The 72089-nt window shown below is 39.9% G+C and overlaps 1 protein-coding gene and 1 long non-coding RNA gene across 7 annotated transcripts; one reads left to right on the plus strand and one right to left on the minus strand.

The window, feature by feature from the left end:
• Positions 1-3427: 3427 nt before the first annotated feature.
• On the plus strand, positions 3428-39222 carry LOC146406071 (uncharacterized). Of its 6 annotated transcripts, none has more exons than XM_085016537.1 (6): positions 3428-3678; positions 6985-7173; positions 8809-8995; positions 24055-24120; positions 35275-35859; positions 37672-39222. In XM_085016537.1, exons 2-5 carry the CDS (start codon positions 7072-7074, stop codon positions 35280-35282), a joined length of 363 nt encoding a protein of 120 aa, XP_084872663.1. In that variant the 5' UTR covers positions 3428-3678; positions 6985-7071; the 3' UTR covers positions 35283-35859; positions 37672-39222. The 6 variants fall into 6 exon arrangements, 5 of the variants coding, with proteins under 5 accessions (XP_084872663.1, XP_084872655.1, XP_084872646.1 ...); XM_085016520.1 differs by lacking the exon at positions 3428-3678 and adding an exon at positions 26372-26599 and having other exon boundaries at positions 6484-7173; positions 37672-38803; XM_085016511.1 differs by lacking the exon at positions 3428-3678 and adding an exon at positions 34603-34772 and having other exon boundaries at positions 6502-7173.
• Positions 33992-41217, minus strand: LOC146406072 (uncharacterized). The gene is made up of 2 exons (XR_014840063.1): positions 40856-41217; positions 33992-37976 (listed from the first exon to the last, which is right to left on the minus strand). It is a non-coding gene; the product is annotated as an uncharacterized LOC146406072 (long non-coding RNA).
• Positions 41218-72089: the final 30872 nt, after the last annotated feature.

Genomic DNA, 72089 nt, shown 5'->3' on the forward strand with positions numbered 1-72089 from the left:
GGCTATTCCAGGCCTTTTAGTTTTTCAAATAAATTTTAGGATAACTTACATCAAAGTCCTTAAAAATGTGTTAGAGTTTTTGACTGTTAATCACATGGAATATATACATGAATTTGGGGAAGACTGACTTCAATTTTACATCTCTTCATCCACATTGTGTTGGGCATCTATGGGTTTTGAAGGTAGTTTGAATGGAATCTTGTTTCCTTTTGTACATTCTTTTTTTTTTTTTTTTTTTTCTTTTTGCTGTTTCTTGGGCCACTCCCACGGCATATGGAGGTTCCCAGGCTAGGGGTCAAATCGGAGCCGTAGCCACTGGCCTACACCAGAGCCACAGCAACGCGGGATCCGAGCCGCATCTGCAACCTACACCACAGCTCACGGCAACGCCGGATCGTTAACCCACTGAGCAAGGGCAGGGACCGAACCCGCAACCTCATGGTTCCTAGTCGGATTCGTCAACCACTGTGCCACGACGGGAACTCCCTCCTTTTGTACATTCTAAGCAGTTATTGTTAGTGTGTTGAACTGCTATTGATTTTGTGTGCTGATATCACAACCAGTGAACTTTCTTAACTTGCCAATATTTTAAATAATTTATGTATTTCTATGAATTTTCCACACAATTAGGTCATCCCCAAATAAAGATAATCAGGTTTTTCTAATACTTTTATCTTTATTATTATTATTTACTTATCTTATTGAAGTAGCTAGGACTTCCAATAATTTTTTTTTTTAATTTCTGTGTTCTATTCACTTATGTTTTTTCATATTGCAGACTTAAAAAATCAAGGTATGTTGAGTTCCTGTCATGGCTCAGGCTTAACAAATCCAACTAGGAAACAAGAGGTTGTGGGCTTGATCCCTGGCCTCACTCAGTGGGTTAAGGATCTGGTGTTGCCATGACCTGTGGTGTATGTCACAGACACAGCTCGGATCCTGCGTTGCTGTGGCTCTGGCATAGGCTGGCGGAAACAGCTCTGATTCGACCCCTAGCCTGGGAGCATCCATATGCCACAGGTGTGGTCCTAGAAAACACACACACACACCTACACACACACACACACACACACACACACATCAAGGTATACTTTACATAAGGCGAAATATTCAGGGATTAAGAAATATTCAATCAGTTTTCATGAATGTGTATTAAGAAATACAGAGAATTCTACTACCCTAGAAATTTCCCTCACAGTCTTTCTAATCAACACTTCACCTTTACTTAAGTTTACATTAGGTGTAGTGGTTACATCGATAAGATAAAAAATAGAAATAAAAGGCATAGCTATTTAAAAGGAAGAAATTAAGCTCTGAATTTGAAGATTCATGTATTCATGGAAAACTGAAGGAATTTACTAGCAAAGTAATTAAATATAAGAAGTGGATTTAGCAATGTTTCAGGATACACAGTTACTACTAAAAATAAATTGTATTGCTGTGTATTAATAAAGAACTACAACAAATTTAAAACACACCATTTGAAATTGCATCAAATATGATCAAATACTGAAGTACAAATTTAACAAACAGTGCAATATGTTATAAACTGTAAGCTATAAATCTTTGATGAAATAGACTGAAAAAAGATTTAAATACTATAGAAATATACCAGACCTATAAATTGAGAGATTGAATATTAAGATCTCAAATGTCCTGATTTTGATCTACAGATTTAGTTGAATTTCCCAACTTAACATTAAAATATTAGCTATGGCCTTTTCATTGATGTCCTTTATTCAGGTTGAGGAAACTTCCTTCCCTTCATAATTTGCCGAGATATTTAATCAAAAACGTGTAATCTGGGGAGTTCCCGTCGTGGCACAGTGGTTGACGAATCCGACTAGGAACCATGAGGTTGCGGGTTCGGTCCCTGCCCTTGCTCAGTGGGTTAACGATCTGGCGTTGCCGTGAGCTGTGGTGTAGGTTGCAGACGCGGCTCGGATCCTGTGTTGCTGTGGCTCTGGTGTAGGCCGGTGGCTACAGTCCGATTCAACCCCTAGCCTGGGAATCTCCATATGCCGCGGGAGCAGCCCAAGAAATAGCAACAACAACAACAACAAAAGACAAAAGACAAAATAAAAAAAAACAAAACAAAAAGAAAACAAAAAAAAAAGTGTAATCTTGTCAGTACTTTTCTTGCCTCTATCGAAATAAATAATAATCTCTCTTAATCTGTTAATGTTATGAAACAGTGATTTTTGAATGATAATATATTCTTGCATCCTTGATATAAACCTCATAAAATAATGCAATGTTTTACTTTTCCTATAATGATGGATTTGATTCACTAATTATTTTAATGATTTTACATCTGTTTTTGTAAAACATACTGTTCTACATGCCAATAAAATGGACAACCTGGAAGAAATGGACAGATGCTTACATAGGTAAAACCTACCAATAAAATGTTAAATAAAAGTGATGGTAGTCATCTTTATTTTAATTTTGATTTAAAATAACACTTTTAAAGCTTTACAATTAACAATAATGCTTGCTTTAGGTTTTTCACAGATATTCTTTTTTTTTTTTTTTTTTTTTTTTTGCTTTTTAGGGCCTCGCCTGCAGCACATGGAAGTTCCCTGGCTAGTGGTGGAATTGGAGCTACAGCCACCAGCCTCCACCACAGACATAGCAACACGGGGATCTGAGCCGTGTCTGCGACCTACACCACAGCTCAGGGCAATGCTGGATCCTTAACATACTGATTGAGGCCGGGGATCAAACTCTCATCCTCATGGGTACTAGTTGGGCTTGTTACCACTGAGCCACAATGGGAACTTCCCAGATGTTCTTCACTGACTAAGAAAATAGCCTTCTCTTCTGAGTTCGCCTCACATTTTTAAGTATAAATGTAATTTTAAATAAGTTATTTATATTTTCAGCAACTACTTTGATGGTTGTATTATTTTTCTCCTTTACTTGTTACCAGGGTGTATATAAATAATAGATTTTCTGATGTTGAACCTTGTTGACACCAGAGGTAAGCTTTTCTTGTTCATATTAGTTTTTAGTAGCTTACTTACACGTGCTTGCATTTTATTTAGCATTTTAGCGGCTATGTTTATAAGTGAAATTGGTCTTGTATATTCCTTCCTGGTACTGATTGTTGCTTTGTTGTTTTTATTCTTGTAGCTTTCTGCAACAATTTATATAAAGGAGTAGTTTTTTCCTTTGGCCTCAAGCTTTCCTTGAAAGTCTTTACTTTGTTCTCTGCTTGATATCTCTGTTTCTAATAAAAATATGTTAAATTCTACCAAGATTGTGATTTTGTTTTCTCTTTGTTAGTCCTTTGTCTTTGGTGATTCTTCTCTGTCAGTCAGAGCATGGTCAGAGAATTGGAAACACTGTGAGGAATTCTGAAGGAGGAATTTAGGGCAGGGGTTTGACAAATGTAACCTGTGGACTTTGGTTAAACCCTGCTGTTGCTCGTCTGGTGCTGGGCCTGAGGGCTGCAGTAACAAGAGCCAAGAAGGAACGTGATTGAGAACGTGGGCAGAGCAAAGATAAACTGGAACTGGTAAGGACAAGCCGGAGCCTGTGCCTGTACCTCACTGCCTTCAAGCCTTGACCTTGGATGATGCATGTGACCTGCAGGAGAAGCTGCTGCCCTTTGCCCTGGAACTGTGGACATTGGGTCAGAAGTCAGAGGAGCTTTGGGCCCCGGGGCTGCCCCAGGTACTGTAGCAGCTGAGCTGCAGAGATAGAGGTGGTTATTACAACTTCTGCCTTCCAAAGTTCATGCAAATTTTTATTAGCACTAACCCTCTTCAGGAATTCTGAGAAGCCTGGCTTCAGTTTAGATGGGTTGACACAGTGCTAAGTAAGCCACCACAGTTCCTTTTGGAACTATTATTTACTTTCTTTCTCTAGTCCCTTAAATCCTTTTTGCCTTTAACTGTTTTGTCTAATGTCAATATTCTTATGCTGCTTTCTTTTGTTTGGGTTTTGTTTGATAGACAATTTTCCATCCCTTTTTCATATCTTCATCTGTTATAGCCTTAGAAACACATGGCTCAGGTCTCCTGATCAGGAGGCATAATTGACCAGGTGCCCCTGCTGCTGCTCTTTGAGATTCACCACCTTGTTCTTGAGGAGCCAGGGTACCCACTGGCCACTCCTACCCAAAGACTGAGCAGATGGGGAGAACTAACACAGGTTTATTTCTGGTACATATAGGGCTCTTTAACCAGCTGATTTTGACGCAAGGACTCTGGATTAATATCACAAAATTCCCCATACTGCACTGCACTCCAGACTCTTCATGCCAGGTCCTTCTTGCCTCCTGTCCTGCACAGGGTTCAGATCCTTCAGACCCACATCACAGTAAGAAGGTTGCCCCCCCACCGACTTTGGCACCATACCCTTTTGTCTGCACATACATTTATCCAATACATTTCCTAAACATCTCATCCTGTTATAGTGTGTGCTTCTTGGAAAACTTGAACTAATACACAGTTTATGTGTGTGCTTTTAAAGCTTGTTATTAAGATGCAAATAATTTTATATTAGAGAAATGCAAATCAAAGTTACAATGACGATACCATCTCATTCAGGGCAAAATGACCATCAATAAAGAGTCTATAAATTATAAATGCTAGGGAGAGTGTGGAGAAAAGGGAGTCCTCCTACACTGTTGGTGGGAGCATAAATTGGTACAGCCACTATGGAAAATAGCATAGAAGTTCCTCACAAAACTGCAAACAGAACTACCATAAGATCCTACAGTCCCACTCCTGGGCATATATACAGACATACTACATATACCTGCATAAACTATAATTTGAAAAGATATATGCAGCCCAATATTCATTGCAGGACTGTTTACAGTATCAAAGACATGGAAACAACTTAGATATCTACCAACAGAGGAATGGATAAAGAAGATGTGGTATATATATACAATGGAATATTACTCAGCCATAAAAAATGAAATAATGCCATTTGCAGGAACATAGGTGGATCTAGATACTGCTACACTAAGTAATGTAAATCAGGCAGAGAAAGACAAATATATATCATTTATATACGGAATACAAAAAAGTGATACAAAGGAACTTATTTACAAAACAGAAACAAACTGACAGATAGGGACAGCAGACATAGAGAACAGACTTGTGGTTGCCAAGGGGAAGGGAGTGTGGGGAGGGATGGATTGGGAGTTTGGGATTAGCAGGTGCAAACTATTCTATATAGGATGGATAAACAACAATCTCCAACTATGTATAGCACAGGAAACTATGTTCAACATTCCTTGATAGACCACAATGAAAAAGAAAAAAAATAAAGAATATGATTTTAAATTCAGTCCGAGTTACAGCTGTTGGCCTGCACCACAGCCACGGAAACACAGGATCTGAGGTGCATCTGTGACCTACACCACAGCTAATGGCAATGCCAGATCCTTAACCCACTGAGCAAGGCCAGGGATCGAACCTGCATCCTCATGGATCCTAGTCGGGTTCATTAACAACTGAGCCATGAAGGGAACTCCCAAGTCTTTCTTTTAATAGACACTTTTAACCTACTTAGATTTATTGTTATTTATTACATATTTAGTCTTACTGTTTTCCAGCCTTTTTTTTTTTTTTTTTTTTTTAACTTTTAACTTGTTTCATGATTTCAATTGGACAGCTAAAGCCTATGAGTGAGTCTGGAAAGGCTTGAAAACTGGAATAATAAAGCCCTAGTTTGGTTGCTTCAAATCAAGATTATTTGCCACTCTTTCTATAAGATTGTTGTAGGATGGCTCATTTATTCACAGGAACTCCAACTAACACTGGTTCCATCTGAGTGCATGCTTCTGTAAGGTAGGCAGAGAAGGGAGACTATGCCAAACACCACTTGGCTCTTCAAGCTGCCATCCACCAGTGACACTTCCACCCTATGACACTAACCAAAAGGAGTATCTCGGTCAATTCTGAACTCAAATGGGCCGGGCAACGCAGTGTTACCATGTGTGTACAGAAAACAGAATGTTTGTGCTTGGCACTGTTGACTCTGTACCTTTTATTCCCCTCTGCTGGGATGGAAGCTATGAATTGTATTCTTATTATTTTAAAAGTTTTCTTAAATATGTCTTAAACATACCCACTAAATTATACTTATTTTCTTAAAAAACTCTAAAATTCATTTAATATTTTTATCCCCCCCAAGTTTAACAGAATTTGTAATAGTCTTTAACTATAGCTTTTTTTTTGCTTTGTTTTTAAAAAACAATTCATCAGTCAATTTTTTGACCATTGTTCTATATCCATGATCATATTTTTTATTTCAAGCTTTCTAATTTTTAATTTTTTTATATATACAAATTCCTCTTATAATTCTTCCTGTTTTTGTTTCATAATTCTATGTTTCTTTAAATCAGTAGTCTGCAACTATGGTTCAACCCTATCTGGCTCATTGCTGTTTCTATAAATACCATCTTATTGGAACACACCCACACCCATTCATTTATATATTGTGTATGGCTGCTTTCTTGCTGTAACAACAGAGTTGAATAGTTACAGAAGAGACAGTATAGCCAGCAGAGCTACTTTTGTATTTATGAACTGGCACTTTATCAAAAAAAGTTTGCAGACACTTGCTTTAAACGGATACCAGGACCTCATTGTTTTTTCTTTTGATCATCTTAAACATTCTTCTAAAATTTGTCAGACTATTTTACAACATTAATTTCTTCTGGAAGCCTGACTTTCTTTCTTTCTTTCCTTCCTTCCTTTCTTTCTTTCTTTCTTCCTTCCTTTCTTTCTTTCTTTCTTTCTTTTCTTTCTTTCTTTCTCCCTCTCTCTCTCTTTTCTTTCTTTCTTTCTTTCTCCCTCTCTCTCTCTTTTCTTTCTTTCTTTCTTTCTCCCTCTCTCTCTCTTTTCTTTCTTTCTTTCTTTCTTTCTTTCTTTCTTTCTTTCTTTCTTTCTTTCTTTCTTCCTTCCTTCCTTCCTTCCTTCCTTTCTTTCTTCCTTTCTTTCTTTTACCCATGCCATACAGAAGTTCCTGGGCCAGGGATCAAACCTGTGCTATAGCAGTGACGCAAGTTGAGGCAGCGACAGTGCTGGATCCTTAACCCGCTGTGCCATGAGAGAATTCCGGGAAGTGCTTCTTAGGACTGTATTTCTTTGTGTATTTTTTTCAAGTTGTGGATTACAAGCTCTTTTGGAGTGGAAACGTTTTTGTTTGGTAAGTGTTGTTCTTCCTTTTTTCTCTCTCCCATGTCTTCTCTCCCTTCTAGCTGTTTCTTTCCAGCTTGGGCACTCTGCAGAACAGAAACCAGCCTTCTAAGGCCCTCTAATCTGATGCTTCTTTCATTCCTGGTGATTGTGGGAGGCTTGCGCATCCAGTCATCAAACCAGAAGAGCAGTTTGTCTCATTTTACAGTGCTCTCCACCTTCAGCCTCTCTTGACTCACAGTGTTAACCCTTAGCTGAGGATAAATATTAGCAGTATGTTCTGAGCCTCTTTTTTTTTTTTAAATCAGAGAAGAAGGTAGACACCATAGCCACTAGCTTCATCTAATGCCTGCTTCAGAACCCAGGTGTCATTTGGAAGCAAGCTCCTACTTGGCAATGCCTGCTTCTAATCTAAGAAACCACCCAGCCTGCAACTTTGTCCGGCTTATCGATTTGTATTTCTGCTGTTTGTGTAACCACCAATTTTTTTTTATCATATTATACTTTTAACCTGGATCTTACTTTTTGGCTTTCTTTGAAATTGTTTAAATCTTTTTTTTTGGCCTGTGTTTGGAGCAGAAGGGTGTATCAGAGCATAAACTTATGGCACTATCTTGACTGAAAATCTCTATTATGTATTTTAGGTGATGATGTAATGGTACCAGTTTACTTTGTAATTCAAGACATAATCATTTACTTATGTAAACAATTTGCACTACACTTTCTTTAAATTCTTACCTATTTCTTCTAATCGGTATTTATTGAGTCATTGCCGTCTGTAAATGACCTCACCGGACTCTGTAAGCAATGAAAAAAAAATATGAGTCATTGTCTTTCAGCCTATGTTCTTAAATTTTAGAGGCAAGGTGTACTCAGAGATGCTACATGAAATAGTGTATGAAAAATGCTGTGTGGTAGAGCAGTAAGTGGTGCAGGGACGTAGTCCAGAGAAGGGACACAGGGCCTCCAGCTGGGACAATTAGAGGAGGTTTAGCAGTGAAGGCAAGATTTGAGATGCACTTGATAAAAGGAAAGAATTGGTATATTGGTTGAGCATTCATAACCAAAGCCAACAAAACAGGGCAAGATAATTTATGGCAAGAGGGTCTCCAGACACTCCCATAATTGTAATAGTGAGGTTGAAGCATTCTAATCCAATTTTAGAATGATATGATTCTGAGATTGCTTGACAAATCCATTATCCATAAAAAATTGGGATTTAGGGCTCCTAGTATATAATGAGCCTAAAATAGAAATCTTTTGCAAGTTGTAATGAAGATAATAACAAATCTGGATTTGGTACTGTAAAACTTAGAGTCAGGTTCTGACTTCATAAGATAAGCTGAGATAGTCAATATCTCTGAACCTCAGTTTCTTATATAAACTGGTATAAATATTTCTACCCCTTTTGCATAAATGGCAGTTGTAAAAATTAAATGAGAAATGTATGAGAAAGTGTTTTGTAAACAATCAAATTATAAGAAGATGCAAAGGGGTAGAGGATGCATGGTGATTTGAGATGAATTTCTTTGGCACTTTTCCCAATATAAGGTGGGGACCTTGCCCTGTCCCTTGACTCTGGGTGGATGTGATGACTTTTTTGAGGAATAGAACACAGTGTGAATGATGGTGTGACTGTTTCCAGGTTCAAATTTTAAGAGATGGGCAATTTCCATGTTCTGTATTATGGGAATTTTTGCTGTTGGAACTGAGCTACCAGGTTGTCAGGAAGCCCAAGCAGCCACATGGAGATGCTCACAAGCGAGGAACTGAAACCACTGAAAAACTACCTCAACTAAGTCTCCAGCCAACAGTTGTCAGCAGTTTAACAGGTATGTCATTGAGCCCTCTTGGAAGTACATCATTTAGCACTACATAGGCTACTCCAGTTGACACTATGTGAAACAAAGAAGCTGTCATTTTCTCATGGGGACATGAAAAATTGCAATTTGTAAAATAAATGATGGTTGCAGCTTTAAACCACTAAATTTTGGGGTGGTTTATCACTCAGCAAAAAAAAAAAAAAAAAAAAAAAAAAAAGACCAGAACAGGATATTTATCAAATGAATTACTACATTATTTCAGATTATGCTATAACTCATCATACATATTTTATTTGCTTCAGCTATAATGTTCATGATATATTTTGAGATATCTTTGCAATAAATATGTTCCAGAGCAAAGAAAAGAGAATTTAGCTAAGTCAGGCTTCATTAAAAGCAGCTCCACCATTAACTCTTAGATCCAGTAAATCCAATGATATTTGAAATGTTTATGACAGATTAGGGTGGAGCTTGTATAAAGTCTGAGTAGAAAAATCAGAACACAGAGGCTGGAGGAAAATCAGTATACTCTTTTTCTTTTGAAAAATAACTCTTGGTTTGCTTCTGAGATTTTGCAGAAACTGAATATCTGAACATGAAACAATAGATGACCATGTGACCTGAGCTAACTTGTTTTTCATTGGGTATTGTCTGATCCCGTCTAGACCAAAGAATTGCTTTCAGCATTCCTTTTTAATGCACTTCTGTGAGAGCCAAATTCTTTCAAGTTTTATCTGTGTGAAAAAATTTTTGTTTTGCCTTAATTTTTAAATGATATTTTCACAAGGTATAGAATTTTAAATTGACAATTTTCATTTTCCTTCAGCATTTTAAAGAGTTATGCCATTGTTATATGGCTTTTGTTGTTTCAGATGAGAAGTGTGCTATAATTTTTATCATTTTATTCACTGGAATATATTATGTGTATGTGTGTATCTGCTTTTAAGATTTTCTCTTTATCTTCTGTTTTCTGATGTTTGACTTTGTATTTATCCTGTTTGAGATTCGCTACATTTCTTTTTTCCTTTTGGCTGTACCTATAGCATATGGAAGTTCTTGGGCTAGGGATCAAACTCATGCCACAGAGGAAACTGAACCAAAGCAGTGATAATACAGAATCCTTACCTGTTGGGCCACCAGGGAATTCCAGATTCACTACTTTTTCTTTTCTTTTCTTTTTTTTTTTAACTTGGATTTGTGAGTTGATAGCTGTCAATAGTTTTGGACCTTTCTGGCCATCTCTTTGATTACTTCTTTGGTTCCATTTTCTTCCTAATCTATTTTTTTGGAATCCACTACATGTGCATTTGATGATTTTGGATGATTTTCTCATTTATTTTAATATTTTGTTTCTCTTTTCATTATAGTTGGGTGATTTCAATTAACTTGCCTCTGAATTTACTGATCCTTTCTCCTGCTTTTCTAGGCACTCTAATATAATTGAATAAATTCAATAGTTATGATATTATATTCATAAATCCTAGAATGTTTTTTCTTTTCTTCTTCTTTTTTTTTGTAAGAGCTCCTACTACTAGAAAGAAATAAAATTCCCCATTTGTATCCATATGTTGGCCACCTTTTCCATTATTTTTAAGGCACATTTATATTAAAATTCTTATTTGCTAATTCTAACATTTTGGACATATTTGGGTTTACTTCTGTCGACTGTTTATTGTGTTGAGGGATCACAATGTGCTGAATACCTGCATACCATAAAAATTTCAAATTTTATTCCAGAAATTATGAGGTAAAGGACTGTAATTGTTGTTGTTATTATTATTATTATTATTATTACTATTTTGGCTGTACCTGTGGGATGTGGAAGTTCTGTGGCCAGGGATCAAAACTATGCCACAGCAGAGACCTGAGCCACATAGGTGACAGCACTGGATCCTAACCTGCTGAGCCACCAGGAAATCCCCAAAAGACTGTAAATATTATTGACTTAAGAAAAAGGAATGCCTCTGCCTGGGACAGACTGCAGGTGATGAAACTGAGGCAACCTATTCTGAGCTGAGTTGGGTGTAAAGTTTGTTGTAGTTTTTGTTAGATCCATTAGTTCACCAGAGGTTTCTAATGTTTTATGAGAGGTGATAAGAATTAGTTGACCTGAGCACCAATATGATTCTTTCCGTTTCAAAGTCCAGTATCTTTCTTTCCATGTCACCCATCTTTGGGTTTCTTGTGGTGCGCTCTTGGCTCACAAGAGACTTACTAAATCTGTTTCTACTTTACTGCTTTGCCCTTAGCTTTTGGATTTCTACCTTCTTGCCCTCAGATAGAGGCTCTGAGTGACTTGAGGGATGATGTTTCTCTGCTCTGTTGTCATGTCCCCAGCTTTCAGTCACTGCACACTTATAGGAACTCTCTTCCTCCTTCCCCTGTCTGCAGGTTTAGGAGCACCACTGTGTGCACACTCTGAGGCCTCAGGGGCAGGGATTGCTCTCTGTTTCCTGCTGCAGCTGACATGCATGTGTTGGTGAAGGCCCTTTGGGATAAGACTGATAATCTGATGTGCAGACCTCTTTGGGATTCCCACCTATCACAACAGCCACATGTGCCTAGTAAAGACTTATTAAAATTTGGGCTGGTTTCTCCTTACCTCTGTCCTTGATGGTTTTGCTTCTCCTCCTCTGTGCCCATGGGTTGGTTTCTTCTCTTCCTAGGAATTATTCTTCCCTTTCTGGAAGTTAATTCACTTATATATCTTTTTATCCTCAGCTCTCTAATAGGAAAGAAATCAAAACCATGATTTTATAATTTGTTTGCATTGTTCTGTTTGTTAGAGTGGGAACAGTGGTCTCATGACTCTATACATCTTAACCAGAAGTACCTCTACCCTATTCCTTTTCTGCTTTGAATAGTCGGTTATTTCTGATGTTTGCAAACAAGAGCCAGAAGTGATGTTATTCATCAAGAATTAAAAAAATAGAAATATGTAACAATTATAATCACATCAATTGAATTATGCAATTATTTAATTTCAGATAATAGTTAAATAATATTTATAGGAAATTACTATAACAAAATACATATATATGACTAATGCTTCAAGACCTTAGATCTCTTTTTTTATGCTTGCACCTGTGGCACATGGAAGTTTCCAGGCTAGGATGGAACCCATGCCACAGCAGAGACAACACCATATCCTTAACCCACTGAACCACCAGGGAACTCAAAGACCTTAAGTCTTTTTTTTTTTTTTTTTTTTGTCTTTTCTAAGGCCACACCCATGGCATATGGAGGTTCCCAGGCTAGGGGTCTAATTGGAGCTGTAGCTTCCAGCCTATGCCACAGCCACAGCAATGTGGGATCTGATCCATGTCTGTGACCTACACCACAGCTCACGGCAATGCTGGATCTTCAACCCACTGAGTGAAGCCAGAGATCGAGCCCGCAACCTCATGGTTCCTAGTCGGATTCATTAACCACTGAGCCACGACGGGAGCTCCCTCCAAGACCTTAAATCTTTTGATTCAACTAAATTTCATTTCTTATTCTTCTGTCCAGAAGCAAGATTTTTTAAATTGTATAACTTATAGATAGCCTTCTTCATAAATATAGGAATATAACCTTTTTTATATAGCCTCAGACTTTTACTTACCATATATAATATATACATATATTATATTTTATATTCACACACTTTGATACCATTAATATTTTTTCTTCCTCTTTTCTGGGAACTCTACAATTTCTTATAATTCTGTGATCATAGGAAGACCAAAACTAGATATTGTATTTAAGAGAGAAAGAGAGTGCAGTATATGTACTATTTTATTTTATTTTATTTTATTTTTGGTTGTGCCCTCAGCATGTGGAAGTTCCTGGGCCAGGGACCAAACCTGTGCCATAGCAGCAACCCCAGCTGTAGCTGTGACAATGTTGGATCCTTAACCCACTGAGCCACAGAGGAACTCCATGTTTATTAATTTTACTATATTTTATATGGGGATGCTCCTGTTTCTTCCAGGGATCACTATATATTCCACAAAATGTTATCACTTTAAATTATTATGTGTTAATTTTGGAAATAGATACAATGTAAACAGGTAACTATTGGTTTGCTTAATGTCTCATCAATTAGACTCTATACTCCTTGGGAGAAGTGACTTTGTCGCATTTGACTTGAGTAGGGATCTAGCACAGTAGACCATGCAGGCACTCATTGATGTTTACTGATATGTAGGTTCCAATTCACAATTGCAAAGAGCCAAAATGGTTAATTTATAGTAAAACCTGACCAGATCTGACCTCATTTGGCAGCACAACCTTATCTGAACTAACACAAAAGTATTTCTAGTTATTAATTAACCCATGTATAATGAACATTTTAATTTTGGCTGATGAAATACTGAACATTTTACTATAAGGGTCTACTCTAGGTCCTGCAAGTCACATTCCATGATACATAGTAGATTATTATATTTTCTCTTTAAAATCCCCCAAATTCTGGTTTATAAGACACATCCTGGTTCCAAAAGTTTAAGATAAGTGATTGTAGACCTTTGCCAGCAAATGAACACTTTCTGGACTGTGACAAAGACTGCTTTTTCCTCTGTAGTTACATCATATGTCACATATTCTTTTATCTTTTATCAGATAAATGCCTTCTTGGATTCTTCGTAGCCATCTTGAATTAATTTCTACCTTTCAGCTACATAGCACCTGACTACATGAAGGGTGTATCTACAATTTCAACATCCAGAGTTTGATAAAAATGTGACTTTATTTACATGTAGATATAGATATAGAACCATGTTTTCTGTTGGATAGTACAAAATGAGGTTGGGCATTTCATTTGTAGCAATGTGATTCCAAATTTTTCCCAACCTATAAGAGGCATTGATAGGTCAGTGACGGTCATGTTAGATCTATAGAACTACTCTATTTTCTCCATGTACGAAATCTTTAATCATTTGTAAAATAGCGATAAAATAGACACAAGAGTTTCAATGCTGCAGTCCGTGCCATTCACTGCTTTTTGATATGGACTGCTTTATATTCTGATTATGCTGCTGCTGTAAAATGAACAAAGAGTAACATGGAATTTGATAAAGACAAGAAAACTTTTATTAAACTTTTACAACAGTGAAATAAATTATTCATGCAATTGCATGAATAATGGTATCCATGCTGATTAAATCAGCTAAGAGGAGGCAAAATATTCACATGCATGGCGTGAGTTCCATTTTCAAACAGTTCTGAAATGAAAATGTAATATAAAACAACACAGTAGTTGGTCCCCCCAAATGGAAAGAAAAAAATGTGGAGTACAGTATTAATTCAAAAGAGAAGGGAAAGGTTTAAAGCACTGGCACTTCTGAAATCCACTAGCCAGAAGGAATTTTCAAAGACAGAAAAAATAATCCATCACTTCAAAGGAATTTAATGAAAAGAGAAACAGCAGAGATGACTCGGGTGCAAGAAGGACAGATCTAGGGCTTAGAGAAGGGAGAGAATGGCTATTTATGCAATGAACCTCTGCCTAGCTTATTCTATTTGGGGCTTGAATAAATAGGATTGTCTCCAAATTGGGCTGCTGGGCACATGCCAGCATTTTGGGTTGGTCCAGAAAGGAGCTGCTGGTGGTGCTAAATAAGGTGCTTCCACATCTCCTCCGCCACCTGCTTGAAGATTTGTGACTATCACTTGTCCTTTCATCAAAATGTTCACAAAAAGAAAGTGTCAGAGTTCACAGTTCTTCCCTTTCCACATCGCTGAGCACATGAAATGGAGGAGAAAACCCCTGCCACCCACAGAATTCCAAAGAGCTGAGTGCACGCTGCAGAACACACTGGAAAGTGGAAAGTTGGAGGGGGGCGGGGTGGGATAGGAAACACAGCTCCAACTTGAGCCTAGTAAAGAGTAGGGTTGGAGAGGGGGAGAAAAATGGGCTCATGGGGGAAGGAGTCTGTCCAAGTGGTCGATTTCTTTACCCACGATGCACAACTCCACCTTTAGAAAACTCCTTCCCACACACAGGATGCTTTTCCTGATGAGGCGGTCCCTCTGATCAGCATGGGGGTGTCTGGGCCAACAGGTAGGGACAACTGGAGGCCATCTGTGTGTGCAGGACTGCCTGCTGACATCCCACTAGCCTGGAGGTGCGGTCCTTTGTCTCCCTTGGTCAGCGTGGTGTGTGGTACCTGCTGGCTCAAGTATCACCCTGACCTTGGTCCGTACTGTCAGAATGCCCTCCCTGGGGTACTGTTCCATTTCTCCTCTGTCTGTTTTCCTCCTCTTCCCATGTCGCTGGGTCCACACTCCTCATTCACCTGCTCTTAGGACTTGAAGGGCAGATTCCTGAGCATCTGCCAGACTCTGGGGCTTTTTTTTTTGGTCCAGGATGCCCTTGATTGGGTCTAGAAGTAGACAGAGAGGTGGTGGGACCTTCACTGAAACCCTTTGCTCCTCAGAAGGAACATTATAGTTATTTCAGTCTTACCTTAAACTTTCTTTGAGAACAGCCATCTGTTTGTAATCCCAGTAGCCCAATCTTTCCAGTTTTCCAGGTATCCCCTTTCGTTGGGCAAACAACAACCAGTTGGGTCCCATCCTGCCTGACCCAAGGAAGCCCAGGATTGTTCTCCAACATGAATGAGCATCCTTCTGAGAGTCTCAAATTCTCTTAAAGCTCTTCTGGCTGCTGCTGGTCACTTCTCACCAGGGTCCACTGCCCCTGAGCCCAGGCCACCAGCCTTATCAGTATTCTTTCCCAGGCTATTGCCACTAGTCATCTCTTCCCAAAACCAGTAGCTATCATGTTTGGCAGAATCAGTGAAGCCCTGTAAGGTATAGGAGGCCTTCATAGCACAGATCGGGAAATGCTTTAAAGGATTGCCATTGGAGTCAGTGAAGGTCTTTCAAAGGACCCTTGTGGTCTCTCCCTCTTCTAGAGGCCCCTGATGTGTAGTGCCCTGGTCTTACACTTCCTGTCTTAGGCTTCTCCTCCAGAACAGGAAGCCTCAACAGCATATCTCTGGGCCTGTAAGAGAAAGTGAAAAACATTATTGAGTATCATAATAATCCTAGTCGGGTCATGGTACCCTTCAAGTAGGCACTCCATGCTTTAAAAAATGTAGAATGTAGCATGCCTAAATCCTCTTCTGTGATGTGGGCATTTGGATGTTTCACCAGTCACAGTTTCCCCAGAGCTGTGGTCAGGTGTGCTCATTACATGTGCATCCCTAAAAAAATATCAGCAAACTGGTTTTTCTAACACAAAGCAAGAGTTTGCACAAAAGACAAATATCAGCTAGACTCTTAGAACCACTGAAAATGGGTTCTTCATTGATGATGCCTCTGGAAAATATGAGAAAATTTCTATTAAATAAATACCTTGTAACATAATTATGAAAAAGAGAATTATTTAAAAATGAATGATTCTATTTCTCTTTATATACCGAACTCTGCTGCCAGTAGTGGCTCTGTTGTATAATGATGATGCCTCTGAAAAAGAGTGACCTTCCTCAAATCATAGAGCTGAATTAGGCTTGCTTTTCAAATGGTAGAGCATCGTTTCTCCCAGTCAATAATATTTCTTGGGAATTCTTGTTGGGGCTCAGTGGTAACAAACCCGACTAATATCAGTGAGGACACAGGTTTGATCCCTGGCTCCACCCAGTGGGTTAAGGATCTGGAGTTGCTCTGAGCTGTGGTATAGGCTGGCAGCTGCAGCCCCTATTAGAACCCTAGCTTGGGAACTCCCATACGCTGAGGGTACAGCCCTAAAAATACAAAAAGCAAACAAAAAACCCCAATATTTTTCAGAGGTTACCTGGTCTGGTGCAGTGGGTTGCAGATCCACTGTTGCTGCAGCTGTGGCTGGGATGCCATTCCTGGTCCAGGAACTTCCAAATGCTGCAGGTGCGGCCATTAGGAAAAAAAAAAAAAAAAAGCAAAAAACAGTATTTCTTGAATCCTTCATGTGCAAGGCATTGGGCTTGGTGTTCAGGATAAAAGCATGATGAATTTGTGGTACCTGCCCTTAAATTGCCTCTAATCTAATAGGAGACAGACTTCTATGTACAGAGTACCTTATACACGTAATAATAATAATGAAGATTGGGTATGATGTGTGCATGGTCAGTTCTGGGAAAGGCAAGAAGGAGAGCAGAGGAAGAAGTTTCTTCATCAACTCATGCCTGAGTTGTGTCTTGATGATGGGGGCTGTTTGGCCTCATTAAAGCCGACCCAGCAGCTTTAAGGCTCAGAATGACATATTTGACCTAATGAAGTAATTTCTTCCAATTTTCTCTAGTCATCTCCAACTCTTTGTTATACATACCAACAACTCTAAATGCTCATGGTGAAAACACCAAATCCATGACCAAGGAGGGGGAAAGGAAGAGAGGGTAACTAAATTATGAGTCTTGTCTGTCAAACCGCACCATGTATCTGATCTCAGACTTCATAACATATGCTGTTTATATATCTGAACTTGTTCACAGAAGGAAAAATTTTAAGAGTGCATCCCAGTATAAATTTATAACAGCCATACAGTTTGAATAAATTCCCATTATAAACAAATATTTATGAAGAAGAAAAGCAAATTGAAATATGTTTAATGCATTAAAGTTCAAACATCCCTTGTCCTGGAAGGATGCTGAGGGAAATTCCAGAATTTGCATGAGCAGGGAAAGACTATATATCCTTTACTGCATTTAAGTGTCTTAGTTTCATCTCTCCCCCAGTTTTCTATGTCAGGAAGGTCCAGATCTGCGTATGATCAGGGAAAAAATAGGAATTGCCTCAAAAACTTGACTGTATGTAAGCTGAATTTTCTGAGTGTCCATCTCTCTGCCATGAGCATGTGTTTCAGGTGAGAAGGCACCTACATCATCAACCTACCATGTGATCACGGTAGAAAATTGTAGCTGTAAAAGGAGGGATTTCCTCCTTTGCAATTAATGGATAACAACTTGTTGAGCAGCCTTTACAGTCTCAGTACTTCTCTGGTTCTTCTGAGAGAAGAAAGAGAAAAACTAGTTAAATGAAGGGCCAGGTGGTTCTTTTGTGCAAATGCCTTCAATGGGTTCTCAACTCTTTCAGTAAAAATTAAAGGCTAGAAAGTCCTGCTCCATTCATACTTGGAATTCTGTGTCTCAGTGGGACCCCCATCTCCTTCTTTTCCTCTCAGCTCACTCCTTAAATCATCCTGGACACTGGAACAAGGACATCTGCTACACATCCATGGTACCTGCTGACCTCTCCACTGCCAAGTCTTTCACCAGAGAGCCTCCTGGCTCACAAGTTCCAATCTCGAATGTCGTCTTCATTGTGAACCTCTCCATCAGCACATTTAAAATCTCAATGCAGCTCCACTCACCTCCCACCCCGCTTCCTGTCCTTTCTCCAGCCCTTGCTTACAATTTCTTCATTCCCCCTTTCAACCTGTTATACCTTATATTTTAACTTTGTTTACTGACTCTCCGTGGAATGAAAGAGGGAGATCTTTATTTTTCCACTGCTGCATGTCTAGAGCCTGGAACAGCACCTGGCACATAGTAGGAGCTCAAGAAATTGTTTATTCAATGGGTAGATTTAGTGTTGCTCTGAAGAAGTGTGACCTCAGGCCTGAGATGAAAGCTCCCTCTTACTTGCTGCCTTGATGCCTGGTAAAAGTGGGATAGGACCACAAATGGCTAACATGAGTCTCCCTTCCCACTCACTCCAGCAGAGAAGGTCCTCCACTTAATCAACCCTCCTGATCAAACAGACCAGGGGCAGCTCTTGCTGATCCCTGGGTAGTGGGTTTCAGTTCCTTTCTAGTGTGTGGACTTGGTCAAACACACCAATCACACCCTCTTGTAGGAACTAGGGAGCACCTCATCCTCTTGGTACTACAAAGCCTGCCTCCCACAGCCCTGGCTTTTCACTCTGCTCCCACACAGAATGCAGCCCTGTGTGGCCCTGGATGGCACAGTGTCCCCCAGCCCTGGCCATGAGTACATGTGACTAAGAAACTGTGGTACTGTCATCTGCCCAGTGCTAGGGTTGTGTGCTTGGCCAACCCTGAGGGTTACAGGGACAGGAATTCCTCCCTCACCCACAGGGAAATAGGAGGCAATGAAAACAAAGGACTGCAGCAAGGCATACTGATATACAAGAATCAGTATTATAATCAGGAGTGTCTAAGAAAGTGGTAAATTAGGCAATATTAGGTAAGAGTCCTGTGGGAATTCAGAAATATTTGTATACATAAATAATTTTAATTTACTAAACACAGTCTTTAACAAATAATTGTGATAAAGACTTTAAAATTGGAATAAAAAAGACTTGTCAGTGTCCTGTTAAGTGCATTCTTCTGGGTGATCTCCACATTTCATAGTCTTTGAGCTATTTTACAGCTCTGTACTTGCAGAAAACTGAAAATAATGCAAATGATTCTTTTCCATAGAAATAAAAAATAATTGTGTCTGGTGAAATGCAATTGACTATTGCCCTGTGGATAAACCCACTTTGCTTCTATTTGTAATTTCACTTCAAAATTCCCTTAAATGTCTACATCTACCCATATAAGGATCTAAGATTTCTCATTTGAACCAACTGTTTTCCTCATTAATTTTCGAGTTAAAGGAAATCCGTGACACACATTCATTTGACATTTGTAAGAGAGGCATGATTTTATTTTTTAAAAATCCTTTAACATCATTTCTACTAAAACATGAAAAGTGGGTTGTGCAATCCTATCCTTATTCTTGCCATAGCCCACTTTAAATTTGGAACATCATGGTAAATTATAGTAAGATCAGGCATGTGAGATTACCACAATGCCCACCTGAAAGAAAATATCTGGAGGAAACATGAAAATCTCAGGCAGCCAAGATTCAGATGCTTGGCTCTGAGTACATAAAACATCTGGATTTTTGTAAATTGATTAATTTCCATCTGCCTCTACTATTTTGGCTTCATTCAGACACAGCCTTTGTGCTGACTCCATACCTTTTCTCAGCACTATACAAACACCGTTATCTGTTGTACAGAGAGGATTTTTTCTCTACCTGTCTCCAGTTCTCCACATAGTATACATAATAATAGACTCTATTTTCACTTAATTATTACTTAAACTCTTGCTTGTAGCCATCTGGAAGGACAAAGGAAAATAAAGACTTGTTTATATTCAGTGTACCTGAGAAGTAACTTTATCCTAGCCTTTAGCTAGACAATTATAGGAAGATCATTTCATACAATTTTGTGGGTTCTTTCCGTGAGAGCTATTTCTGTTAAATATTCCACAAAATAATATATATACAACCCCCAGGAATGTATCTGTTCATTTGCATTCAGCACCAAACTTATGCAAAGAGAAAAATAAGGGGGAAAATCGTTGAAGACTCACGATACCCTTTAAAAAGTGCCAAGATACATCACCCAAACTCAAGGCCATGATGAAGCAGGAATGTAATAGAGCCAAAAATATACATGGGCTTGAAAGGACAAGTTAGATTCACTTCAAGACATCGAATAGTGGTTCTAAGAAGTCAAAGCCAATTTGTGAAATCAATGACTTTCATTTTTATTTTTCATTACTGATTGACAACTTGGCAACTCTTACAACTACCATTGCCACTAAACCCCAAAGAGTGCAGAAAGAACCAGAGCAGTGGGTTGCCCCAGTTTATATTCAGTTTTGTCAATTTGACCTTCACAGGTCTGTAATTACTATAATCACAGCCTGCTGAACATGCTAACAATCAAAGCATCCTCATTTGAACAGTCCAACAATAGCCTTTTTAACAGGGGAAAAACCGTGCCAGAAAGGCTGGCTGCTTTACTTGCAGCCTTTTCTGAAGACCTAGCTAACAGGGAACAGGTATCAAGCAATTCACTTCCGAAAAATGTGGCTGTACAGAGAGTGACCCCGACCCTCTCACTGAGAGAACTGCTGCATGGCTGCAATGAGGGCTGCCTCCACCCCTCATTGTGGTTGTGATTCCTCCCAATGTTGCCTGACCACATGGGCAAAAAGTATCATCTGCTTTTCAGACCTTCACTCTGAACACCCAGCAGTGCCTATAACATTTGCAAAGGTCGAAAAGAGTTTGTGAAATAGGTTAATGTGAGGTAGCCCAAAATCCATTGCTGGTAATGGGGGCTTTTCCCACCTGAATAACAGGGAAAACTGTACTGGGTGACAAGAACAATAACCTCACGCTTGTGCTGCCTTTTTTTGGGTTGTCATTTCTTTCTACTAATTGCCACAGATTTACTGTGAATTATCTGTGGCATTTTTCTCCACACTCTGGACCAAAATGGACATTAATAAGATTCTGACTCACCTTAGAATAGTTTCTAGTCATGAAACAGAGTTTGTGGTTCATGTTTTTGTGGTTGTTTTGGGTTTGCTAATTGGTTCTGTATGAATTATAATCTATGAGTCTGGCCTTGTACAATTCTAGAATATCCAGGCTGAAAGGAAATTAGGAATATACTTAGCCTATATTTTTTTCATTTCCTTGTTTCATTTTTTGCCTCTTAATGAGTGATATCGGTATATAAAATCAGAAAAAAAGCAGAGCTTCTGTGAGCCCAGACACCCAGAACCTCACCTGCTGAGTGTCTGTTTGATCGACGGTCCCTGGCTCCCAGCACAGCAGAACCCCAAGGCTCCAGGGAACATCGTTTGAATACTTGTGGTTTAATCCAAGTTTCCAAGCCTAGAGAGTTAAAGGGATTCTGGAGTGACCTTTCTCCGACCGGCTGAGTCAACCACAAATAAACACTAGAACATATTTTGGCAAGCAATTACTTAACACTCGATTAATTTTTCCCTACTATCTTCACCTGGCTATTCTATTCCCGAAGGCAAACAAAAACTTTCCTAGTGACTTAGGGTCTGGTGGCAGCAGGACTGGTCTAATCAGCAATCTAACGAGTGCCCACCTTCCAGAACCACCCTTGGTTAGGAAAGGTAGAGGATGCTTGTAGTATTGATGGTCCTCAAAATGAGAACTGGAGGGTACCCAGAGCACACACAGTGTGGGACACACAGCCAGGTGGAGAAATGAGCTTCCTAAAGCTTCTTTCCCCCCAAAAGTGTGGAGTATGCTGGGCTGATGTGAACATCGCAGACTTACATTGTCCACTGTCTCTGTTGGAGGGAGTGGAAATTTACCCTTCCTGCTTGGGCAGCTCAGGTGGCCTTTGTTAAGCAATCTCACAAGCACAGTGAAGTGAATACTCTGGAGAGTCTTACACTTTTATTAGAATTCATCCCTTACTTACTGTCAAGGAAGATACTGGTTGGGACCCACTTGTACATGAAGGTTCTGTGTTGGATCACTTCTGAGTCCGGGAGAGCTATTTAACCAGGAGCAAACCAGCATAACCTGAATGTCAAATGTCAGAATGAAGAGGCTATGCAGGGCACAGAAGCAAAACTCATATTTATTGAGCAACTTCTATGCAGCACCCACTTGGCTGGGTCCTCGCTTTATGCACTTTGTGAATCTAATAACCCAATATGACAGTCACCATCAGCGCCAGGGCACACAAGATTCACAGAGGAAAGGGCACCAGCTCCCTGGGTCCTGGGTCTGTGTGGCAGCACTCGTTGCAAAGTCACTTGACAGTGGCAGGAAGTGAATAATGTTAATGACCTTGAGAATCACAATTCAGAGGCTATAAAGAGAATAAAGAGTTCCTAGGACAGACCTGTTTATGTTCCTCAAGAACACTGCAATTTAATTAAAGGCAAAAGAGCATGATACCCTAAGGTCCCAGCTTGCTAATACATTGTTAAATAAGTTACCACCATTTAACCTCTGAGGACTAACCAGAACAAGCAATTTATAAGCCAAATGAAACACTTTTTTAGGATGAGTGAGTCAAGATAAACCAGTAGTTGGAATAAGTGAAAACCTCAGTGCTTCCAAAATATCCTTTAAGGAATTGCCAAAATATTAACTTACATTACTTATTCTGAGTAAATAACAAACTTTAATTATCAAACAAAACTTTAAGAATCCAATATCCAATGTATCCAAAGGGAGCAGAAAGTTATGAATATCGTACATTAAGTTCTAATTCTAATGTTCTAATATTTATCACTAATTAGAGCCACTGTCTACCTACATTGTCCAAGAGTAGTGGAAAAGTGACCTCTAGGAATGAGGAAAACTGATGTACAAAGTGAGAAAAGAAAATTTAAATACAAAGCCGTTTCACAAATAAAATGCTCAAGCCAGCTAGAGTAATTTGGGTACTTGGTGAATCTTGCTTAGCAATTCCTGAACACTGTGGGTGCCTGGAATTCAATTCCATTGTCCTCGAGCTGAATTGCTTTGAAAGAAGGTCACATGAGAAGGAAAGGAAGTTTTGACTTTCACATGCCTGTTATTGCTAAGGAAACCACTTCCTCGGTATTCACAGATTCAGCATGTCTGCAGTTTTGCCTTCCATACAAATTACATTTTTGGTACCGCATTAAGAAACAAACAAGGGTGGAGAGTATTTAAAAAACTCAACTCAACTATGACATGTTCACAGAACCAAAAGAGGAGGCTTTTCAGATGCACTTTCTTTTCTGGAGCAGCGTAGGTATGCCTGGGTGGAGCCTCTGAGAGCTAACAGGATGTCTGAGATGCTTGGAAGGGGCCTGTGATGGCAGTAAACAAATGAGAAGCTAACACAGCTTTGTTGTGTCTTCTGATTGGCACGGGCTCTGAACTATCTCCTACTTGTAGTTGTGGACAAAGAAACAGGAGATGAATTACCATGTTCTGGGACTGAGTGTTCCTTTCCAATTCAAATTACAATAAGAAATAAAAATGGTTAGTCTTCCAGTGTGTAGATTATATAACTTGTCTCCTCTTTTTTTCTTTTTTTGGTTTGGTTTGTTTTGGTCTTTGTCTCTTAACCAGAAGAATCAAATGAAGGGATATTTTAGAGTGACTGCGCTATTGATGGGACTTAATGCAAACATAGCTGAACCCAGAAGTGGCTATTTTTGCTCTAGTGGATCTTAACTACTTGGTGGTTTATTTGATTTTATTTATATTTCCTTTTTTTTTTGCATTTAAAAAATTGAGTTAGACTTGATGCCAATTTTGTGTTGGTTTCAGATGTACATCAACGTGATTCAGTTCTACATATACACGTAGCCACTCTGTTTCAGCTTCTTTTCCCAGGTAGGTTATCACAGAATATTGAGAGGAGTTCCCTGTGCTATACAGTATGTCCTTGTCGGTTATCTATTTTATATATACTAGTGTGTTAGTATATATAAATGTTATATATATGTTAATCCCAAACTCCTGATTATCTCCCTCCTTTCCCCTTTGGTAACCATAAGTTTCTATTCAAAGTCTATAGGTCTCTTTCTGTTTTGTAAATAAGTTCACTTGTATCATTTATATTTCTATTTTTAACCCAAATAGAAAAATCTTGTGTGAAGTACCTCTTTATTCATCATAGAAATCCAATTATTTTTAATTCTCTGTGCTCCTGAGGATAATGATTAGGACCCAAAAGATCACAAAATTTAGATGTCTGGGGTCCATCTGTTTGAATCTCCTGATTCTTCTATCAGGATTTATGGTTCGTCTTTGGCCTTAGAACTCCTCAATTTACACATGAATCATAGGTTTAGAACTAAACTGCACCAGTTTTAAGAACAATCTGCAGACACCTATTCTGTAGTGACATTATAACAGATGGGCTCTCATTTGATATTTCATGGCTAAAACTGTGAAAGAAGTAACTCTTTTTTTATTTTTATTTATTTATTTATTTATTTATTTATTTATTTTTGCCATTTCTTGGGCCGCACCCACGGTATATGGAGGTTCCCAAGCTAGGGGTCGAACGGGAGCTGTAGCCACCAGCCTACGCCAGAGCCACAGCAATGCGGGATCCGAGCCGCGTCTGTAGCCTACACCACAGCTCACGGCAACGGGGGATCCTTAACCCAATGATCGAGGCCAGGGATCGAACCTGCAACCTCATGGTTCCTAGTCAGATTCGTTAACCACTGCGCCACGAGGGGAACTCCGCAACCCTTTTTTTAAACAAAATTATTTTATTGAAGTAGTCTTGATTTACAATGTTGTGTTAATTTCTGCTGTACAGCAAAGGGATCTAGATATACATATATACATTCTTTCACATATTCTTTCCCATTATGGTTTATCACAGTTTTCTGAATATAGATCCCTGTGCTACACAGTACGGCCTTGTTGTTTACCCATCCTATGTATAGTAGTTTGCATCTGTTAATCCCAAACTCCCAATCCATCCCTCTCCCACCTCCCTACCCCCTTGGCAACCACAAGTCCCTTCTCCATGTCTCTATTTTTGTTTGGCAGATAAGTTCAATTGTGTTATATTTTAGATTCCACATACAAGTGATATCATATGGTATTTATCTTTTGAAAGAAGCAGCTTTTAGGTATAACATAGCATGAGGTCAGCATTTGCAAATTTTCACACCAGCAAATAATAGTTAATATCAACGGAGTACCTTAAAAATGTCAAATGTGTTTCTTTTGAAATCACAAATTTAATTCTCATTTTGAGCATAGAAGAAAGATATTTTTAGATTGACGGGAAAAAATCCAGAAAGATGGTTATTTACTTATTTATTGAAAATCAGTTACGCACGCTCACCAGAAATTGTTCTAAAGCTCTCTCCTTGGTTGACACTATAAAAAATTGCAAACATGCTTTGGTTTTGAGAGAAATGAGATGATGATGAAGATGACAGTAATGATAATAATAGAAACAGCTAATGTATATTATGAATTTGAGAGAGCTCTCATTGTGGCTCAGTGGTAATGAATCTGACTAGTATCCATGAGGATGATGGTTCAATCCCTGGCCTTGCTCAATGGATTAAGGATCCAGCATTGCTATGAGCTGTGGTGTGGGACGCAGATATAGCTCAGACTGGATATTGCTCTGGTTGTGACCTAGGTCGGCAGCTTCAGCTCCGATTCAGCCCCTAGTTTGGGAACATCCATATGCTGCCTGTGTAGCCCCCAAAAAGATAAAAACAAGAGTTTGATAAGTACTGGTCACCAGGATAAGCATTCTGCTTAAATTATGTCATTTAACCCTCACAATAGCCCTGAGAATTTGCTACTGTTATCATCCCTGATTTTCCCATGAAGAACTAAGACTCAGAGCAGTTAAGTAAATGCTTAAGTTCACTCCTTCAGCAAGCCGTAGGGCTAAGAAAGCCCTACTCCCCAGAGTCTGAGCTCTTAACAACTAGATTAGGTATTTATAGAGAGAAAGCCTTTGACATAGACTGATTTGAGATGCCAAAAGTTTAAAGGAAAAGACCCCATACCTTCCTGCCTGGTAAGTATATATATGTATGTAGAGCTTATGTATGACCCTTTCATTTATTTATTTGTTTGTTTGTTTATTGGTTCCTAGGCCAGGAGTCAAACCCACACCACGGCTGCAACCTGAGCCACAGCAGTGATAACACAGGGTCCTTAACCCACTGTGCTACCAGGGAAGTCCACATATGACTCTTGTGAACTTAAAGTGGCAGACAGCACAGTCCTCTACCTAGGAAGGAGGGTCATTGCCAGCACCAGTCATCCAGGAAAGTGCGGGCCTTGTGCACGGAAAAAGGGAGAGACTTGAGCAGCAGAATGGGTGAGTGTAGCATCTTAGTGTGAGTGGGGAGTGGGCATGCTAAGAAAATAGTGACTCCCCAAACCCCCATTCCAGCCTCCTAGGGCCAGACTAGTCGAAAAGAATCCTGTGCCGTTGCGGGCCACAAGCTGTAGAAGAGAACTTATGTCTTGTTAAACTGAAAGGCAAGTTTCCTGCTTTGCCCTCCACCCATTTCCCTTAGCTAAGTGACACTGGGACATTGACTCTGCTCCAGGGATACTGTGTGTGGATACTGTGCAGCTATGGTGTGGAAATAACTTCCTTAGCCCTGGGTGCCACATCAGCAAACCAGTCTTAGGTCACTTTCCCTATAAATGCTCTGCTTGACCAGAAATGCTGGACATCCAATCAGCCCATCCCAATTGCCAGGCCTTCTCACCTCAAGCAAGGTAGACTCTGTGGCTCCAGCCAATCAGATACTTTCTACTTTCTCTTCCTTACTCCTTATTTTATAAAAGCTTCCTGCCTTCTACCTGATTCTGCATTTCTCCAGGATCTTTACCAAGTGTTAACAATTTTTTTGTATCCCCCAAATTGTCTTTAATTATTTTGCACTAGTTTGACTCTAACATGAAAGGAAAATAGGGATTTCACCTACTATCTCATTCCTTGGGCCAAAGGGGAAGACTGGGGACCAGAGTACAGGGTGAATCTATTGGGAAGACTAAAGCTTAAAGGTTAGATCACATCATGCTATGGAGAGATTTTTTTCATGCCAATGTGAGAAAAATCAGTCTGTCTTTCCCTTCCTTCCTCCCCCCTTTTTTTTTAATTTTTCTCTTTCTCTTTCTTTCAATAATATTTCTTTATCATTATTTTTTTTGGCCGCACCCCAGCATGAGGGAAGTTACCAGGCCAGGGATCAAACCCACACCACATCAGTGATAATGCTAGATCCATAACCCACAGAGCCACCAGGGAACTCTCTTTCCTTCCTTCCTTTCTCTTTTCTTTCTCCCTTCCTTCCTTTCCTCCTTCCTTTCCTTCCTTCCTTCTTTCTTTTTCTTTCTCTTCTTAGAGGAAGCTCTGTCTCACAGCACCTCAAAAGTATTTCCCCTACTAGTTCTGTCATTTCCCAGGTACCCATTATCCTGGGCCAGTGTATTAAAGGCCACAATTAAATGCAAATGTTAACAACTGACATCTAGCCCAGCATAGTGAAATAGCACCAACCTCCACCCAGTTTTTGAAGCCAAATCTTAGAGTTAGTCTTGATTCTCTCATTTCATCATTCAGTTTTGCACTAAGGGGTATCAAAATCCACAGGAAAACATCCTGAATCTGCCCTCTTCTCTGCATCACTGTGACCTCTCACCTGGGCTGCTGCTCCCATACTGTCTCCTTTGAATTCCTTCTCCACAGATTAGTTATGGCAGGTGGGGGTGGGATTGCAGTTGAATAAGAGGACTTAACTCTTTTGCTTAAAAGCCTCTGGTGACTTCTTCTCATGTTTAGAATAAACCCCAAACTCCTACTGTGACTTAGGAAGCCACCTGTGATCTGGACCTGCCTATTCCTAGAAAGGCTTTTCCTGCTATAGTGTCCTAGCCATCAAGTTGTGAGTTGTGGCTGTGCCCTTTTGATGGTTCCTCGGACACCCAGCTCCTTGCTGCTCCAAGACCTCAGCACACATTGTTCTCCCTTCCTGGAATTCTCTTCTCTCTGGTCATTCCAATTTTACTTTCAATTCACCTCTTCCGAGAAGACTCTTCCAACCTCCCTGCTACAGTGGCTGAGTTTTAGTATGGAGTTTGCCTCCTGCTAGATGGTGGGCTTTGGGAAAGCAGGGGCCTTCTCTGTCTCCTCCACTGTGTTATACCAGAGGCCTAGAAATGTGCTGACTGTTCTAGGAGGATCTCACGGGATACTGGTGAAGGAGGAAACAAGCATTTGTTATTAGAGGTTGTTGCTTCAGTTCAACTCGAATTATAGTCGACTCCTAAGCTGGAGCTCTGTAAGGCATAGGGAAGGGAAATTTCCACTGGGCAGGGGGAATGGGGGATGGAGATCATTGATTCAAATACCATCTGGCCGACAATTAATGTGGCCTTAAAGAAGGATGCCGGGGATTGATATTAAGGGTTCTGATGTTATTGTTTCTGTAACCAAGCAGGACACTATGGGGCCTTCCGTGGGCAGGCCCTTCCCCCATATCCTCCGTTTTAGCTCCTCTCTGACGTACCTAGATAACAGTATCTGATGTGCATTTCCTGAGTTGTTTTACCAATGTGAAAATCCCTTCCCTACTTAATGACCAAGGGCATACAGCCCCCAGGCCTCTTGGAGCCTAAGGAGTGATAACGTTAACTCTGGTGACCCTGCCCTATTACCTCACCAGCAGCCAATTGGAGAATTGTACATGAGCTGATCACTCAGCCAGGAGACCCTCTTCCCTCACCTGGCTTTGAAAAATGCTTTGCAATTTTGGCTCAGAGAGTTCAGGCTTTTGAGGGGCCACAAGCCACCCATTGCCTTGCAAGGCCCTGCAATAAACTGTTCTCTGCTCCAGACTCTGACATTCCAGTTCGTTTGGCCTCACTGTGCATCAGGCACACAAACTTGCACTAACATTTCTACCTTAGCATGCACACAGTCTAGATTTTTAGCTGTTAACTCACTGTCTTCACCTGTTTTCAGTCGGGATTGGCTGGATTAGGATGAGGTCAAAACACACAAATGTCTCAGGGACTTGAAATGGTTGAAATGTATTTCTTGCTCATGACATACATGTTCAGCATTTCTGCTTATTGGAGGGCTCAGCAGCCAAATGAGATGGAGGAGTTGCTGGAACTTGCTGGTGGTGGTGCCAAGAGGAAAGGAAAGGAAAGACTGTGACGAATTGCACACCAGCTCTTGTCTGCCACCCAGAAGTGACACATGGCACCTTGCTCACATTTTACTGGTGAGAGCAGCTCATGTCACCTTCTGAATCCTATTGGGAGGAGAAGCGTGAAGAGAAGCAGAACAGCCATGAGGTCCATGGTGGGCCATTCGGATGGGGAGAAAAGGAGACACAAGTTAGTCCCTGATTCATAGAAAAGAAATTACTAGAACCTGAGGGCAGAAGCTCTGCCCCAGGCCAGTGGGCAGCATGGCCTGTTGAGGACACCTTCTCCAACTAGGAAGTGAGGAACAGCTTTCTGCATTTAACCAATAGCAGACTGGGGGCCCCAAGATCATTTTAGGTCTCATACCTTTACTTGTTCCTTCAAGGATGTTTTTTCTTTGTCGGTATATCTCTGTTAAAGATTTAGGCAGTTTCTGTACTAGTTATTCTCCAGCAAATATCCTCCCTTCCCTGCCTTGTTCTGGGCCCAGGGGCTGCCCTCTATGGATGCCTCATGTAAACTCTCTGACTATCTGCCTCTTTGTCAGTTTGAGGAATAAGAAGCACAGTGTCCCAGTCTGCTCAGGCCGCTGTAACCAAATAGCACAGACTCAGTAGCTTTTAAACCCAGAAATGTATTGCTCACATTTCTGGAGGCTAGACGTCTGCAATCAGGGAGCCAGCAGACTGGGGAAGGGCCAGCTTCAGGTCCCTGGCCTCTCATAAGGCAGAAGGGGCCAGGTGCTCTGGGCAGCCTCTTTTATATTGTGACCCAAATACCATCCACTAATATCATCATCTTTGGGGGTGAGCATTTCCACATATGAATTTTAGGCAGGGGCATAAACATTTAGACCCTAGAGAACAGATAGGAAAGGGGAGGGCAGAATTTGAGAGAGAGAGAGAAGTATTTACCCCCATCCTGAAGCTTCCTCCCCCAGCCTTGTGCCATCCTTACAGGGCCTCCTTCTTCTATCTTGATCCTTTTCCTCTGTGGCTCCAGACCCCACCACGATCCTGCCACACTGGGCCCTCAATCCATCCTACAGGCCCTGGGGTGGTAGAGGTTTCCTCTTGTTGCTAATCCCCACAAACCGAACTGACACCTTAACTGACACACCCTGGAATTGTTTCCTTATTCCACTCCCTTCAGTTAAGGACTTTGTGTGTCATCTTTTTCTTGCCAAGCAGACTAACATAGCTTCTTACTTATTGGATTCCACACAGCCATATGTGTCCCTGGCCACCCACCTTTCTTTTATCGATATATTTCTTCGATTTGCCATATTTCTTTGCTTTCTTATTCTCATGCCTCTTTTATTTTTCTCTTCATTGTTAAAACTTTGAGCTCTGTGATAGCTAGTTCAACTGAAAACATTTACCGTATTTTGTCAAACACATTCATTCAGCAGAGTGCTGGCCATTTGCCTTGTATTATTTTGCTAAGGCTGCCATAACAACATACCTCAGACTAAGGGCTCAAACAGAACTTTGTTTCCTCACAGTCTGGAAGCTGGAAGGCCCAGCTCAAGGTGCCAGCAGATGTGGTTTCTCCTGAGGCCTCTCTCCTTGGCTTACAGGTAGCTACCTTCTTGCAGTGTCCTCACGCGGTCACTTCCCTGAGTGTCTATGTCCTGTCTATGTCCTCCATATCTCCCTTTTCTCATAAGGACACCAGTTTTATTGGATTACAGCCCAACCCCAAGGGCGTCCTTTGAACCTAGTCATCTTTGCATCTCCAACGAGGGTTGCATTCTGAGGTTTTGGGGGTTGGGACTTTAACATCTGAATTTGCGTGGGAACACAATTCAGTCCATAACATCCTTGATACCCTATAAACTCATCACAAGGCAGAATCTCTGTTGGCTTTTGTTCTTCAGAGCCTTTAGTTTCATCTTTCACCTGCTGGAGATGAGACAGGCTGGGACCTGGGACCTTTTGCTGAGTATTTGCACCTGGATAAATTCAACAAAAATACAAAGAAACTATAAGGGACTAAAAATAACTGTATGCATGTGTAGTTGGGCAAATTATGAAAGTAAGATATAAAAAAAAAATACCCCAAAACCCAACTGCCACTTCTGAGGAGCAGAGAACAAAAGCAGGGTACTACACATGCAGCCTCATACAGCACCACCAAGGGGGTGGGCAGACCGCCTAAGTCACCCCTCTAGGCTCCCCCTACCCACCCATATAAGGAACCAGCTTGCCCCCTCTCAGGGAATGAGCAAGAGCACCTATTACTCGTTCATGCTTGCTTGTGCTACAGTGGGAGCCCCAATAAAGACTTGCCTGAATTACTTGTCTGGCCTTTTATCAATTTCTGTTGAGTAAGAAGTCCAAGAACTCTGGTAAATTACAGAGAGAGGAAGTTGCCTCTGGTAACCCTGAAGATTCCCAGACTTCTGGACATTTCCTTTTTTCTCTTGTATGGGTGTTTGCAAACTGCTTGGTTGTTTCTGAGGCAATCTCTTTCTATGGTGCCTTGTAAAATACAACCCATTGGTACTCAATACATGCCACTAACACTGCTTCCTAACATGTCTTTTTCTCTAGAGCTACATTTTCTGCCTGCCATATTATACAGGCAACAGTTTTACCAAATGTTCTGGTGAAACACCTGTATTACATGGATAACCATCATTCTAGTATCCAGTGGTCGTTTGCTCACTCTCCACTGTCCAGCCCTTGGCCACCACCATATATTTGAGATTTATTTGCTATGGTAACACTCTATGTCTAGGTTCCAAGGTTGGTATTTTTCAAGACAGACTAGTTTTGCCACAAAACATTCATACTCATTTCTTGCTCATGCTGCATGTGATCTGGTAAACAATGGGCCTCTGGCAGTCCCTCTTGCCAGGGGGATAATAGAGCCATTGCCCAGTAAGGCCTTTCCTAACATATGATACATACATTTTATACTTCACTGACTGAAGTGAGTCACATGGTTGCTTTTTTAACTTTAAGGGAACAGATAACTACTGTCCTGTTTTGTGCTTGGGAAGAGAACCAGAAATTTTTGGTGAACAGAACTGATGATTACTATTCAGTATCAACTCTCAAGAGTTGGTATTTAGTTCTGGAAATTAAGAAACTCCTTGGGGAAAACCAAAAATTTAGGATCATCTATGGCATAGATGGATGCTATTTTTGTTTTCTGAACACTGTGCCGCTGTTACAGACACACAACACACACACACACACACACACACACACACACACACACACACACAGCCATGCCTTTCTCTTACACTGCAGAATTACATATTCAACATTAAGAATGGCAGCTGGCTGTTATGTGTCATTTGGTAATTTCCATACCTATTCTTTCTCACTGCAAAAGACGTCTTCAGAGGCTGTGTAAAAAGAGCCAGGTGTAACCCTCTTCCGCTTTATTATGCTTTTGATATGTGTAATATATATCTCGTTCCCTTCGCAATGCATTTTAAAATGAAGTTATATTTAAATGTGTCATTTCCATAAAGCAAGAAAGATATTTATTGTCAGACACTGCCAAGCAGACTGGCAGATGCCACTAACAAATGGTGAAAAATTCTCCTCTAGTTCATTATTTCCATAAAAACAAACGCTTTTTCAGTTATCATTTCTGAAATAGAATATAAACCCAATTCTAAAAGACAAAAAAATGCAGTGGCTCTCAAACTTCAATGTAGTATCTCTAGGAAGTTAGGGAATAAACGGAGTTGCAATATTTCATGTCATGAAGAGTATTCATGATCCAGGGTACCTATTAAAGTAGTTTCTTGCCTAAAATAGACATCTCCCACGGAGTTAACAATGGGACCAGGTAGGAAAGCATAGAGTGGAAAAATGTGCATACATTTAGATGGGTTTTGCCTGTTTGTTTGTTTTTTGAGAAGATTCTGGAACTAAAGTGTGGTGATAGTTCCACAGTGTACTTAATGCCGCTGACTTGTACATATTAAAATGGTTGTGGTGGGAAATTTTATGTTATTTGCATTTTTACCACAGTAAAAATTAAAGGAGGGGGGAAACAAAGCAATGATAGCATGTGATCCTTTTCTTTGACTGTTTAAGTCATATAAGCTCACTTTTAAAAATGGAAACCATTGGGAATTCCCTGGTGGCCCAGCAGTCAAAGATCTGGCTTTCTCACTGCTGTGGCTTGGGTTCGATCCCTGGCCCAGGAACCCCCACATGCCATGAGTGCAGCCCCCAAAATGGAAACCATGGATGTAAAAATAATCAAAGTCACTGTAAAACTTAGTGCATATTCCCTCTGTAGACATATGTGTAATTATGTATAATAAAAATGCAATGCTGTGTGTTCCATTTGATAACCTGCTTTTTTCACTTGCCTGTTTATCACAAACACTTTCCCCCACCTCCGCTTTTTTTTTTTATTTGCTCCCACAGCATGTGGAAGTTCCTGGGTCAGAGAGTGAACCCTTGCTATAGCAGTGACCTGAGCCACAGCAGTGACGACAACGTATCCCCCAACCTTCTGACCCACCAGGGAAGTCCTCCCACCTATTTTTTAACAGCTTTAGAGAGATATATTCACATACCATACAATTTATTCATTTAAAGTGTACTGTTCAATGGCTTTTAGTATATTTACACATAGATGGTTTTGATTAGATACAGCCTTTTATCAGAACCCTGTCTGAGAATACATTATTTTTTTTTGAAATATTTCCCCCATGATTGCATCCTTCCCTCTGATGCCAACTAACTTTTCTAAAATACAAAATCTGACCATGTCATTCTCCTACTTAAAATGAGTCAGCTCCAGAACCAGGTGACCATCAGGAAAGACCACCCCTTAGCCCCTCCAGCCTGCCATCGGGACCTCTCCAAGCCAGTCACCCCAGGAATGCCCTCGCCTACACCAGTGCCTGCTGTCCCAGCACCTTCCTGGCTGCTGCTTGGTGATCAAAACGCCTCTTGAGTATTCTCTTGGCTGCGAAGTCCTCTGTGTCTGTTCTCCATCCGGGCCCCCCTGACCCCTCACCTCCTGGCCTCTCCCAGCCTTGCTCTTCTGCATTCACTGCCTGGTTATTTTCTGACTGCATTTTTTTTCTGTTACGTATTTGCTCTGAGCTCTGATCTAGGCAAGCTCTGTCTGCCACTTGTTTCCTGGCCGCTGATTCTGGTCTGCTTTGTCCAGACCAGAGTGGGACCCTGTGGATTCCTGATCACAAAGACCCTCCTACCCACACTTCACTGGCACTCCAGGTCCCAGTGTGTCATTGCTCCTGGCACCACCAAACACCCCTGATCCTGACCCCGTCTTCGCAGAGCTCTTTTTACTGATATACTGTTTTATTAGAAGGCTAGGTAAGTCGTGCAATCTTTCTGTTTCTTACTTTTCCCATTTCACAAATATGAATCTAGATAAGCTGCAAGCTGCCCACACAGGGCTTGTGAGGATAAAGGAAAATAAACATGTAAAAACATTTTAAGTGCAAAGTGAAAAACTAAAGTGTTACTTTTATTGCAATGCGGTTTTCTCTGAAACATCCCTCCCAAATGTCATTTTCTTCATCCAGAGCTTTGTGATAAAGAGTATTGACTGCTAGTTTGGTAGACTAGTACATAGGTAAGAAGGAAAAAGATGATAACTGTGCTATAAACATCTACCATATGCCCAGTACTAGACTAGGTGCTTTCTGTACATTATCTAATCTAATATTTAGGTCTACTCTGCAGGATAGGTGTTATGATCTTCATTTTACAGATGAGGAAACAAAGGCTCAGACACATAATGTAATTTGTCCAGACATGGACAGTTTTGTAAGTCACAGAACAAGAAAGAGTCTTTACCTCTGTTTTATTTCAGAGCTGTGATGCTCAGCACGTCCTCCTGGAGATGTTGAAATGCACCGCTGGGCTTTGCCTTTTCTCTAGTCCCACCAGGACAGTTGAATTCACTGTCCAGACTTTCCGCCCCATGGCGGTCATGGAAGCCCTGTATCCTGATGGTCATGCCCTAGTGTAAGCTTCCCTTGAGCCTGGGCTGGACTGTGTGACTTGCTTCTAAAGAATAGACTACCACAAAGGGGATGCCATGTCCTTTCAGGAATTAGTTTACAAATGACTGTGGCTTCTCTCCTGCTGGCATTTTCCTGTTCCTTCTGGTTCAGCTGGATGAAACCAGCTGCCATACTGTGAGCTGCTCCATGGAAAGGCCCCATGATGGGAACTGATAGCAGCCTGCTAATCCATAGTTGTCAAGGACCTGAATCCTGCCAACAACCGGTGAGTGAGCTTGGAGTCAGCTCTTAGCTCAGGTGAACTGCAGACTCACAGACATCTTGAGAGACTGCAGATTCAACAGACACTTTGGTATGCAATGTGAGAGGCCCTGGGCTGGAGAACTCAGCTAAGCCATGCCTGGATTCCTGAACCACAAAATTACGAGATAGTAAGTCTTGTTGCCTTTCCTTTTCTTTTAACCACTATGTTTTGGGGTCAGTTGTTGCATAGAGGAAGATGACCAATACACATGCTGTATTCTGAGAAGTGTTATTGATGGGGTCTGCTGTAGCTGGTAAATGAGGAAATAATTGTCATTCTTCACTCAACGAGCCACACCTGGTAAGAGCTGAGGTTGGAACTCATGTCACTCAAAGCCCAAAGCATCACCCTCTAGGCCATCCTGCTGGGGGGGCATGTGAATTTTTACAAGGATGAAGCTGGAGAGCCTGTTTGGTGCTCTTGAACAAAAGAAAACAGGTAAGAATTTTATTGTGTCTGAAGATAGATTGGTAGGGAAGAACTGGGGGCCCACAGATCACAGAGGTCTTCCTAAATTTTACCAGGTAAATTAATTCTACTCTACTTGAAAGTAGAGCCACCTTGACCTAAAGCAGAGGACAAATTTTTCTGCCAAGGGTCAGGGAGTAAGTATTGGGGGCATTGCAGCCACTTATGGTCTGTGGCATATTCCTTTTTTTAAAAAAAATAAACAATCAAAAAATGTGATAGCATTCTTAGCCCAGAGGCCTCTAAAAACAAGCTGTGAGTTGCATTTGTCCCAGGCTGTGGTTTGTCACCCTTGACTAAAGTCAAGGTGGTTCTCAAATACTATGGGTTAATCTGAACATGGTTCTCCGTAGGGCTCCAAGAGGGAATTAAACCCTAATGTCCCAAACATCCATTGTATGCAATGAATCAGCTTCTCTTCTGTGGATTTAGACTGGTATTTGTTATGTACACACTCGGGAGAGTTGAGTAAATAGTCACTGAGAACATTTTTGTGTTCTGTGGTTCAGAGGACAAGCCCTGGCAGAGAAAGGCCAGTGGCACACGTCATCATACATTTATTCATTCAGCAATCATTACATAGGTACTAACTAGGTGCTCGGCGTTGGACTATGTGGTGTGACAGCAGAGATCAGTGAAATATGGACTTTCCCTCAAAAATATCTCACTGAATAGACAACAGGAAATTCTGAAAATAATTCCTGAAGTCATGCTCAGGTAGAAACAAATGTGGTGATCCTAGTAGCTCTTCTTCACTAATGGGACATCCTTGTTATACAATAAGAGCACTTCATCTCCACAGGACTGCGATCTGTGCTATGCAGACCCATTGACTGTTGTCTCAGAAGTAAAAAGATCCCCAGTGACATGCCCACAGGTAGACCTGGGTGAGAATGAATTCTTGCCTGCCACTAACCATGGACTTTGGGCAACTAAGTTAACCTTTTTGAGATACATTTTCACCAGGAGATGGAGAAAATAATAATACCCACTTCAGTAAACTGTGGTGTAATTAAATAAGAAAACATGTAAAGTCCTTAGAGGTAATGCTTAATACACAGCAAAAGCTTAACAGAAATAACTATTGTTGCTATATTCAGGCTGAGTCCTATGATTTCAGGGGCAACAGTTTCATGCTCTTAATTTTTTCAAAGTCAGATCCACATAAATAAATGTGTGTGTGTGTGTGTAACATATGCCCACAGAAAGGAAACATCTATACTTTTGTGTAGTTGCTTTGGGCTCCTCAGAAAACTGGGCCCAGCTATGGAGGGTAAAACATACCTAATTAGGTAATCTGAAAATCCTCAACATATACCATTTTAGAAGGATGGTTTGATTTCTTCTCAATACAATAAATTGGCTATAGGAGGATGGGGAAGGGGGAGAGGGGAAGCAGCACTTCACCAGATTCCTGATTTTAAACTATTTTTTCCTTTTTTTTTTTTTTTTTTTGGCACCACACTTGCAGGATCTTGAAGTTCCCAGGCCAGGGACTGAATCTGAGCTGCAGCTGCAACCTATGCTGCAACTGCGGCAATGCCAAATCCATAACCTACTGTGCCAGCCCAGGGATGGAACCTGCACCGTCCAGAGACAACACCAGATACGTAGCCCACTGCACCGCAGAAGGAACTGCTTCCATTTCTTTTAAGAGCTTCTTCATGCAGAAGACTATCTCTCTCTCTTCTATATTCCGAAGTAAGAATAACAAACTCCAGCCTTACTAAGCTCTTGCCTTGCACCAGGCTCTGGTCACTTAATCTTCATGCAGCCCTATAAGATAGGGGATATTTGATCACTCACAATTCATGTACTGGACAACTCGAAGCATAGATTGCACATATAACTTGCCCAGGGTCATATGGGTGGGGCGTCAATCATCTGGTTTAAATCCAGGCAGGTTCACTTCAGAGCCCAGGCCTTAACTCCACTACTCTGCACAGTAGAAAGGGTTTGTGAGTCATGCATGCAATTAAAATTTTCTCATAGTCACATTTCAAAAAGAGAAAGAAACAGGTACAATTAGACATATACTTAAGTTAACCAATCATGTTTCAAATGTTACCATTCAATATGTACTCGCACACTATATTCTTTTTTCCATATGTCATGACTTAGCACTTCTGCATGGTTCTATTGGGACCTTTCAAGTGTTTGGGAGCCACACGTGGCTGGTGGTGTCCCCAATGGAGAGTACAACTCTGTACCCGCTCAGCTGGGGTTACTGGACTCTCTGTTTATATCTGTGTGTTTACATAATCTTTATTCTTTTTGTTTTGGCATCTTCAAAACTATAGAGATCTTGAGTACTAAAACTGAAAGTAAGTTTTAAAAAAAGGAAGAAAAGAAAGCAGTAGTAATATGGTCATTGTTTGGGGATTTCTAATAATGCCTAGGAAATCTGTGTTGTTTGGTGACTTCTGTCAGATTGCTGACATATTTTGAATGCAACTGCATGCCCATTTAAGAACATAAGGTTCATTTATCATGTTTCCCCCTTGGCCAAGTAGAAATCTAAAAATAAACTCTTATGTTGTTAGGTTTGACTGAACTCTTTACATAAATATCCGTTTGCAGTTGTTGTTTTAGCAAAAGAAAAAGCCAATCTCCTAAGTGTTTTGGTTCTAAAAATTTTAGGAAACTGATTCTTCCTTAAACACTTCCTTCCTCTAAACCACATACAAACAAACAAAAAAAAAAAGGAAGTGAGAATTAGACTTTATTTTTATTTCTTTTCCCTACCGGAGGACAGAAAAGACAGTCCCATGTGACATTTTTTGCCATTTTCCTTCCCACCACCAAATTCTAATTGATAATATAAAGCTTAACTCTGTAAACTCTGTAGAGTCTTGGTTTTGGGAGTACCATCTCATCTGACAAGTTTGGTAGGGCCTGTGGAAAATGACCTTGTCTCATAAACCTCTGTTCGTGTCTCACACAATGTTTCCCCAACACTGGACCCATGGAATAAACCAATAGACAGTAAGTGCTTGTTGAATTAAAAACTTTTTAAAGTTCATTGAGGTATAGTTGATTTACAATGTGTTAATTTCTGCTGTACAACAAAGTGGTTTGGAGATATATATATATATACACATGCACACACACATATATATATACACATATATACATATATATATATATATTCTTTTACATATGCTTTTCCATTATGGTTTATCACAACATATTGAATATAGTTCCCTGTAGGATCTTGTTGTATACCCATCCTATATAAAACAAGTTTGCATCTGCTAATCCCAAACTCCCAATCCATTCCTCCCTCATCTCTTTCCTCCTTGGCAACCCAAAATCTGTTCTCTATGTTTGTGAGCCTATATTTGTTTTGTCGATGTATTGATTTGTATCATACTTTATATTATTTTTTATTCTTTGTATTGAAGTATAGTTGATTTACAAAGGTGTGTTAGTTTCCGGTGTACAGCAAAGTGATTCAGTTATACATACATATATGTCTACTTTTTTTCAGATTCTTTTCCTTTATAGGTTATTACACAATACTGAGCATATTTCCCTGTGCTGTACAGTAGATCCTTGTTGGTTATCTTATACATAGTAATGTATAAATGTTAATCCCAAACTTCTAATTTATCTTCCCCCCACCCCACTTTCCCCTTTGGTAACCACACATTTGTTTTCTATGTTGTTCATCTATTTCTGTTTTATTTTTATATTTTTATAATGATTTCTATTTTTTCTATTATACTTGGTTTACAGTGTTCTATCCATTTTCTACTGTACAGCAGTGACTGACCCAGTCACATACACACACATATATATATATACATTCTTTTTCTCACATTTTCCCCCATCATTCTCCATTACAAGTGACTAGATATAGTTCCCAGTGCTATACAGCAGGATCTCGTTGCTTATCCATTCTAAAGGCAAGTTCTGTTTTATAAATAAGTTCATTTGTAACTTTTTTTAGATTCCACATATAAATTATATCATGTGATATTCGTCTACCTCTATGAGGGCTTGTAAATTTAATAGTGAATATGATTTCATTTTACCCTACACAAAGTTCTGAAAGATACTTTGCTAAAAGGTTTTGAGCCAAGATAGCTAGCATTAATATTATTAGTAGGTTTTATTCAACAGAAATCACTGAGAAGTCTACTGTATTTACTCAAGGAAATCTTTCCTGGGTTATGCTACTGAGATTTGAGGGTCAGAATGTGGTCATTGTAGTCTAGCCCAACCTAACTAAAGGAATAACACAGATAACACTTTTTTAGGGCCTATAGAACATATATATTCCCCCCATATAGTACACACAGACTATATGTAATTGTGTTTCTAAGTTTTCTACCTATCTTAAGGTTTCTCCCTTGACCAGAATGGTACAGATATTTTTATGCATATTATTTGGCTTTTGTTTTTATATTTAGTTTTTACATTTTGTTCATATTAAAATTTCTTGTTTAAAGCATTCAGATGCATTTTACACAAAATAGCAGTCTAGGTTGGATGAAATATTTTAGATCATTTGAAAGCACTTTTTAGATTTTATATTTCTTTCAAGTTGTTCTGTAAATAGAGCATTGCTATCTGCAATTACACTTGATTGCAGAGTCCCAGGCCTCACTCCTTTTAAGATACTGCATCCACTTTAAATCTACTTCTCATACCTGTTCTGAATGTTCTGTTCTGACTATTCCATTCTTCGGAATTTTGACCCAGTTCCATGATACTCCAACTTTCTCCTTCACCTTTCCTGCGGGCCATGGTCCTCAGCATTGCTTTTCTCACTATTCCTAGAGCAGCAATTCCCAAACTTCAATCTCCGGAAGACTCAGCTCCTTTCAGCCTCCATCCCTGGACGCAAGGGTCTTGTGCCTTTGCACTGCTGCTGGAATCTCCTGCTGGGTTTACGTGGACTTCTCAGTCATTCAACCTAAAAACCTCAGATGTGGAATCAGGGAGAAGGGTTAACGCCCTGAGGTGGTAATAGTAGAGTTTGAAGCATCATCAGATCTTCCTCCCCAAAGTTAAGGTTAATAATCTAACATCTCGGATTCTTAAGCAATGTCCACAAATTTTTCACTTTTCATAGGTCCTGAATTCCTCAGTGAACAAAGTTTGAAAAATTCTGGTTAATAAGTTCATTATTAACAATTAGTTAACTTTTAACATACCACACCTGGTTTTACAGACTTGGTTAGAGTGCCTGGAAGCTGCTAGCTGATACTCCGAGATCCTGCAGGAAATCATGACTTTAGAGAAGTTTCTTTTTTCTCTAGAGAGTCAGGATTCATTATATTTTAATAATTTGTCTTTTTGAAGATACCTGGTTGTAATTTTTTCCTTAGTGAAAATAAGCAAGTGGGACAGAAATAAATCCTCAGTGTTCATCAATGAAAGAATAGTTACATAAATTATTTTTTATCTGTGTTATGTTAACTCATGCAACTACTGAAATGAAAAATAGAAAGATAAGGTTGACAGTATGGAAGATCTGCATGAAATAATGGTATGAGAAAGAGCAGAGCATGGTGTTTTCTCTACTTTAAAGGGTTAAAATCCCAGGCATAGCCCTTGAGTAGGGACTTCAGTAGTGTAGTTGTTTTGAATCAGGTCGATCGATGTATATTCTTCATTTTTGGGGGGATGGACTGACAAAGGGTGGGGAGTGCTGTTGGGGATTCTATTTCCACAAGAACTTGAATTGTTTTTCCAGAACATAAGGAACTCACAGTTGGTCACAGTCCCTGAGCCTTGGGATAAATAAGGAGGGAGGGGGTGAGGAGGATACAAGGGCCATGTGTACATAAGCTTTGTGTAGAGACACTGACTAAAGTTTGGGAAAGGGGTGGGGATGGGAGATGGGAGGGCAAGTGTGCTGGTGACAGTGATGTCCATTTCAAGTACAATATTTAACTACCTTTTGGTATTTTCTTGAAACAGCCTCTATAGCCTCTTCCCCCATTCCCAAGCTCTTGTGCCAAATTTGGAGTGAAATTGAAAATTAAAATGAAATCAGAGAATGAGCTGAACCATGTGTGTGTGTGTGTGTGTGTGTGTGTGTGTGATATAAAGAAGCAAAAACTTCTGTTCTGTGTTGGGAGTTTTAATAATGTCAGGAGGCAGGCCATTTTTTCCTATTCAGAACATTCATGGTTTGTATAGAAGTGAGGCCAGGATCACACCTATCCCAGGGTCTCCAGCTTTGGTTGGCATGAATGGAATTAGACAGCAGAGAGAGAGGGGGGAGTGTAAAGATCATTTGGTAGCACATCGGTTCTGAAGGAAATGGGAGAAGGCTCATCTCTCCACTTCATCTTCAGTGTGTTATTCTCTCCACTTGGTCAGGGGAAACATGAGTCATATAACCACATAAAATATGCGTAGAGAAGATGCTGAATAGACTTTCCTCAAAGTCTTGGAAACAAGGAGAAGACATGGAAGTTGGAGATTGTGTATTCCATGCATGAAAACCTTGGGATCTAGAGTGAGAGTGCCTGAGGGTGAATTCTGGTTGTGTTGCCTCCTGGTACATAATGTTTAATAGATTCCATAAACTTTGTGCTTTAATTTCTTCACCTGTGAACTGTAGTGGCTGTGAGTATTAAAAGAGCTTATATGTAGAAGAGGATCAGAGCAGAATCTGGCATATAGTTTTGAGCTCTGAGGATGGTGATGGTGATGTGATGATGATGATGAGGGCTCAATGCTGAGTAAAATGAAGTCAGCTCGCAATATGCATTTTAAAGAAGATGCTTCACAATTGGATCTTAGTATCTCTAGACTTCGCTTAGAGTTGGCAGACCTGGTCTTATCAGCTCCAGCCACCACCTCAAAACTTTTTCTTCTCTCATGAACATATTAGATATTAGGCTAGGGTAATTCAGGGTGCTGTGACAGAATGCAGAACAATCATGACAGAATAGTGCTTTTTTCCTTGCACACATGAAATCTCTGTGTGCAGAAGGTCAGAAGGTGGCTTTCCTCCTCCTTGCATGCTGTATATTGACCATCTCCCAGGGCACACCAGCTCTGTACATCTAACTGACAGAATGAGGAAGAGAAAGCAGGAAGCCAGCCCGCTTCGAAAAAGACTAGACCTGGAGATGACACGTGACCCCTGTTGTCTTTCCACTGGTGAGACTGGTGAGACGAAGTCACCTCATCCCACCTATGTTCCAGAGGGGCAGGAAACAAAGTCTTCGTTGACCGGGTCTTAGTCTCCCAGAGATGTTGGAAGGGGAGCATGCATTTTCATAGACAGCTAGCTCTCCCTTCCAGATGAGCAGAGGGATGGAGGTTGAATTGCAAGATGGGGAGCCCAAGCCCTGAGCATCTCTTTCTAGACTCAATGTTTATTGAGCTGCAGAGCTGGAGAGCTGCCCTGGTGTGACCCCTGGGACAAAGGTGAGGATATCTTAGGAGATGTTGATGTGTGTCCCCTAGAGTTAGTGGCCAGAGATGAGCGTGAAGACTCAAGGCTATTTCTACCTGGTGGTTTCATCAGAAAGAAGCCTCACCAGAGCAGCTGAATCATGCACCATGTGGCAACCCTGGCGGTGAGTACATGGACATAAAATAGAGACAAGCTCTTGACCCATCAGAGGACTCACATAAGGACCCTGGAGCCCTGCAAGGAGGTGCATCAAGTTAAAGAAGATGTGCTGCTAGACTGGCAAGAGGATGCCCTGTTCAGAGCATCCTGGTGGAGCCAAAGGGGAGATGTGGTTGACCCTTTCTGAAGGGATCCTCAGTAAAGGAAGGGGTCAAGGTGAAGCTGAAAAGTCACACACAACCTCTGTTTAGAGACCCCATACTTGTGGGAACCCAGAGGAGTTGATTTTAGGGTTATCTTCTCCCATCAACAGGGAACCAGCTATGTCAGACCTCTATTACTTTTCTATTTCTTCTTCCTATGTGACAGCTCATAGGAAGAGGGATAGGAGGAGGAAAAGAAGGGACCATGCCTCTTAGGAACAGGTCTCATAGGCTAAAGATCAAGCTGGAAGGGCAGGGACAATATGAGAGCAGAATTTAACATGGTAAGAATTATTGAATTATGCTGTTCTTTTTTTTTCTTTCTTTCTTTTTAGGCTGTACCTGAGGCATATGGAAGTTCCCAGGCTAGGGGTCAACTGGGAGCTTCAGCTGCTGGCCCATGCCATAGCCACAGCAACACCAGATCCAAACTACATCTTTGACCTATGCTGTAGCCTGTGGCAGCACCGGATCCTTAATCCACTGAGCAAGGCCAGGGATTGACCCACATCTTCAGGACACTATGTTGGGTTCTTTACCTGCTGAGCCACAGCAGGACCTCCGAATTTTGCTCTTTTATTAAATGAATGGGTCAGGAAGCTACAGGACTGAAAAAGAAAATCCCAAAGCTTATGGTTAAATACACTTATGGGGATAAACAACAAACCAACTCTTCCCCCATGTGTCATGTTATCCCTCTCAAGACCAGCCTGTTTGGTGAACTGGTTTCCTAAACACATAGGTGTAAAGGCTGCAGGTGGAGTAGAAGACACTACTTTCCTTTTCACATACAGGGCTCATCAATTGGCTCATATCTGCCAACATGTGTTTGCCATGGGAAGGAAGTGAACTGTGTCTATTAAGCTTTGTGATTTTCAGAATCTGAATGGTCTTGCCATGGATTAAAGAGGAGAGGAGGGAGAGAGAGGGAAGGAGCTAGTGTCCTAAGGCACTAAGAGCCTTGGGGCTAGTATGACTGGCAGAGAACCACTCACTGAAGCAGCAGAGACCAGGGAAAATCTTGGGAATTTAAATCTTTAGGGGATATGTTTAGGACTCAGGCAGTTCTGCATGAACAGGTGGAGTCTTTGAATAAAAATCAGTTTAATAGTTTAATTCTTCCATTTGTATCTACAAACTGGGGAGAACTGAAGGTGTATGGATTTTAGGGGTGAATAATTAAGATGAATATTTATTTATGCATCCATTTTTCATGAACAAACATATAGTGACTACCTACTATGAGCCATGTACAATGCTAGATACTGGATGTACAGTGGAGAGTAAAGCGTTTAACTTCTGCTGGGCTAAAGTTATGAAAATGCAGAGAGCTTTAAATGGGCACCAGATCAGGTCTGAGGGTGGAAGAGAATAAGCGGAAAGTGACACAAAAGGGCAGTGTTTGAGGATAATGGGAAACAGGGTTCTTCATGCTTAAGAATTCCTTTAATGTTGTTTTGATACTCCTTTCATAATAAATAATAATCATAAAAGGAAAGAAATGAAAGTTTTGGCACAGTGAACCAAGTGGATAACTGCTTTCATTTTTTTTTTCCTTAGAGTCCAAGTCAATTAAAAATCATTCAACTATGATAAGAGGTCTCCATCACCTCATTTCTACTTTCCCTGCTGAAGCCAGAGATCAACTTCCGTTTGTCCATTTACCCTCCATTCCATTCATGCTGCTGACACCTCTGGCTCATTCCCCCTTGAAACAAGTCATGATAAGGATTTCTTCTTGTTCTCTGTTGTAATGTCAAAATCCTTCAGCAGTTTCAGAGGAAGACTGTTAAAACAAAGTTGTAGATCTCTCTTCCTTGTTATATCCTGAGAAATTAGGAAAAGAGAGATGGTGTTATCTGAGGACCTCAAATGCCAGGAGAGCTTTGAATGCAAACGATGAATCTCTTGTGATTTTCAGGTAAAGCCTGAGAAAGTAGATTTAGATACTCAGGTGGATTATGGAGGAAGCTGATGCCCAAGTAGATTATGGAAGAAGCCAAACAGGCTCTGATACAGGAATTTAAGCTAAGCATGAATTAAAGCATCCCCAATTAACACTTATTCCTTACACAAGCATGCACACACACGCAAACACACACACACACACACACACTCACAGAGAGGGATTGAAGATGTATAAGTACTAAATGAGATTGAACACTTCTAACTAGATGATGGACAGTATATAGGCTAAAAATGTAAACATTAAAATTTAGACCTTAATAGAAACACTTAAGTGGTTAGTGACACAAAATTTTTCTGTGGTAAAAAAATAAGTGTTTTCTGTAGTTTCAAGAAAATACCAGGAGCAGTCCGCCCTCAAAGAGGTATATGGAAGCTTCATGATAGAGATATCAGTCTATTCAAGGGAATAGACAGCAAAAGATATCATGACTTTCATGATAGAGATACCAGTCTAATCAGGGGAATAGAAAACAAAAGGATTCAGCTCAACCTGTAGCATTTTCATGGACTCATTTGTGTGCTTGAATTGAGGAAGCTCTCAGAGATGTGAGTAATTCCAGACTGATTTCTGTCCAATGCAGGTTGGGGCCCCTTGGTGGTGGCTGTCTCTGGGGAAGTGGAACTTTTGACCATGATTTCAAAGTGTGGGTCAAAGAAGTGAAAGAAACACAGATGGGGAAGAAGAACTAGCAGGCTCCCTCCCTCCATGGAGACTGGATGAAACAAACACATGCATAGTTGTAGATAACACCTTCACTGATTCTATAACTTAATACAGTGCTTAAAATATAGAAATCTTTACAGTACTCTTTTCCCTTAACATGGTGTCAAGGCCATTTTCTTATCTTAACCTTAAGTACTTTGGTGGCCTGCATTCTTGGTGGCGTGCATTAAACTATAAACCCAGTTTACAGCAGCAACGGTGCTGTTGGGATATGGGCTTGGGGATATGCAGATGTGTGGAAACTTGCCAGAACAGGTCTGTCAATTAGGTTATTGGTTTGTTAGAAACTGTTGGGGTCTTGGGAAGAAAGACCAAGATTGATGGATGGAAACCCAAAATACTGACAAAATTAAAGGCGATACTTTATGAGAGAATAAATAGCCTCATTAACTGACCCTCAGGGAGACTGGCCCACCCTATTTGCAATGCTGGAGCCAGGTGGGTCTCCCAGCTGTGGAGCCAGGTAGGACTTAAGGATCAAGGAGCCTCTCTCCCATAGGCGGCGGAACTGAGCTCTGCATGCCAAATTTATTTTAAATTCCCAACCTGATATATTGCTCTACTTCCCCTGAGGAAAGGGAATAAAGAGGAGGGAGGGAAGCAGGGTTTAGGGAAAATTCCTCTTCACTGAAACCAGAACAGCTGAGAAAATGTGTTTCCCTCTAGTGGAAATGACTTCTTAATCCTTCAGATTTTTTCATTTAACACTCTCCGTGGCTATAGCACATGGTTCAAGGTGGCTTTGAGGGATTAAGCTTCAAACATTTAAGCCGTGTAATGCAGTGCAATTGGTAGCATTGTTTTGTATGGCTTTGAATCCTAATGTTTTCCTTCGGGTCCTAGGCCCGGGACTGGGCTCATATGCTTGGATGTGTTAAGCTTATTAAAAACTGACTAACTGGTCAGAATGGCTGACAAATCAGCCACTGAGATCTTCAGACTTGACTTCAAATGATTCAGTTCCACAAACAAATCAATGACACTATGTCTTGCCCTATAGATGTTTGTTCAAATATATCAATTACATCATCTTTCAGAATTTTACATCCCAGATTTTATTCTAAACACAAATGAAAGACATTTCTAAATTCTTAAAAGCATGGGAAATGTGATATTTTTGTGGATACAAACATTGAAATTCCTTTAGGGATTTCTGTTTCCACCACAATATAAACCAAAACCAATGCATATATATATGCAGCCCCCTCCACCCCCGACAGGCTGCTAATTGTATTGTCTACTAGGAAGATCAAATGAGTTATGAATGCTCCAAATGGAAGCTGTTTTATTAAGAAAAGCAATTAATGAGAAACCTAAAAGTTAAGTCATCTCCATGCCAGATCAACATAGTGTTTGTATGAAACCTACAAATCTTAGTTTTCAAAATGATATTGAGGAAACAAACATGACAGCTGTGCAAATATGGTCAATGCCTCACTTCCTACTGACTTCTAGTCAACAATTTTAAAACAAAAGCGGTGAGGACTTTCAGTGAAATCCTGGTGAGCAAGGAGTCAGTATTTAGTGATTTGGTGGCTGTCAGAAAATGTCTTCCTATTTTAAAGGGGCTGTTTGTTCCTGGCTGAGGTCTGTGAGTGTACGCAGGGAATTCCAAACTGAAAGTGTGTGTTTATAGGATACACAATACTGCAGATCAAGGCTGATCTGCAGTTAGGGCTGGTTCCCTTTGGTTTCTAGAAAGGAGCAAGGGTGCCCTCTTGGGCCCTGGTGCAGAAACTTCCCTCACACATGAATTCTCGGGGGCCTCATCTTAGGAACCGCAAGGCCAAAGGCAAAGTTTTAGCCACTGAAACAGGCCTGAGTGGGGGCAGCAGCTCCAGAATTGACTGAAGTCAGTTTGCCAGTACCTGCCAATCCCATCTTCAACTCTCCCTGGGCCCTTACTAACAATGCATGCCATTCCCACACTGGCCTGCCTCACCTCCTCAATCAGAACGACTGCTTCAGTGACAGGTTGATAGTATTTTGACGTGTTTTGTCTGTAATAATAATGCTCCTTAGCTACATCACGCAATACTGCTTCTTCAGGTGCCTTCAGATTAACATCATGTAATTTATTGCTTTAGCCATAAAAACTGCAGCATCTGAGGACTGGAAAAACATTACAGATTATGTAATTTAACCTCTTTGTCTGTCAAAGAGGAAACAGAGTTTGGGTCTCATGTAACAGAATTAAAAAGCCACAAGGTTTGAACTTAGAGCCGGTTTCCTGAACCCCCGTTAACAGAATTAAGTTTCTGTTACCTAATGTTTACAGAGAATATGTGAATGAGTCAGGATAGGTATTATTTCTATTTCATAGATAAAGATTTTAAAGATTATGGAGGTTCAGTGGTTTATTTGAAGTCACATGACTAAGTAGGGACAGAGCTAGAAAGGAATCCAGTGTCTTACCTTCTGGTTAGGATTATTTACAAACACATGTGTGTGAACCCAAACTCAGAAACTAAGAAAGACGCAGGTCTGTGCCTCAACAGTTAGTCTCCTGTTAATCAAACATTCAGTGGGTGTCAGGGGTTTTCCTAGTCACAAAGGAAATGTTGAACAGGACAGAGTCTGTGACATCCAGGGTGTGGTAGCCAGCCTCCGAGATGGACCCCCCAATGGCTTTTGCCTCGGGCCATTCATGCCCTTGACTAGTTTCTTCTCACACCAAATGCAGATGACCTGTGTGATCAGTTGGATATTGCTGAACAACTATGTGTTACCTCTCAGTCTAGGTCATAAAACACACTGTGGTTTCTGTCTTGCTCTCTCTTGGATCACTTGCTCTTGAAGGATCTAGTTGCCATATAGTGTGGACATCCCTGCAGCCCTGTTGAGAAGACCATTCAGGAACTGAGAACTCTGATAGCCAGCAAAAACCTGCCAATCATGTGTGTCAAGTGTCTTGAAATCAGATTTTCCAGCCCCTGTCAGGCCTTCAGATGACTGCAGCCTTGGCAGATATCCAACTGCAACCTCAAGTCAGACTCCAGGCCAGAACTACCAAGTGAAGTCATTCCCAAATTCTTAACTCATAAAAATGGTGTGAGATAATGTTCGTTGCTAGGTTTTTTTTGTTTTGTTTTGTTTTGTTTTTATCTTTCTTATGACTGAAACTTCTGCATATGGAAGTTCCTGGGCTAGAGGTTGAATCAGAACTGCAGCTGCTGGCCTACACCACAGCAACAACAAAACTGGATCCAAGCCACATCTGCAATCTACAGCACAACTTGCAGCAGCACCGGATCCTTAACCCAGTGATCGAGGCCAGGAAATGAACTCACGTCCTCATGGACACTATGTTGGGTTCTTAACCTGCTGAGCCACAATGGGAATTCCTGTTGCTGTTTTAAGTTGCTAAGTTTGGGGTAATTTATCATGCAGCAATGGATAACACATAGTTGGAGTGAAAAAATAAAGACAAAATTAAATAGAGTAACTTCAAGTAGAGTGTTATGAAGAAGATAAAATACGGTGCTATGATAGAGGGAGGTAGAGGACTGCTTTGACCAGGGTGGGGGGGCCCTCTAAGGAGGGGGGCACTTGAGCTGAGAGATCGCTGTTCATAAAGAGGCAACCATGGAGAGACTGAGAGAAGAGAAACTCCCAAAGAAGCAACAGTATGCGCAAAGGTCCCATGCCAGGGAAAAGCTGGGCATATTTAAAGGACAGAAAGAAAGCCAATTTGGATGGAGGGCCATGAATTAGGGAGAAAGTTGAGGAAGATTAAGTAAAAAAATACAGGCAGAGCCAAATCACGAAAAGCCTTGAAGGTCATGGGAAGCCATTGAGGATTTGTAAACGGAGGAGACCCAGGATCCAATGTGCAGGTTGGAAAGACTTCTCTGACTGCTGTGTGGACACTGAATAGTCCTGGGGTGGGGATGCACCCAAGAAAGAAAAGAGAAGATGATAACGGAAATCTATCTTTGTGCAATGACACACTCCATGGGGAATTTCTTTAAAAAGGATTCAGCACTCTGCAGCTTCAAGAGAGTCTCACTATTAGTGACTTCACTCAAGTTCCTAAGAGCTGTTCTTCTAGAGAAAAACAGCAGATGCTGGCACACACCTGGCTGGTGGGGTGAATTTGTGTTTGGGATGAAGTCCTGGGTAGCTGTGCTGAAGTATGCAAAGCACACCATCCTTAGGTGGATCGGTGGAGTCTGAATCCAGCCATAGTCCTTAAAGGAGACACTAAGGTTCGGAGAAAAAAATATGTTTAGGATTACAATTATAGAAGGTTTTTTCCTCTTAAATTTTTATGATTTTTGAGGACTTTAAGATTTCCTTTTTTTGCTTTTTTTTTTTTTTTTTTTTTTTTTTTAGGGCCACACCTGCTGCATATGGAAGTTTCCAGGCTAGGGGTTGAATCGGAGCTTCAGCTGCCAGCCTATACCACAGCTACAGCCACAGCCACACCAGACCTGAGCTGTATCTGCGACTTATGCCACAACTCATGGCAATGCTGGATCCTTAGCCCTCTGATTGAGCCCAGGGATTGAACCCGTATCTTAACCTGCTGAGCCACAATGGGAACACTCAGGACTTTAAGATTTTCTGGGCATCCATTGGGTATATTGTTATTGCTCCATGAAGACAACAGTAAAATCAGCTTATTTCTTAATTGTTACATTCTTTCCACTGAGGAAATTTGGTTCCTATAAATAATCAAATCAAAAGGCAGTTTTCGCTCCCGTACAATCAAGCCCTGTGTGCTTAGGAATTAAGTACCTCTTTTTAAGTCCAGCATGTATTTCTAAGAATAACATCACGATTCAAAAATGATAAGGCACACAACTATGTGGACTGTTTACATTTGGGAAACTAATAGAGAATTCTCTTTCACTTTATCCCTCAAGGAAAAGACCATCATGGGTCACTGGGACCATATTATGTTACAGTCTCGTGGTTCACTCCATGTGAGCTGCTCTCCGCTCCTTCACACACACAGACCCCAGCTATGTGACACACAGTTAAGCACATTTTCTAAAGTAAGAGGAAAATTCATCCAAACACCAGAACAGATGTAAATAAAAAAGAAGAGGGTAGTTTAAAAATATTTCTGTTGCTATCAGCAATAATTTTGTCTCCTGAATGGCATTTGGCTGTTGGTGTAGAGTGTGAATCAAGCTCGTCTGGTTACTGTGGAAGATGGAGCAATGGCAAGTTTCCAATTTTCAGTCCAGGAGATTGTTTACTGAAAGTTCCTTATGCTTTTAAAACTACGTTTTAAAGAAAGCATCAAGTAGAAAATTGTTTATATAGGTCAGGAAATTGATTCTGTTGTATGTATTCCTGTAGATACAGCCATATACAAAATGTTATAGGAGTTGCTTTTTAAAATACTTTTTGGGAAACATTTCCTAAACCTGAAAATAAATATGTTACTGTCTTTATTGATGTACAAATTTCTCCTTAAACAATATTCAGCCAGTCAACCAGCACTTTTTTTTTCTTTCTTTCTTTTTTTTTTTTTTGTCTTGCACCCACAGCACATGGACGTTCCCAGGCTAGGGATCAGATCAGAGCTGCAGCGGCCAGTCTATGCCACAGCCATAGTAACACCAGATCCGAGCCGTGTCTTCAACCTACATTGTACTCACTATGGTGACGCTGGTTCTTGAGCAAGGCCAGGGATCAAACCGGCATCCTTATGGACATGAGTCCAGTTCTTTACCACTGAGCCACAACAGAAACTTCGAGTCAACCAGTCTAAATGGAATAATTAGGAATTTTCTTTTCTTTCATAAGGTACTGATTTATTTGAACACCACCATTAGATTGCTGGAAAATTAGAAAACATCAGTGTACTCTAGCAAATTAATTGCCTCTGGCAATGATTTGATAATTCAGAGTAACATAAAAAAGTAAAAAAGAGAATTCAGAGTAATATAAGGAGATATGATAGGTGCAAATAAACTTTCCATGTACAACAATTTTATAAAGAGGGACATAATTTCATAAGATGTCCATCCAAATGAAATGTCACACAAGTCAAGGCAAAGACAAATATGGTGATAAAAGGAGCAGAAGGAAGTGACTACTACATTTCAAATTAAAAAATGATCCTCGTAGAAGCCTGGAATCAGAAACTTAATGGCTCACATTAACTGTGAATGTCCCTGGGGACATGTATCTATCTTATTTACATGAAAAATAAATAAGAACTTGTACAAAGAACTGCCTTAGCCAGAATTCTTAGGAGAAACAGACCAGTATGATGTTTATAGAGAGAACAATTTTTTTCAAGGTGTTAGTTCCATGTGAAGTGGAGGCTGGCAAGTCTAGAGTCTGCAGGGTAGGTCGGCAGGCTGGGAACCAGGGAAGGGTTGATGCTGCTCTGGGAGGCTGAAGGCTGTCAGCTGGAAGAATCTCCTCTTCCTTGGAAGAGGCCAGTCTTTTTCTTAAGACCTTTAACTGGCTGGATGGGGTCCATCCACAGAGTGAAAAGTAATCTATTTACTCAAAGTCTACTGATTAAAGTGTTAATTGCACATAAAAAACACCTTCCTAGTAAGGTCCAGATGTGTTTCATCAAATATCTAGTTTCCTTGGCCTAGCCAAGTTGACACATAAATTTAACCCTCACGAACATAGTAAATCAGTCACCCCTATAAATCCATGGTGGGTGTATTAACTCTTTGATAATTTTGGAAAAATAATTTAACCATTTTATCAAGAGCTTCAAAATGTTTACAGTCATTTTTACCAAATAAATACATTTCCACTTTTTGGAGATAAATCTAAATGCAGACACAAAGAGCAGAAACTTGAGGAAAAGACTGATATGTTAACATGAAAAATTTTTGTGGCATAAGATACCATAAGCAAAGTAAAAAATGAGTTATCAGTCAGGAAAGATATTTGAAATACTTGCAGCAGATAAAAGATTAGTATCCAAAGTAAACTTGGATAAACTTCTACACTCCTACAATCAATGAGAAAAAGATCTAAAACCCAGCTGAATGTCTGTGAGTCTATTTGTGTCTATTTGTCATTTGTATCATATTTTATTTTGCATGTATAAGTGATATCATATGGTATTTGTCTTTCTCTGACTTACTTCACTTAGTATGATAATCTCTTAGTCCAACCATATTGCTGCAAACGGCATTATTTCATTCTTTTTTATGGCTGAGTAATATTCCATTGTGTATATGCATCACTTCTTTTTTATGGTTACCAAAGGGGATAGCATGGATAGAGTTCAGGGGTAAGAGATAAATTGGGAGTTTGGGATTAACATATACACACTACTAAAACATAAGGACCTACTTTATTGCACAGGGAACTATACTCAATATCTTGCAATGAATCTATAATGGAAATATATATATGTGTGTGTGTATGTATAACAAACTCGCTTTGCTGTATACTTGAAACTAACACAACATTGTAAATTAACTATTTCAATCAAAATACATAACTATACATCTATCTATCTATCTTTCTATCTATCTATCTATCTATCTATCTATCTATCTATCTATCTATCTAAATAAAACCTAATTGAAAAAATGAGTCAAGTTTAACAGAGTAGTTCTTAAAAGAGGACACCTGAATGGCCAGGTATCATATGAAAAGATGTTGAACCTAACTTGTAGAGAGACACAAGTTAAAACAAAGTTCACTTTTCAAACTATCAGAAAGACAGAAATTAAAAGTTTAATAATGCCAACCATTTAACAATGCCAATTGTTGATGAGAGCATAAATTGGTAAAATGACAATGCAGAACAATTTGTCCATACCTAGAAAAACTAATGGTGTGAAAACCTTAAAATTCTGTTTTAGCTATACATAACCTAGTGAGATTCTGGCACATGAGTGTAGGTATGCATGCACAAGAAATAGCTATTTTTTATGGAATTGGTTATAAGTGCAAAAACACACAAATCTAAATATAGCAGCAGAAAAATCAATAAATCTTGATGTAGTCACAGAATTGAGTAATGCATGGCAGTTTAAATCAATAAATTAGATTCACATTTATCAGTATGGTTATATCATGAAAACATGTCAAGTTAAAAAAAAGTAAGTTACAAAATTATGTATATCATATGATTTCCTTTATGCCAAATTTAAATACATATAGTTGAGAAATGCAACAATAAATTTAAGAAATCATAATACTGTACTCCATGTGTATTCAGATGTAGTAAATTTATTTTTTAAATCATGGGCTGAAAGGTTGTTAAAAAGTTAAAAAACAACTTAAAAAGTTGTTTACCTTTACAAAGATTGTGATGGAAATAGTTGGCTATATATGTATATGTGTGTTCACATACATGCATGTGCAAAAAGAAGGGGTGGGATGGTATTAAAGGGCTTTAACTGGATATATAAAGTTATATTTCTTAAAAGGAAAAAAGTTAAGACAATATGGCAAAATAAAAGAATTGATATATACATATATATAACTGAATCACTGCACTGTACATCTGAAACTAACATGACATTGTAAATCAACTCTACTGCCGTAAAAATTTTTTTAAAAAGAAAATACGGCAAAATAGTATTTTAAGAATGTACAATACCAAGAGTGAGCTCTAAAGTGAAATATGAACTTGGGGTAATGAAGGTGCTTCAGTGCAAATTCTTTAATTGCAGCAAATATGCCCCTCTGGTGGATGTGTTGATAGTGAAACTAAAACTGCTCTAAAACTAAAATTTATTAATTAAAAATTAATGTTAAATCTAGGTGGTGATGACATTTGAAAAGTTATTTTTTGAATATTAATGAATATTTGAAAATTTTGAGAATGGCAAAATGCAGTGTAACAGTCCTAGTTCATTTCAAAACATTTATTTTATGTTCGTGCATTATGGCTATGTTAAATATAAATATATATGAATTAGAAAATGAAAATTTACTTCTCAAAAAGCTGAGGATAAATTCTAAGTGTGCTTTCTTGAGGACAGGACATGTTAGATGATATATACACATATATTTATCATATATACATTTGTGTGTATTTTGATTTCAGAAGCATATATTTGCTATTGCATTTTAAAATATTTTGTTTTACTGCAGTATTGTTGATTTACTATATTGTGTTAATTTCTGTTGTACAGCATGATTCAGTTAAATGCATGTATACATTCTCCCTATATTTTATTTACTTATTTTTATATTTTTTACATGTCATGTACTTTCTATGGGTAAGGCCCCATGCTAGACTTAACACTTTTAATTTTTTTGTTTTTTTGACTGCATCTGCAGCATGTGAAAGTTCCAGGGCCAGGGATTGAGTTCATGCCACAGCAGTGACGACATTGGATCCTTAACCCGCTGAGCCACAAGGGAACTCCTATTTTTATTTTTTAAACTTATAAAAAATAAATAATAAATATTTTTAAAATGGTTGTGCCTATGGCATATGGAAGTTCCTGGGTCAGGGAATGGGTCCCAGCCACCTATGCCACAGCTGTGCCCAACACCAGATCCTTTAACCCACTGCACCAGGCTGAGGATTGAACCCACACCTCCACAGCAACCTGAGCCACTGCAATTGAAATCTTAACCCTTTGCACCACAGCAAGAACCCCCCCCTTTTTTTTTTTTAACAATTTAAAATATCAGAGTTCAAAGCTTTTAGTTCAAATATGAATGGTGTGCTCCTCAGGTCTTTGTGATCTTTGTAAGGACAAATGTAATTTGTGAAATGTTTCATTGACTTCCTTACTTTCCAGCTCTTAGAGGATCTTGCACTTTATCCCCAAAATAAGTCACTCTTTCCTGCCAGCTGAAAAAGTACCTCAGGGTAAATTGGAGATCACATATAATGGTTTGAAAAAGCAGCTTTCTTTCGTGTTCAAACCAGAAAGTCATCTGTTGGATGGAAAGATTTCAGGGCACTCAGGCCAGGAGCTCCCATACCTGGCTGCCTATCGAACCATCTGAGAGTCTTTAAAAATGCTCACACCCAGGCCACATACCAGAAAATTACTGGATGGGATGCAGGCCTTAGTTTCTGTTTTTGATTTTAAATTTCTAGTTATACAACAAAAAAATCTCTTGAAACCATGACAATTCAGGACCATGCTTTTTTCCTTTTCTCTTGGAGGCAGATCCATCCCAAGATTTAGTTACACTCCTATAGCAACCAAGCCATAGCCTAAAACTGGTATGATCTTCATAGTTTTGAATCTTTTTTTTTTTTGTCTTTTCTTGCTATTTCTTGGGCCGCTCCTGCGGCATATGGAGGTTCCCAGGCTAGGGGTCTAATCAGAGCCGTAGCCACCAGCCTACGCCAGAGCCACAGCAACACAGGATCTGAGCCGCGTCTGCAACCTACACCACAGCTCACGGCAACGCCGGTTCGTTAACCCACTGAGCAAGGGCAGGGACCGAACCTGCAACCTCATGGTTCCTAGTCAGATTCATTAACCACTGCGCCACGACGGGAACTCCTAAATCTTTTTTTTTTTTTTTTGGCTTCTTAGGGCCGCACCTGTGGTATATGGAGGTTGCCAGATAGGAGTCAAAGTGGAGCTACATCTGCCAGCCACAGCCACAGCCACAGCCACAGCGATGTCAGATCCAAGCTGCATCTGTGACCCACACCACAGCTCCGGGCAACACTGGATCCTTAACCCACTGAGGGAGGCCAGGGATTGAACCTGTGTCCTCACAGATGCTAGTCAGATTTGTTTCTGCTGAGCCATGAAGGGAACTCTACAGCTTTGAATATTAAATGAGGATTCCTGGGTCATAAGTGTGACCCATTATTTTGTCACATTTGTTGTATGACTACTGCTTGAGTTATGTATTCTTTTTGTTGCTAATGGCAACAGCACCAACTGTTTCAAGGTTTCTCCAAAAATAACGTCACAAAAATAGATTATTTTGGGAAAACTCACAAATACATGCCTACAGGGTCTTTGAAGAATGACCAGTTCCTAGATAGAACTGAAAAAATACAGTTAAAACACCTCATTGACTTGAATACTTGGATGATATTTATAAACATAATATGCAAATTTTTCATTAAACTTTGTATCCATTCTTGGATGTCAGGCTTTAAATTTCCTACTGTTCATTTATATTCCTGTATTGTGTAGAAAATGGTAAAACCTGGAGGGTTCAAAAGGCAAACTATCCCTGGTGCCTGTGTTTCACTGGGGCCTGGTTACTACTGTTGGATGTTTTAACTCAGTTTCAGAAACTACTGAGAAAAAGAATCCTATTCAGAATTTCCAACTTAATGAAGGGCCCACATGGTTATAACATGGTGGGCCCTTCAGAATACACACAGGTGTCATGATATGCACTGAAGGATAAAATCTCACCTACAGTATATGAGCTGTGTTCTAAGGACTTATCATTTGAGAAACTTCTTTCGTCAATGAACATCACAAATTTAACGGCTTGAAATGTGGACCAGACAGATTCTGTGGTGGAATATGCAGCTATTGGGATAGCATAAGGGAAGGGATCCTCAAAAGCCATCCAGTCTCCATTCATATTCTCACTTGTTTACTAAAATTATATCTACTGAGCCCCTATTTCATGACCATATTTTGTATTCTCAAATTATCTATTTTGTACCATCATTGTCCTTTCATTGGAAGAAGACACTGGATCTCCTTTATGATTTTCGCTAAGGGGAAATTTGACACTGGCCAATGGAAAATTTTTGTACCCATTTGCATGATGGCATGATTTATTCCCCATTTTGGGTAGCTACTATCTGAGAACATAGAAGTTCAGCGATCTGTAAGGAACAGGCACCGGGCTCCTCCACAACCCCGTTTTCTGTATTTGTAGAAACTTCCCTTTTGTGAAAACTCTTCTCCACTTCAAATATGCTCACAGTTATAATTTTTGGCTTCTATTTGCTGTCAATCTTATAAAAAAAAAAGATGTTCTACCATGCGGTTTTCATTTCTTCATTAATGATTAACAATTCATTTTCAGAAATTAATGTATTGATTTTTTAAAAATGATATATGGTCATTATAAAAAGAAATGTAAGCCAAATGGAAGAGTAAAACAAAAACCTCACTCCCAACCTTCCACCTCCTTAAGATTACCATCATACACATTTGAGGAATATCACCCAGGATACTTCTCCATGCATAAAACTGTAGAAAGATAGATTGAAAAATGTTTTTAAAAAAATCTTATGACTCAAGCTGTTCTCAAATTAAACATAGTTTATTTTACTATTTCTTGGCAATTTCTTATTTTTATATACTTTTTTTTTTTTTTTTTTTTTGCTTTTGCTTTTTAAGGCTGCATCTGTGACATGTGGAAGTTCCCTGACTAGGGGTCTAATCAGAACTACAGCTGCCGGCCTACACCACATCCACAGGCACAGCAATGTGGGATCTGATCCACCTCTGTGACCTACACCGCAGCTCACAGCAACACCAGATCCCCAACCCACTGGGTGAGGTCGGGGATCGAACCTGCATCCTCATGGATACTAATCGAAATTGTTTCCTCTGTGCCACAACAGGAACTCCCTCTTACTGTCTATTTTTATGTACAATAAATACATTTGTTAGGTGCACAGCTCAATGTGTATACAGTTGTATACATCCATGATGAAAAATATGTGACCATTTGAACCATTATTTTCCTGGATATAATGTGTCATTTTTCTCTGGCCCTTTTTTTTTTTTTTTCTTTTGGTCTTTTTGCCATTTCTTGGGCCATTGCTGCGGCATATGGAGGTTCCCAGGCTAGGGGTCTAATCAGAGCGGTAGCCACTGGCCTACGCCAGAGTCACAGCAACGTGGGATCTGAGCCGCATCTGCGACCCACACCACAGCTCATGGCAACACCGGATCCTTAACCCACTGAGCAGGGCCAGGGATCAAACCCGCAACCTCATGGTTCCTAGTTGGATTCGTTAACCACTGAGCTATGACGGGAACTCCCCGTCTCTGGCCTTTTTCAGTATTTTCTTGTTATATTTGATTTTCAGCAGTTTGACAATGACATGCTTAGCTATGGTTTCTTTCTAACTAATCCTGTTTGGAGTTGACCAAGCATTTGGAGTGTATTGGTTTATGATTTTTACCAACTTTCTAAGGATATGAGGCATTGTTTCCACAAATATTTTGTTCAGCCCCATTCTCCGTCTCCTCTCCTTCTAGGACTCCAACTACTGATGTATAGTTATAGACCTTTAGAAATTATCCTGCAGATCCCTAAAGTTCTGTTTTGTATAATCGTCATCTCCCTCTCTCTCTCTGTTTTCTCTCCTCCTCCACTTCATCTACCTTTCCTTCTCCTCCTTTTTCTTCCTCTTCTTTTCCTCTGCCTCCTCCTCTCCTTCTCCCCTCCCTTCCTCCTTCACTCCCCCCTTCCATCCCCTCTCCCTCCTCCTTCTCCTTCTTATCCTCCTTCTCCTTCTTCTCCTTCTCCTTCTCTTCCTCCTTCTCCTCCTTTTCTTCTTCCTCATCTTTTTTTCAAATTGAATACTTATTAATGAGCTATTTTCAAATTCACAGACTCCACTGTTATTTCCAATATGCTATTAAGAACGTTACTGCATTTTAAATTTCAGATACTTGACTTTTTGGTCTTAAAATTTTCATTTAGATCCTTTTTGCACTTCCCAATCCTTTTTTAATTTTTCTATTTTTCACTTATGATAATATGCTCCTTTTTCTCACTGAGAAGAACTTTAACAATTATCCTTACTTGATAATTTCAACATCTGGGTCATCTCAGAGTTGATATTTCTTGATCATCTTTTTCCTTGGCAAGAGCTCATATTTTCTGGACTCTGTAGGTTGCATAATTTTGAATTGTATCGTGGGTATTGTGAATATTATACTGTGTAGACCCTGGATTCTGTTATATTACTTCAAAGAGTGTTGAAGTTTCTTTTTTTTTGAAGTCAGCAACAGACATGGCTAGGCTTCAATTGCACATTTTCATGTTCATAGCGGCTAGCAGCTTAGATATCAGTTCAGGCTGAGTTTCAAGCTTCTTTCTGTTTGTTCCATGAATATGTAGTTCAGAGATCAGTCAGAGACTGGAGCTGAACTTAGGCACAGGACTTTTGGTCTTCTGTATCTCTCCCCTTTCTTGGTTTCCTTTTTACACTCCAGCAGCCTGGGTTTTTCCTAGGCCTTTTTCTTTGGTATAGGAAGATGAAGAATGTCTTTATAGGAATTTTAGCCATTTTTCTAGCCACTCAAGTTTGATTGTCCAATCACTGTTAACTCTACCCCTTTTAAAAAACTCTCTTACCTTCTGTTCCAAATTCTCATTGTTTTTCTAATCAACTATCTTTCATAGTTGATTTCAACTATCTTTTCACTGTGTTAGTTGTAATTTCTGTCATAGGTTGTATGTGAAAATGTAGAGAACGTGTTTGCCTCTGAAGAGGATTTATGGATTTTCACTGGTTTCAGATAGTTTTAAAGCCAATTTCTCAGAGAGGGGTTTCTACACCATATGGGTTACTTTAAATCAGACTACACATGCGTGCCTCACAGGACTGTGTTTTGTATTTCCCACAGATAAATATTTTCTACCACAGCTCTAGGAAGTTGGCAAGCTGCTTAGATGCCTTCCGGGGCTGGTGGATGCAGGTTTTCTCACATATCTTTCACCTTTGGAGCAACCCTTCTGGTTTTAGGCTGTCTTGCGCTCAGACCCAGCTTCTAGTGACCGTCCTAGATCACTAAGTGTTAATGTCCACTGCCCACCCCTATTCACTCTTAAGCCTTCAGGTTCACCTCTCTGTGTGATTTTTAGTTCAGTTCAGCTACAGATTCGATTTTGTGGTTATGGTGTGCTTCTTCAGTGGTTAAAGTGGGAGCTGGATGTTTTACTCAGCATCTTATTCTGCCATGTTGACTGGAAACGTCTTCTCTGTTCTTCTCCCACTTGCAGTCAGTTGAAGTCTGACCTTTAGCCCTTCCTTTGAAGCCTTTATTATATCAAACATTTCTTCTTGTTCTCACTACTGTCCTCTAGTCCTCAGGGCAGCCTTTAGCTCTATCACACTGGATTAGTGCAAGTGGTTTCTAATTCCTCTCTCTATTACCACTGTGTCTCTACTCGATCCAACTTAGATATTGCTGTCACAGTGTTTGTCATGAATTGGCTTTGATCACATCTCTGCTCCCATAGAAACCTTCAGCGGCTCTTCAATGCCACATCAAGAGTTTTGCCAGTATCACGACTCACACATCTTTAAAAATCTATCTGTCAGGACTTTCAGCACAAGCTCTGGATTTCAGGTGAAATTTCCCTACTCCTCATCTCCTTAGTTATGCAACTTCCTCTCATGAGCACTTCACCTTTGTTCCTACTAGACCCCACATGGGGAAAAATATGGAATGCCTTGCCCATCAGCACATTTTCCCAAGGAATATTTTTTCTTTCAGCTATAGTTGAAGACTCCCTCCTAAGGATTCTTTTCTGTGATTCTAGTCCATGTAAATTCTAATTCTGTGAGTGACCTTTGCAAATATTTTGATGCTTATTCATGGTTTTTCTTGGTTATTCTTTTTCTTTCTCTTTCTCTCTCTGGTTCTCTCTGTATATAAGGCCCTTGAAGGCTGAAAAGGAGGTAAGAAACTTTATTGTAGGAGGACATTTTATATTTGTAAAGTTTATTTTTCACAAATGCAAAGTGGCACATTAAGTATTTTTTAAACCTTTTAAATTGAAGTGTAGTTAATTTACAATGTTGTGTGAGCTTCAAGTGTACAGAAAAGTGATTCAGTTATATATATATATTTTTTCACATTCTTTCCCATTAAAAGACATTGACTATAGTCCCCTCTGCTACTTAGGCCCTTGTTTTTTTATCTATTTTATATATAGTAGTGTGTATCTATTAATCCCAAACTCAGAATTTATCTCTACCCACTCCCACCCCCAATCATGCTATCCCCTCTGGTGACCATAAGTTTGTTTTCTATGTCCATGAATCTTTCTGTTTTGTAAATAAGCTCATTTATATAATTTTTAAAGATTTCACATATAAATGATAACATAGGGTATTTGTCTTTGTCTGAATTACTTCACTTCATGTGATGATCTCTAGGACATAAGTGTTTTTAGATCTAAAAAATTATAAGGCAATTTTTTTTTATCAGCTGACTCTCTTTGACAGTGATCTCTTTCACTGTTTGAGCTGTAATTTCTTCTGGGAGATGTGGGGAAAGGATAGAAAAAGGGACAGGAAGTACAATCATAATTGTCGCTAAAATGAAGAGGAAACCTGAGACACTGTCTTGAGAATAAAACTACTGAGAACCTAAGCCGCTGGACTTTCACCTCCTTAATTAGCCATTGTGCTTGGGTAGGCCTCGATAGCTCCATGAAGGCATTTCACTTAAAACCCAACAAAACAAACACCAAACCACAGGTCAATGCTTAGGTGTTTTTAAGAACCATAAATTACAACTTGTTTTAAATAGCAATTGCTTTGCTATTGGTGTTTTCAACTCCTCTTACACAATAGAACAAACAAACAAATAAAAAAATCTCTTCTTGGAAGTGCATTGTATAGATAGCATATTGCTAAATTTTATCCATCAGTTTCCAATCCTTGATAAAATAAATAAGAAAAGTCTTTCTTGGAGTTCCTGTTGTGGCTCAGTGGGTTAAGAACATGGCATAGTCTCCATGAGGTTGTGTGTTCTATTCCTGGCCTTGCTTATTGGGTTAAGGATCTAGCATTACTGTAAGCTGCAGTGTAGGTCACAGTTGCGTTGCTGTGGCTGTGGTGTAGGCCAGTAGCTGCAGCTCAAATTCAACCCTTAGCCTGGGAACTTCCATATGCCACAATTGTGGCCATTAAAAAAAAAAAAAAAAAAAAAAAAAAAGGAAAAAGAAGAAAAGAAGAGACTTTCTTGCTTTGCTGCAGATCTAAAAGAGCCTAGGATTTTGATGATGAGTTTAGCATCAGTGCACAGAAAGATGTGGCAAGATTGAAAAAACTAGACCAGGAGTTCCTGTCTTGGCACAGTGGAAATGAATCCAACTAGGAACCATGAGGTTGTGGGTTCGATCCCTGGCCTCGGTCAGTGGGTTAGGGATCCAGTGCTGCCGTGGGCCGTGGTGTAGGTCGCAGACATGGCTCGGGTCTGGCATTGCTGTGGCTCTGCTGTAGACAGGCAGCAATAGCTCTGATTAGACCCCCAGCTTGAGAACTTCCATATGCTGCAGGTGCACACCTCAGAAAAAAAAAAAAAAAGGACAAAAGATAAAAAAACTAGACTACATGGGAGTATTCATACTTGGGTCTGGGGCCAATGTCACATTCACTGCCACTAAGGAACTGCATTCCCATTGGATGCTTTATAATAGTCATTGACAAATTACAGAGTCTTGAGGAGGAAAGACAGTTTGATAAAGGTATGCTAATTCTCAGAAATGGTGAGAGAAATTTAGAGAGAATTAATTAATTTTTTCTTTTGCAGAAGAGGGAATAAAATGGCAATGTGTTGCTCCAAGATGCAAGACAGGGAACACTGAACCATCCTTACAGAGAGGAAGGTTTCATCTCAGTGGGACAGCTTTATGGCAGGCATGGTGATGCTGGCCAAATACTCTGTTTCTCCCCTAGGTGTGTTTCTTGGTCTTGTGAATTTCACTTTACCAAGAGATTTTTGACAGATCTCAGCCCTGAAATCTAAAAGTCTTTTTTAAAACTCTACTTTTGATCAAACTCCCAGCAGACACCTGTTGGAGGTCTGCCCAGCAGCACACCAAGATACCCACATTTGCCTCCCTTCATTGCATCCACGGATTCATTTTATACAACATAATGACACATGCCTTGGTTACAGACAATTAGACCCAAACTGGGTCAACTGGAATCTGCTTCCAGGGAATTTCTGAAATAAGGTGGTCTTGCCAGCTGGATCTATAACTTATAAGCTCAAAAAACTGCTTGCACTGGCAGATGTCAGGAGGAATCACTTTTTATTTTATTTTATTATTTTTTTTTAATTTTATTTTTTGGCCACACTTGCAGCATGGGTGAGTTCCCAGGCCAGTGACCGAACCTATGCCACAGCGGTGACAACACTGGATCCTTAAGCCACCAGGGAACTCCAAGAGCACTTATGGTGCTCAAAGTAAAAGTACTGATTAGTCCTCTATACCTCTACTAGAAAGGGCTAAATGGGAGCCCCCCTCACTTGAGGTGTGTGATATTGTGATCTATAATATGAATTATGCATTTGGTCTTCATCCTCATTTATAGCACTGACTCCTAAAACCTTTGGAATTTCTGATAAAAGCAATAAAGATGTCTTGATATTTAGAGCAAACCTCTTTCAACTACATCTCATGTCAATGAGGTGACTTTTAGAAAGTATCTAAAGATGGGGCTGGTTGCCAAGGGAAAGCAACCATATGACTGAAGGATTGGAATGTTCCGTCATACCCACCACCCCCTGATTTCTGGGGGTGGGGTGGGGGTGCCTGGAGGTTGAATCATAGCCAGTGGTCAATGATTTAGTCAATTGTGCCTGTATGATGAGGCCTCCATAAAAATTCAAAAGGACGGAGTTTGGAGAGCTTCAGTGTTGGTGAACATGTGGAGATTTGGGGAGACTGGTGGGCCTAGAAAAGGCATGGAAACTTCTACCCTTCATGCCTTTTTGCCATACCTGGTCCTATGCCTCTCTTTTACCTGGCTGTTCCTGAGTTATTTCCTTTTATAATAAGGCAGTAATCTAATAAGTGAAATATTTATCTGAGTTCTGTGAGCTGCCCTAGAAAATTAAATGAACCCAAGGAGAGTGGTCCTTGGTATCTCCCATCTAAAGATGGATTGCACAGAAGCACAGGTGACAACCTGTACTTGGATTGGCATCTGAAGGAGGGGGAGGGTGGTTTTGGGGACCGAGCCGTTCCCCTGTGGGATCTGATGCTCTCTCTAAGCAGATAATATCAGAGTTGTGCTGAATTATAGGACACCCTGTTGGTATCAGAGAATTGCTTGGTGGTGTGGGGAAAAGCCCACACACCAGAGTAGGTGCAAAATCACAGGGTAAGACGGACCCTCTGTGAGCTTGCTGTCCCATTTGCAGGATTTAAGGTCAAGCCCATCCCTCTGTAGAATCCATGCCCCTATTAGCAGGGATCAAGAGGAAGCCTCACTCCTAAATACCCCTTTAACTGGAGCATCAACACAGATCTTACCATGGCCCACATTTCTGCTTATGTCAAGTGAAAACAAAAGCTCCAAGGCTCTGCACTTCCCTTTTCTGACTCCATCTCCCACCCCCCTTCCACCTCTAAAACACTTCTCCATGCCCACTGGCACTTGTGGTTAGTCATCGGTACCAATCCACGTCCCTAACCCATTTCTTTAAACTTTTTCTGATACCCAGTTCATGCCCCAGGTCAAGTATTCTTCCATGCTCCCCACAGCCTCTGGCCTGGGAGGGGGAACAGAAGTCCTTCTTGCTCCTCATTGCTTCTTCCAGACCCTTGGCTCTCTCTCTTTCCTAGAAATCGCTAGCTAGTAGTGAATTTTCCCTCGGATTTTACTGCCCACTCGTGGCTGCTGTCATTGACCAACCAACGGGTCACTCTCCTCCTTTCTTGAGATCATCACGCTCTGGAAGAACTCCAGTCATTTGCCCTGACAACTTCAAAATCCCAACGACCTGGCCTTTTAGGGGCCTTATCTCTTCTGCATTCACAAAAATGCCTTTTTTTTTTTTAAACTTTTTAAATTTGCCTTTATTCTCAGCCACAACTTGAGGAGCTTACAGAAAAACACTGTGCCCCGCTGCCTCTTTCTTTTTTTATATGTATAATGATTTTTATTTTTTCCATTACAGCTGATTTACAGTGTTGTGTCAGTTTTCTACTGCACAGCAAGGCGACTTAGTTTCCTCCTGTTAGTAAAAGAGATATAATAAGGACTTCCTCTAAGGGTTGCTGTAAGAATTAGTGAGAGATGTTGAAGAAACATGTTGCATAAAACCCACCTGAAGTTGAATCCGATTGGCCTAGAATAACCATCTTGATGATCCCTGTTTAGCTTAGAAACTCAGCCTCCAGTGCGATCTCCTGCAGAAGCCTTACATGTGTAAAGGTAGAGCTGCTTTTGTGGAAATGGGGCCAGGAGGAAGAGTGAGGGTTTCTGCAGAGCACAACCAGCAGAATTTGGCCCTAGCACAGAATTTCTAGAGCTCGACCCAGAGTAATTTGAAAACCACTGAACTACAAGCCATTTTATCCTTGGTCTTTTCCATATATGACCTACAATATCAGCTGATATTTTCCTAAAATATATTTCAGTGCTTCAAAAATATGTTTTTCACAAGAAGAGGCTTACCATTTATTCCTTGACAACCATTGATAATTAAAAGTAAAAGCTGGTCACAGGATAGATTTTTGGTATTTTTGTGAAATTTTACAGATTATAATATATTTATTTTTTCCTCCTACAGGTTTTGAACAACCAATCTTTAGAGATTAGTGCTTGGGAAATATTTGTGTCTTTTGAATGATTATAATTCTTTTTGTTGACTGATCATTATATAATACATTTTCATGTAAAATATACAACTATGATTTGTTTTTGCATTGTCTGGAAATTTTTTTTTAATTTTAGAAAAATTTATTGGACTATGATTGACTTACAATGTTGTATTAGTGTCAGGTGTATAGCAAAGTGAATCACTTATACATGTACATATATCTATTCTTTTTTCCCATATAGGTTATTACACACTATTGAGTAGATGTCCTTGTACCATACAGTAGATTCTTATTAATCATCTACCTTATACAGCAGTATATGTGTGCTACTCCCATCCTACCAATTCCTCTCCCGACCACAGTTTCCCCTATGGTAACCATAAGACTGGTTTTGAAATCTGAGTTTGGGAGTTCCCGTCGTGGCTCAGTGGTTAACGAATGTGACTAGGAACCATGAGGTGGCAGGTTCAATCCCTGGCCTTGCTCAGTGGGTTAATGATCCGGCGTTGCAGACGTGGCTCGGATCCTGCATTGCTCTGGCTGTGGCTGTGGCTGGCAGCTACAGGCTCCAATTTGACCCCTAGCCTGGGAACCTCCACATGCCGCAGGAGCAGCCCAAGAAATGGCAAAAAGACCAAAAAAAACTGAGTTTCTATGCTATAAATAAGTTTCCTTGTATTATTTTTTGTTAGAGTCCACTTACTAATGATATCATATGATATTTTTCTTTAACTTACTTCACTCAATGTGAAAAACCTCTAAGTCCATCCTTGTTGCTGCAAATGGCATTATTTCATTCTTTTTTATGGGTGATTAATATTCCATTGTGTATATGTAGCACATCTTCTTTATCCACCCCCCTGCCAATGGACATGTAGGCTGCTTCCATGTCTTGACTATTGTATATACTGCTGCAATGAACATTGGGGTGTATGTATCTTTTTGAATTATGGTTTTCTCTGGATATAGGCTCAGGGGTGGGATTACTAGATCATATGGTTGTTCCATATTTAGTTTTCTGAGGAATCTCCATGCTGTCTCCACAGTGGTTGCACCAATTTACGTTCCCACCAACAGTATAGGAGGGTTCCCTTTTCTCTATACCCTCTCTAGCATTTATTGTTTGTAGACCTTTTGACGTGCTTAGCAAAATTTATTCTAATTGTTCCTAGCTTTTTTTTTCTTGTACAATTATGTTAATATCTCCTTGTTTTAATAATGATGTTTTATCTGTATAATTTTAATGATTTTTTTATTTTTTATTTTTTTCATTTACAATACGAGTAGGTTTTTGTTTTTTTTTTTTTTTTACTTTTTATTTATTTGTTTATTTATGTATTTTTTTAGGGCTGCACCCTCGGCATATGGAAGTTCCCAGGCTAGGGATTGAACCAGAGGTGCAGATGCCAGCCAACACCACAGCCACAGCAACATAGGATCCAAGCTGCATCTTTGACCTACACCATGGCTCACCACAATACTGGATCCTTAACCCACTGAGTGAGCCCAGGAATTTAACCTGAGTCTTCATGGATAATAGTAGGGTTCGTTACCACTGAGCCACGACGGGAACTCTACTTTTTATTTTTTATGTTTACTTTTTTTACTTAAGTATTATTGATTTATAATGTTTCATGTGTACAGCAAAGTGATTCAGTTATACATATACATGTATATATATTCTTTGTCAGGTTTTTTTTCCATTATAGATTATCACAAGCTACTAAATATGGTTCCCTGTATTATACAGTAGGTCCTTGCTGTCTTTTATTGTGAACACTTTCAGAGCCTTTTGGCAATTAGAAAACATGTAGATTAAAATTAACAAGATATAAATAATAATGCATAACTAACTGTAGAACAACCATAACTCAATTTTTTCGACATTTATACTTTTAACGTTAACATGCATTTAAACTCAGGAGGTGAAAACATTGCTTAACTTCTCCTTTTACAGCCTTTGGGAGGAGGCGTTCATTAAGTCAATGGTATGTCCTTAGGAATCATAGAAATCTTGATGCCCCTGTCCAAAGTGGCCACACGTGATCCATCAACAAAATGCTCCTTTGATGAAAGAAGAGAATGTAAACAGGTTAGACTTGTTCTGTTCACCTCTGAGTGATAGATATTAAGTTGTTTTACTTTAGAATATTTGAAAAACAGGTTCAAGCTTTGTAATGTCTAATGTTCATTTCAAGACAGAGTGAATGTTAACTTCTGGGACAAAGTGACAACAAGCAGCATCCAATCTATGTTGCTTTATGACTATATGATTAGATCATTTAGAGACTGCACTTTTTTTTTTTTTCCTTTTTAAGTGATGCCTGTGGCATGCGGAAGTTCCAGGGCCAGGGATTTAACACAAGCCACAGCAGTGACAACACTGGATCCTTAACTGCTAGGTAACTGGGAACTCCAGACACTGTCCTTCTTATAGCTGACAGTTTACTGCTAACACACAGTACATTGTACCACAAATGAGTAGTACTTGAGAATAATTTCATATGAATCTATCTTTTGACAGATTTATTTAAAATGATACATTTAGAAGATGAGATTATATAATATTTAGCATTAATTTAATCCCAGACTGGCTCTATAACCTAAGAAAATTTACTACTCAAAAAACATTCATAGCAAAACCAATTAAGAAAGAATAACAGGTTTTAACAAGATTGGCATTAAGTTTTGAATTTTAAGTACAGGAGGAAAAAAGAAATTTAACTAATAGGGATAGGCATCTAGAAGAAAAATTCAACATCTGAAAACAGAATAGACTAAAAAAAACCTGACATTAGTAATGGATTGTAACTAAGCAACGTGGTACGGCAGGATAAAAATAATGAACTTAACCCTTCCATAAATAAAATAAAGAAAAATATTTTGCTTTAAATGGAAGGCAGGGAAGAAAGCTTGACCTTTTGTATTTATTTGAGTAAGTGTCTATTTGGCATATTTCCAAAAAGAACTTGCATGGAAGAAAATAACTACAAAGAAGCCTAAGTTTAAATATCACGGCTGTGACAAACGCTGACAAACGCCAGGCCATCGGTCTGTCACCTCCCAGCTGGGGAAGATGAAGCAGGGCCCTGAGGAAGAGTGGCAGGTCCATCAGAAAGAACTCTTTTCTGGCTTTTGTCTCTATGTCACACATTGTATTTCTTTTAAAGTTTGCTTTAATATTGTATACAAACTTCTCACGGATCTGCAGCATATGACAGGCAGCCTTGAACATGAAAATAAAAACAAAAACAAAGACCCTGGTGAAATTTTTAAAGTATCCTTTAATCAATCATCTGAGGGCCGTGTGCCAGTGTGGCTGTTAGGGAGACCCAGGGGAGCAGAGGACTGACCACCACCTCTTGTCAGCTTCCCTGTTCTGTTTAGGATCTGTCTCAAGTCAGAGCTGGATTTGGGTAATTTACTTCTATCTCAATATTTCTACCATCATCAGCTGGTAATAGAGTGAGAAACAATACATCAGAGATGGGAAAAAAAAAAAAAAAAAGAGGGAGAAGGAGAAGAAGAAGAATGGCAGCATGAAAACTGGCCATTTTGCCAAGTGTTTTTTCCAAATATTCTACACAAGACTGTCTGACCCAGATCAGTGTCGCTTGGTTACTGAACATCAAGGGCAGCAGTGTCTGCTCTGGTGATGACGCCAACCTTCCCTGAGACACCTTTCAGGTTTGATCCTGCCAAAGCTCATTCTCTGGCACAGAGAGCTATGTACACATGAGGTGCTTAATACAAACCCTGCCTATGATCTAAAGGCTTCTGCTAGACAAATCACTGGCAGTAACTGCAGCAGTCAGGACGGTACTGACCACAAGTGACAGAACACAACTCAGACTGACTTGGGCTTTCTTTGTCTCATGTTTCTGAAAACTTCGGATATCTGCAGCCAGAGATTCAGGATGTCAAACGATGTCATCAGCTTTTTTTTTTTCCCCCATCTTCTGGTTCTGATTTCCCACTTTCGTCTTTATCAGACAGGTTTCTCCTGTGCTGGCTAAGATGGGGACTAGCAGATCCAGGCTTATATCCTAGTAGTTTCAGCAAACCCAGTAGAAAGAGATTCTCTTTCCATAACATTCCAGGAAAATTCTCAGGTTCACACTCATTAGATAGATTTGCATCCCTTGCCCATTTTGTGCCAGACTTCATGGCCAGAAGGTGGAGGAGCTGATCGGCCAGGCTCGTGTAATACACAGAGTGGACTTGTTGGGAGGAGGAGGATGGAGGTAAGGAGTTAGGTCCAAACAAACAAGAGTTGGGGGGGGGGCAGTGGAAAGTGACCACTGCAATGACCAACCTTACCAACCCCAATACCACTCACGCTCCTTGTTGTTAAGAAGCCTCTAGACTTTAAGAGAAAAGAACCATATTAGAGTTATATGACTGGATAAATAAGAATTCTCAGACATTCCATAGTTGTGATCGTCACACCTGTAAATGATATTCCGTTGTACAAATATTTGACAAGTTTCTGTGAATTACACAAAAATTGGTAATGTTTGCATAAATACTGTCAATTAAGGATTCAAAATATATACAAACTCCTTTTAAAGAAAACTTAGCTGGCCATACAACAGTGTTTAACCAGGTCAGCTGTTCTGCAGAATTAATAAAATCTAGTTAGTCCTCTCTTCACCTGTCAATAGAGTCCTTGAACGCATCCTAGTGGAGTGAAGAGGAAGAGGTGGTAACAGTCTGGGTCCACTGGGCAAACACACTATGTGGAAGAGTGTAAGTTTAATATAAAGAATGTTTAATTACACCAGGGATTAAATGCAAGGGCTTGGTTAGTAAGAATTGGAAAGATGTCGGGAGAATATAGGAAGAGCCACATAAGGATCGGTCAATGCCCCTGGAGTTAGGATAGAGCCCCCAAGGGAGATGCCACCCTCAGGTCCAGACTCTTTGGAAGGTTCACTGCCCTGTGGTGTCCCATAGGCAGAACTTGCAGGCCGTTCACCCTCCAGAGAGCCAGGGAGGAACCCAATCAGAGGAGG

Source organism: Sus scrofa, chromosome 1, assembly GCF_054392235.1.
Source record: "Sus scrofa isolate SSC_HxYL_T2T_F1_AM1 chromosome 1, Sscrofa_HxYL_maternal_Yorkshire_Landrace_v2.0, whole genome shotgun sequence".
Lineage (NCBI taxonomy): Eukaryota > Metazoa > Chordata > Mammalia > Artiodactyla > Suidae > Sus > Sus scrofa.

Excerpts from the sequence above, each read along its gene's own strand:
- LOC146406071 (XM_085016511.1), top strand. The coding sequence starts at position 7,072 with ATGAGAGAATTCCGGGAAGTGCTTCTTAGGACTGTATTTCTTTGTGTA. Across the intron at positions 8,996-24,054 it reads AGTTGTCAGCAGTTTAACAG|ATGTACATCAACGTGATTCA; the intron begins GTATGTCATTGA and ends TGTTGGTTTCAG. Across the intron at positions 24,121-34,602 it reads GTTTCAGCTTCTTTTCCCAG|ACCAGAGTGGGACCCTGTGG; the intron begins GTAGGTTATCAC and ends TGCTTTGTCCAG.